This window comes from Pavona decussata, unplaced genomic scaffold, assembly GCF_977016875.1.
Source record: "Pavona decussata unplaced genomic scaffold, jaPavDecu1.1 SCAFFOLD_1, whole genome shotgun sequence".
In the NCBI taxonomy this organism is placed as follows: Eukaryota; Metazoa; Cnidaria; class Anthozoa; order Scleractinia; family Agariciidae; genus Pavona; species Pavona decussata.
In genome coordinates, this window is record NW_028145425.1 from 682,501 (window position 1) to 752,500 (window position 70,000).

At 38.5% G+C, this 70,000-nt stretch overlaps 5 protein-coding genes across 6 annotated transcripts; 3 read left to right on the top strand and 2 right to left on the bottom strand.

Annotated features, from left to right (window-relative positions):
* The first annotated feature begins 7,278 nt into the window (after window positions 1-7,278).
* On the top strand, window positions 7,279-9,731 carry LOC146490124 (uncharacterized). The gene is made up of 2 exons (XM_085106928.1): window positions 7,279-7,368; window positions 8,922-9,731. Exons 1-2 carry the CDS (start codon window positions 7,279-7,281, stop codon window positions 9,729-9,731), a joined length of 900 nt encoding a protein of 299 aa, XP_084963054.1.
* Window positions 9,732-11,456: 1,725 nt separating this feature from the next.
* Window positions 11,457-23,980, top strand: LOC146490125 (uncharacterized). Its single transcript, XM_085107008.1, has 5 exons — window positions 11,457-11,640; window positions 13,089-13,121; window positions 20,810-20,878; window positions 21,440-23,466; window positions 23,814-23,980. Exons 1-4 carry the CDS (start codon window positions 11,482-11,484, stop codon window positions 22,997-22,999), a joined length of 1,821 nt encoding a protein of 606 aa, XP_084963134.1. The 5' UTR covers window positions 11,457-11,481; the 3' UTR covers window positions 23,000-23,466; window positions 23,814-23,980.
* A 3,490-nt stretch (window positions 23,981-27,470) lies between these two features.
* On the bottom strand, window positions 27,471-32,486 carry LOC146490126 (uncharacterized). Its single transcript, XM_085117690.1, has 2 exons — window positions 31,599-32,486; window positions 27,471-29,305 (listed from the first exon to the last, which is right to left on the bottom strand). Exons 1-2 carry the CDS (start codon window positions 32,270-32,272, stop codon window positions 29,020-29,022), a joined length of 960 nt encoding a protein of 319 aa, XP_084973816.1. The 5' UTR covers window positions 32,273-32,486; the 3' UTR covers window positions 27,471-29,019.
* Window positions 32,487-36,482: 3,996 nt separating this feature from the next.
* Window positions 36,483-46,690, bottom strand: LOC146490127 (uncharacterized). Of its 2 annotated transcripts, none has more exons than XM_085116074.1 (9): window positions 46,672-46,690; window positions 45,646-45,846; window positions 44,253-44,410; window positions 43,601-43,718; window positions 43,275-43,346; window positions 42,804-42,887; window positions 41,495-41,598; window positions 40,085-40,200; window positions 36,483-39,374 (listed from the first exon to the last, which is right to left on the bottom strand). In XM_085116074.1, the coding sequence occupies exons 1-9, from the start codon at window positions 46,673-46,675 to the stop codon at window positions 39,257-39,259; spliced, it is 975 nt and encodes a 324-aa protein (XP_084972200.1). In that variant the 5' UTR covers window positions 46,676-46,690; the 3' UTR covers window positions 36,483-39,256. The 2 variants fall into 2 exon arrangements, with proteins under 2 accessions (XP_084972200.1, XP_084972870.1); XM_085116744.1 differs by lacking the exon at window positions 46,672-46,690 and adding an exon at window positions 45,923-46,664.
* An 11,742-nt stretch (window positions 46,691-58,432) lies between these two features.
* Window positions 58,433-67,941, top strand: LOC146490128 (uncharacterized). Its single transcript, XM_085105116.1, has 2 exons — window positions 58,433-58,741; window positions 64,961-67,941. The coding sequence occupies exons 1-2, from the start codon at window positions 58,478-58,480 to the stop codon at window positions 65,768-65,770; spliced, it is 1,074 nt and encodes a 357-aa protein (XP_084961242.1). The 5' UTR covers window positions 58,433-58,477; the 3' UTR covers window positions 65,771-67,941.
* The last annotated feature ends 2,059 nt before the right edge of the window (window positions 67,942-70,000 follow it).

Genomic DNA, 70,000 nt, shown 5'->3' on the forward strand with positions numbered 1-70,000 from the left:
AGTGCGTTAGTTAATATTCTGCAAGATGCTGGCATGAATCAATATACAATATACAATATACAAATATACAATCGAGTATACAATATACTCGAATAGATTATGCTGTTACATTTGTCACAAGTGCACGCTCGTAAAAATGGCGTGTTGTGCACAAAATTCTGTTCGAGCAAAAAAATAAGTCCTCACTACTATCCATATCAAACTGGTTAAACAAGTTGAATATCTCCTATCTCCCTTTTGAATGTCACTGATACTGCTCTGACATTATTTTCCTCATTTCTCTAGTTTCTCTTTAATTTTTAACTTAAATTGTCTGTTGACTCTAATTTGCACAACCCACCTCGATTAGCTTTTGTTATATGCGGATTGTGTATGTATTAAGTTTTTTAAACAAAGGTTTTGGAAAATAACAAAGTTAAAGATGAAGTTGAACTTGTAAAGCAGCTGTCATTAAGTTAGACTCGATATGCACAAACTAAACGATGTGTGAATTTTTCTATCTCTTTATCTCTTAAATGCCGTTGTTAGTTATCATATTCCTGGATACTTTGGCCACGAATTGTACGAATTAAAAAGAATTGGGATAATCACGACGTAGATAAGAAAAATTGTAACAATAATTAATTTCTCTGTGACATTTAAGGTGGGGTTGTTGTCATGGTTAAGTATGGAGAATCTCGGCCAATTGGAAGGAAAATCATAATTAAATTTCTCTAACTGCAAATAGAAAGTTCCTGTCATTTCGCTGTCGTATCTATTAAACTGGTGACAAACGGCATGACACCTGCAAAGGACATTGTTGGTCTTGGTATGAGAGAAACGAACCTGTACGTTCCTTTTCATTGAATTCATTCCCCACCAAGTAACCACCCAGTTGAGATTATTTCTCTCCGTTCAGTTAAGATATATTTCTTCCAGATGACGATCCTAATGACAAGCGGTCGCAATTCTTTTCTATGGTATAGTACTGTGCTGCTGCTTATCATTCATTCTGCCAACAGTCAGTGTACGAGTGGAACGTGCGAAAAAATGTTCATCTCTATTACAACCGACACCAAACAAAATTCTTTTCTTGATGGGTATGTTTTTGAGACCTTGAACGTTTCTATCTGGAAGGCATGTGCCGAGATGTGTTTGAGTAAATGCCAGTGCCTTTCGTTCAATTTCAACGGGGCCAAACAAACCAAAAACTGCGAGCTGAACGATGCGAACACAAAACTGACGCCAGGTGCACTAAAAGAAAAGGAAGGAGTCACTTACTACGAACCAGTCAGGACTTACAACGACAAGAATGTAAGTAAGTTTGTTTTCGGATAGATAACTGGAAATTTTAGTGGCTTAATTGGAACTGTCGGGATATAATGTATGAAAAGAGAAACGGCAGTACAGAAAAAGAAAAACCCTTGAAATTGGTGAACAAATTAAAATACATAAGACTTCCGCTGTCTCGAATAGGCGAGGGACACATTTCTGCAGAGTTTCAAGCAGCGGTTAGTGATAAAAGTAAGAAAATGACTGTGATCAGTGTAAAAGCGACTTTCTTTTTTGAGGGGTTAGTCTAGTCAGTTCTTGGGATGGTGAAATTTATTACGGGTTCATTGCTGTATTCTTGAAGTCCTCGTTTCCATATCAACCTGGTTTTATACAAGTTGTGAAGCAGCTGTCACGAAGTTAGACTTAATCCACACGAATAAAATGATCGGTGAGCTATGGTTTAATAAGTTCAAATTATCTACAGTATTATTTAAAGGGAGAGTTTCACGGTTCGGCGCATGTGCGAGCGAAACGTAAGCGCTGTCAAGCGAAATGTTTTTGGACCAATTGGAAGCGAGTACACGATACCGGCGGGATACGGCGGGCAAGTCTTATAACTTGCTGGCATAAAAATAAAACTGACCGGCCAATGTTTCGGTCACGTTTCAGAAAGAAACAAAAAGGCTGTCCATGTAAAACACATGGGGATTTTTGCAGCGCCGCTTCGTGAATGTCCCATGCATGACATTCAAGAAATGCCAGAACTTATGCGAACGTACACGGTTAATTTTAGTACAATGTCGGTATCTCGCGGCATCGACCTTTTTTTATTACGCGCGGTTCGAAAAGCCGAGAAGCTCCCTCAAACTAACGTACTTAAATCCAGTATTTCATCAGCATTCAGTGATAAACTTACTGTAGTGTGTACACTCGATAGCCTGATTTTTTTAGACCAGCGAGAAGGCGAAGAACGGGAAATCCGCAAGCTTCAAGAAGCGATGCGACCGTTTAGTAACAACAACACTAAGCGTCCTTCCGAGATGCTGGAATGCATTTGAGAAAACTCTGCCATGGTGGCAAATCAAAACTGCGTTTGCCATTCGCAATGACCATAATTTTATAGATAAATGAATACCTTACAATAGATTTTGTAGTTTGCCGCAAATCTTTTGGATTTTTTTCTACTGCCCGCTATTCGAGCCCGCTAAAAGACGACTACAACTAACTCGCACATTTGATCTCATATTTATTCGCTTCGCGTCTCAGTGTAGCACAATTTTTTCCATCCAAAGCAAAACACTGATGTTTGATGCTGTTTGTCCGTCGAATTCTCCGTTTTTGACAGTTGACTTCCATATGAACAAACAGTACGATTGAAATATTAGAAAATCCTCGCGAGTTCATCCAAAGCCAGTTGGTGACCTTTGCCAATTCCAGCGAAGGCAGATGTGCCGCGAAATCGTTGTCTTTTTTAAACAGACTTATCTCTTTACCAATTTTCCACGTTTGGTGGACTTATCTTGTTAACCACACAAGATTTCTACATCCACTCCACTCTGTCCGCTTTAACTTCTGTGCTTCCAGAGAGTCCACAGAACGTCCCGTCGCCGGTCGGCCGCGACGTCTCCTTGCCGATCCATCGACAAAAATGTCGTTTTCGGATGCTAAAACACTTTTAACCTTACCAAAATCGAACTTATATTTACAACAGGAAACAAAGATTATAAAAGGTGAAGAACGAAGAGCGGATGATCCAATTTCGGGCACGATTTCAACAGATTGTTCCACCACAAGCTCGCATCGAATTTAGTGTCGACCCGTACAATTTATTTTTGAGCCGGTCTGCTCGCGCATGCGCTTGACCGTGAAACTCGGCCTTTAAGCACAAAACATTGAGCTTATCTATTGATCAAATTCTATCGCAGTTCGGCAACCTCTTTCAACCTTTTGAAGGAGATGCTTAATTTATTCATGAACCAAGGATGATTAGTGTCCCTGCTGTCTAAGACTACAAAAGCCTTCACGTTTGCAAACTTAAATAACATGATTGAATTTCTCGATGTCAATTTGCAAACCTGCTAAGACAGATACTTCCTAATGTTCTAATTTGTAAATCCGGTAAGGAACATTTTTGATAAACAAATGACGACATCTCGTGATGGTGATGCGGTTTTTTTTCATAGCTTAATTAACGTAACATCAGGATCCGTTTTCAGGTGGCAAAAGAAATGTTCCAGGTGTCAACAAAAAAGAAAATTCATAACGAGATTAGAACCTTCTCGATAAAACTTTTCGCCTGATGAATTCTGAAAATTCGTCTGTTTATTTTCTGGAAATCCTTTGAACTAATTGGTGTAATTAACCTAAAACCAAGAGTACAGTCTTTCAGTACACGAGACTCCATTCAGTGTTATGTTTTCTGACAGTTCTTACCATTCGCAAATTCACTCCTTGAGGCTGTTCCTTACAATAAGCAACGAAAGAGAAAACAAAAAAAAAACCAAAAAACAAAAACAAATTGAAAAAAAAAAAGAAAAGAAAAGAAAAGAAAACCAATGTACGAAACCAAAACTTAGCACTTTTAGGGAAAGGAACTAAAAGCAACTGTAATGAGCCAGCTGGTGTTTGCACAAACAGTTGCCAGCGAGTTAAAGCTTTTCTGTGAAAACACAAAAAAAAAGTAGCGATTTAGTAATTATTTGAATTCCTGTTTGCGGCTCTTTAAGATATAACTTTAAAACAACTTTGAACGGCATTTACATAACAATAGGACTTAACAGACATAGCCATAGGGTACCCAACGACAACATCAAAACAAAATGTTTAAAATGTTTTCTCCTACGTTTTCAGATTGTTTTCTTCTCTTTTAGAGACATCATCTTTAAGCTGATACAGATTGATTTGTTCGGAAGCTTTAGCAGAAAGTTTTGGGTCCCCGAATTTACTACATGTAGCTGTTGTTGGTTTTACGAAAACGCTTGTTGACTAGTGTCGGCGTTGTTAACGACATATATCAGCGCCGTACATAGCGGGGACAGCTGAATTGTTCTGTCTCTTTATCTCTTGAATGCCGTTGTTGGTTATCATATTTCTGGATACTTTGGCCACGAATTGTACGAATTAAAAAGAATTGGGATAATCACGACGTACATAAGAAAATTGAAATCAATAATTTATTTCTCTGTGACATTTAAGGTGGGGTTGTTGTCATGGTTATGTAAGGAGAATCTCGGCCAATTGGAAGGAAAATCATAATTAAATTTCTCTAACTGCAAGTTGAAAGTTCCTGTCATTTCGCTGTCATATCTATTAAACTGGTGACAAACGGCATGACACCTGCAAAGGACATTGTTGGTCTTGGTATGAGAGAAAATTGGAACAATGATTAATTTCTCTGTGACATGTCAGGTGGGGTTGTTGTCGTGGTTAAGAAAGGAGAATCTCGGCCAATTATTATTATTATTATTATTATTATTATTATTATTATTATTATTATTATTATTACTATTATTATTATTATTATTATTGTTATTATTATTATTATTATTATTATTATTATTATTATTATTATTATTATTATTACTAAGATATAAAAATACTTCTGCCTTGTTTAATGCAATTGTTGCAGAACGTGAAAATTTGAATATAAATAAGTTAGTAAGCGATATTTTTAAATCGACATATTCTATAAGCGTTACATTCAAATCTTATACAGTCAGGCGTTTCTGACGAAACATTGAAATCCCCGATCGTCTGGGATTTTCCTGCCATACTGTATGAAAAACTAGGCTTAAGGAGAATCTCAGCCAATTGGAAGGAAAATCATACTCCCATTTCTTACCTGCAAGTAGAAAGTTCCTGTCATTTCGCTGACGTATTTATTAAAAGTGATGACAAATTACGTGGCACCTGCAGTAATTTTTTTGAGTCTTGATATAGATATATAGAAAACGCACCTGTTCCTCCACATTGAACTTATTCCCCACCAAGTCACTACCCAGTTGAGATTATTTCTCTCCGCTCAGTTAAGAGATATTTTTTCCAGATGAAAATCCTAACGACAAGAGGTCGCAATTCTTTTTTATGGTATAGTACTGTGCTGCTGCTTATCATTCATTCTGCTAACAGTCAGTGCACGAGTGGAACGTGCGAAAAAAAGTTCGTCTCTATTACAACCGACACCAAACAAAATCTTTTCTTGATGGGTATGTTTTTGAGACCTTGAACGTTTCGATCTGGAAGGAATGTGCCAAGATGTGTTTGAGTAAATGCGAGTGCCTTTCGTTCAATTTCAACGAGGCCGACCAAAGCAAAAACTGCGAGCTGAACGATGCGAACACAAAACTGACGCCAGACGCACTGAAAGAAAAGGAAGGAGTCACTCACTTCGAACCAGTTAGGACTTACCACGATAAGAATGTACGTGAGTTTGTTTTCGGATAGATAACTGAACATTTTAGTGGCTAAATTGATACTGTCGGGATATTAAAATGTGTGGAAAGAGAAATGGCAGGAGTACAGGTGAAATACTTAAGAAAAACCCCTGAAACTGCTGGACAAATTAAAATACATAAGACTTCCGCTGTCTCGAATGGGCGAGGGACACATTTTCACAGAGTTTAAAGCAGCGGTTAGAGATTAAAGTAAGAAAATGACTGTGAACAGTGACTTTCGTTTTCAAGAGGTTAGCATAGTAAAGTTACTACAGGTTCATTGCTACATTCTTGAAGTCCTCGTTTCCGTATCAAACTGGTTTTAATCACGAAATTAAACGTGGTCTGCGCGAACAAAACGATCGGTGAGCTATGGATTAATAAGTCAAAATTATCTACAGTATTATTTAAGCACAAACCCTGAGCTTATCAATCGATCAAATTCTATCGCAGTTAGGCAACCTCTTTAACCTTTTTACCAAATTTAGTAATCATTTGAATTCCTTTTTTCGGCTCCTAAAGATATAACTTCAAAACAACTCCAATTAGCATTTGCATAACAATACTATATTTGCATAACAATAAGACTTACAAGAAAATGTTTAAAATATCTTCCCCTTTGTTTTCAGATTGTTTTCCGCCCTTTTAGAGACATTCTCTTTTAAGCTGATACAGATAAATTTGTTCGGAAGCTTGAGCTGAAAAGTTATGTATTTAAGTGGCAGAAAGTTTTAGAAAACAGAATTTCTTCCCCGCATTTACTAGCTGTTGTTGGTTTTACGAAAACGCTAGTTGATTAGTTTCGGCGTATTTAACGACACATATACCCTTCGAAAATGAAAGGATTTAGTTTTCTAATGTTTCGAGATTTTGAGCAGAAACGTTTCTTTTGTTTATGGAAAAATAAGCATTTTGGGGATCTAAAACAATAGATGTGGTAGAAAGTCTTATATTTCCATGAACAAAAGACTGAAACCGTTCCATATCATTGTTTTCGTCGTGAATTTGCATACCATACAACAACCTCCAAACAAGACATGCTTTCAACTGGAAACTATCATTTTTGATTCCTGAATGTAGGTTAGAAAAGCAATTTGATCGCTTTTTGTTTCATTGTATAAGGATTTGTAGAAAGCACTAACCAAACATGATAAAAAATGTAAACATAATATACCGCGCCAAAATTATTGCGTTAGAACTAAGCCGCCAAAATTATTGCGCCAAAACACTTACCTGCAAACATTATACTCAAAGTTGCATCCAGGTGAGATTGAAAACCAGAAGGAGAAATAATCGCTTCCATTCCTCTTGGGTCAATCCAAGCCGCTTTACGAAGTTTAAAAACACCGGTGTAAAACAATAGCATTGTGGTAGTGGTGGTGGTGGTGATGGTGGAGACGGTGGAGGTTGTGCTGGAATTGGTGGTGGAGTTGGTAGTGATGGTAGTGGTGTTGGTGTTGGAGATAGTGGTTGAGTTGGTGGTAGAGTTGGTGGAGATGGTGACGGAATCGGTGGTGGAGATAAGAGAGTGGTGGAATTGGTGGTGGAGTTTGTGGAGGTGGAGCTTGAATTGGTGGTGGAGTTGGTAGTGATGGTAGTGGTGTTGGTGTTGGAGATAGTGGTTGAGTTGGTGGTAGAGTTGGTGGAGTTGGTGGTGATGGTGATGGAATCGGTGGTGGAGGCAAGAAAGTGGTGGAATTGGTAGTGGAGTTGGTCGTGGTGGAGATGCTGGTGGAATTGGTGGTGCAGGGGTGGAGATGGTGGTTCAATTGGTGGAGGTGGTGGAGGAGGAAAAATATGCGAAAAAAATGGCATTGTGGTTGTGGTGGAGAAGATAACGTCAGCAAAAATAGATAAACCTGTTCATAACCTGTTTGCTGAGCCTAAAATAGAACATGACATCATCCTACTATAACTAATGTATTCTACAGCACTTTAATGAGAATCCACCGCATTTTGGTAGTCGTCTTGCTCTTTCCCTCGCTGTTGGTCACAAAAAGTGACTTTGCATTTTGTCGTCTTCAAAATGATGTTGATTTTTTTCTAAAACGCAGTTGGCGATGCAACTTCCCGCTAGAAAAACGCGGGTTGCCACACAGGTTGAGTGTGGCATTTCACAACGGCTTACATAGAAGGGCCGACGTATGTACGCACGGACGGACAGTGACGTCATAGCCAAAGCCAAAATTTTTCGCATTTATGGGTTTACCAAAATCTCTAATCAATTAAATGGGGAAGGCGCGCGCGGAGCTCCGCTATAAATTATATTTTCTTCTGTTAAAAACAATATTTTACTCACGCAATGTTGTTTTTACCACTCGAAAACAAAACTCATATCTTCGTGCAAAGTAATCAATTATTAGATATTTGGGAGGCAGGACAAGAAAGATCAGAAAAAAAAAAACTCACGGGTGGTATGATGTTAATATCCTACTGTCTTTACTACTAAATAAAACATTTGATAACGGACTAACACTGTCTGTTGATTTCATTTACCGTATTATGGACTAAGAGTAAAGGGAATTGTTGGTCGCATGTGACGTAATGGCGGCTTTGTTGGTGTACAGGAACAATAAGATTTTTTTGCTCTGGGGCTTAACTTCCATTTTTATGCAAGCTACATGAAAAAAATTCCTTTTGTTTTGTACGACAACGTGGTGGCAATGCAAACCACCTATAGCTGTTAGATTTCTTTTTTTAGGCAAATTTTGGAAGATGCATCTACAAACTTTCTGTAATAAACGACAACTTAAGAGCCATTTTGTATTCCAGTAACTCCAAAAACCTCTCATGAGGGATTGCTGGTAATTATTGTACTTATTCCTATTCCGGAGTAGGGTTAATCGAATGCACCCTTAAGGCCGAATAAGACGGTACAACTTATGACTGCTTACGACTGTCCCATGCGATTTCTGGAGCGCGCGCTGCTCGCATCATGCAAAACATCGCACACAACTCTCGTGACTCACCATTGCCTATACCTGCGGTTGCCGTACGACATTTTTTGTGACGTACACCACAGTCCTAAGCGAGTTGTAGGTTTGATTTACACGAAACAATTTACGTCGTAGGCCTGCCGCATGCGACAAGATCTTACCGTGTAAATCACCCTTCAGATAGCCAAATGTATGAATTTTCATATATTCACTTCATAGTTGCAGACATCGCATATTCAATTAATGCCTTAAAGATACTTGTCAAGTATAACAATTTAATTCGAAACATTTTTTTCAGGGAGTTGCGCACCAATCCTTATCTGAACTGGCCTGCCGAAACAAGTGCTGTGAAACTGTCCCCTGTCGAAATGGCGGCACGTGTACTGAAGTATGTGATGTCAACAAAAGAAGATTCAAATGCGCATGTCCTCCAGGATACACTGGACACAGGTGCCAAATCGCGCTGCCTCCTCGATCCTGTAAAGACGTCATGATCTTTAACAAAGTGAAAACCAATGGCACCTACACTGTCATGGACCAACAGAACAAACCATTTCCAGTCTACTGCGACTTTGCGTCCGAGCCAGGTGCAGCATGGACTCTGATCCAGTCTCACTCTTTGCAGAACAATGCCGCTGTGTTCAAGGGCAAAGCCTTCTATCTGCACGACATGCCAATCAACCAAGATGCACCCGAATGGAACAACTACCGCCTGTCATTGTCCCGTATGAAGTCCATCCGGAATGTCTCCACTCACTGGCGAGCAACTTGTAATTTTCCGACGGATGGAGTGGACTACCGTGATTACTGGAGAGTGTCCCTGGAAAACTTGGATATTCTGGTGGCACCCAGTAAAGATGAATTCTGCCTATCGACAGAGTTTGTGGATGTTCATGGACATAACTGTTCCAACTGTACAGTGTTGTGTGGGTACAGTTCGCGGTACTCTCTTCATCTCGACAGCTATTACGGTCCATCCAAAGGTTGTGACCTTTGGGGGGGAATAGAAAATGAAGATAACTTCGGATTTTACAGCAAAATAAACAAAGATTTCCGCTGCACAGCTTCAATGAATTCCACGACTCAGGTCTGGTTTGGAAGATTTTAGGTCGTACGCCAGAAAAAGGTGGACGTGTTGGACCAAAGCATTTGTAGTATAATGGTAGCTCGACTGTAAGGTAGGTTGGTAGTTCCACAAGGTCCTACAGCGGGAACAGTACTAGTTTTAAAGAAGGATGTCTTCCACTGGTTTTAAAACTGTGGATTGCAATACGAAACGTTTAACACACTCACTGAAATATCTTCTAATTATCAAATCGACGACGATTTTTAAAATAACACGGAAAACGTGCCAGTTTTGAATTTACCTAAATATCAGTATTTATATGGCTGTAATTTTCGATTGTTTAAGTATTTAAATGTTGAAATCAAAGTTGAAGGCGTCAACTAGGGTTTCCATTCATCGCAATGCCTACGTTGTGCACGCTTAAGTTGAAGAATGATTACTCCAATAGGAATTAGATGGGAAAGCACGCGCCCGATGTTATAAACTCTTATAGACATTAGTTACGAGCCCATCAGCGTGCAGGAATTTTGAAAGTTATTGTAAAAAAAGTGAGGAATATGTCGGAGTAAACACGCATTGTTTTACAGATAATAAAGCAAAAACTGTTCTATATCAGATCAGCGCTCTGTATGTAAATTCACTGTGAAAATGTATAACTGGTCGTTCGTTGTACCTTACATTTATCCTTTATTGTTGATATTATAAGCGGGCAATTATCTCTGGAATATACTCTTTTCTATGACTATGAGTGGTTTTCAATTGAACGTCGAAGGTAACTCAATTTGTCTTCGCTTTGCTTTGCTGGCTTTATCAACCAAAGAGAGGCAAAACCGTTTTATGGAGGAGGTAAACACACACGACGAATTTTTATCTATTTCTAAACTTGGGCGCGGTCTCCAAGAACTCAACTCCAGAAAATTTCACCTACATTTGACATTTAAAGCAAGCTGGAATAATTTTGACGACGTTTGAAAAAACGCGAATTCATTTAAATAGCCGTGACGTTTACACTGCTATCGGCTTCGTCTTTGCTAAAGCTCCCCATTGTTCGTGGTTGTACCAATTGGCAAGAATAATTATTTTGATTTGACTTACGAAACTCAGTTGGAAACTAAGAGCTTTGGGGGCAGTTTGTTGAAATAGCCTTCCCAGAGTTGACAGGCAAACTCTCTTGGAACCTACAGGGCTTGCTGCAAACGATGCTTCCGCTTATTTACACGGCACTTAATTATGTATAAGACCAGGCCAGCAGTGTCTTACATTGTAAGTGCCATTTATACATTAGTTTTAGTAGTAGCCATTGTGGTAAAATTTTAATGCCGAATAAAAGTAGACAATGGACAAAAAAACGTATTTACTCAACTCGTAATTGGAGCAAATCCGTAGCAAACTTATAAATTTGACACAAATTCTTCAAGTAAGTCTTACGGAAATAGACAGTTTGCTTGTGTTCAGTTTGTGTGCAAATGTGGCGTAAATGTAATATATGCTTGGAATCTTCCTCAGTTTTGCAACAAAGACAAATCCATAAATGCCATACAAAATTACTTCAGATTTGCGCACCACGCCAAAGTGAAATGTTTTAGAGCAATTATAGCAAATGTCGGCAAGCACTGCACAAATTCCTTGTTTGCATTATGGATTGAAGACATTAAGCACGGTGCAAAACTGCAAATTCCGTATAGCTTATCCATATTTCCTGGTGCACAAACAAACTGGTAGGAAGTAATTAATAATGAGGATGTACCCAGAAAAGGATAACAGAATTATTAATTTTCTTTGCGCACCGTATATGGTGTCTGTAGTTGGTAGGATTGCTACAATGACGTCACTTTTGCTACACATTGAAGGCATGGTTACTAAGTTGAGCTCTCCACTGTGTCGCAGTCTTTCCAAAATGGAAGAAGAGCGTGGTAGTGATGCCGAGAGTTCTGCCTTAGATGATCAGAGGGTAAGTGGACGGGATCTTTTGAATGTCCTTTTTTTTCAGTGCTTCGCTTTCAGTTCTATTTTTACTTGCTTGTGGAACCCAGCGGATAAAATGTATCCATTTCGTCGTTTTCGAAATCCGTTGTCGAACGACAGCTAGCATAACTTACAGTGTTTATTTTACTCCGTTGTTTTACTTCAATTAGGATTCACACAATGCCTCTGTTGAAATTGCTAGCAACATTTGACATCCGTTTTTTAAAACCTTATGTTCGCTGACTTCAAGGAGTAGTGTAGTCATTTTAAAGCCGGAAAGTTGATGCAGCGCGTCGTAATAGGCCATTTTACAGTTGTGTGCTTAGTGACCTGGCCTTGCATTGGAAGTGAGGCTGAGGGTGAGCTTGTTTTGATACAGACCTCACTGCTTTTCATATGTAAATGCAAACTAGTTAGCATAAGAACAGCATGATCTACATATGAAAAGCAGTGAGGTCTGTATCAAAACAAGGTCACCCCCAGCCTCGCTTCCAATCCAAGGCCAGGTCACTTAGTACACAACTGTAAAATGGGCTATTGTCTGTCGCACGTTTGATCGCCCGAGAACTTTATAGAGGCTGGAGAATAGACTCTGACCAGCTGTATGAAAGCTTTCGTTAAGAATTTGCCTCAGAATATTTTTCTAGTATTAGATACCCTTGAACATTTCGGTTTTCTCATATTTTTTTCATCTTAGAGTTTATCTAGCAGTCTAGTGTTTCGTTGACGTTTAGGAATTACCCTGCTTTCCCTAAAAATATCACACCCCTCCATTATGACAATAAGGTGATGCAAAATCTTAAATTAACGTCTTTGCTGACAAAATAAACTTTAAATTACTTGCCTCATTTGAAAGAATGCAATAGAATTTTGACAGTTGAAAGTACACAGTAAATGATCAAAGCATGTGACTGCATGTGCCCCTTTCAGTCTTCTAGGCAGTATTTTATCAGCCCAAATTCTATAGCCACTGATTCTAGAATTCAGATATTTATTACTGTGTATTTTACTGCCTGATTTACATATTATTCCAGTGGTATAAAAAGCAAGTAGGTTCTGCTTCAAATAACATAGTTCAAAAGTTCCACTTCCAGTAATATTTCTCACTCCATGTTTTATCCTAAGTTTTAGCTTACATTTTGTTTTACTTACCTTCCCTGGAGTTTTCTAGAAAGTTTATAATACAAACCTTGTATATGTCAGTTTAACCTTTGTCGGCTAATACAGTACTTAATAAATAGCAACGTCACTTTGAGGGTATAAGAACGCGGGGTAAACACAATACATAAATTACACAGTAACAGATGTGAAGGATGGGAGGTCAGCAAAAAACGATTGCTCGTAGCTGTGTAGTGATTTTTTTTTTTTTTTTGTAGAATTATTATAATACTGCAAACAAATTGTTAGTAATTCAAGTCTTTGCAACTTCCATAGGTGCCATCTGAAGATTCAGTTTCTGAGGATGAGGTATATATTCTGTTGCAACCTATTACTTTATTCTTGGTTCTTATTGTAATCAATAGATGATGCTTTTATTGCAGTGTTTTGGCCAAATTGCCTGTGAATTGTCTTTCAAGTTTTATTTATCCACAACAGAACCTTAAGTTATAACTAGGCTGGCTTTCATGAACCTTTCTGTGAAGTACCGGTTGTTGCAACTCACTGGTTGCCAATATGACCAATAACTGCTAGTGTGTAACCTTGTGCCGACTCAAAATTTTTCATTTTTATTAAAGAAAATTGATGCATTTTATTTTTGTAGAATACTTAACCATTGTTCCGAACTGAAAATTTATATTCCGCGTTTCATTTTGTGTAAGGCGCATTGCGTGTGTATGAGTGGAGACTAAGTTCCAATGAGTGGACACTGGGTCCGAGTTTATGTTATGAAAACGTTGCTCGACGTTCTGGTCGAGAATCATGAAATGTATTGCCTAAGTTTTCGTTGCGTTTTAGTGAATAAATCGTTCATTTTCATGGTCCTTTGAGTCGGATGAACAGTATCGACGATCGGTCAAGCGAAAAGGAGTGTTGGACTTCTGTTTCTTGCCGCGAAAAAGTGGGTTTTCGCATCTTGGCGATTGGCGCCAAAACACGTGTGTTGCAGCACCTTGATCGAGTGGAACTTCAGTGGATTTGCAGTGGAATTTTAAACGGTGTTTGAAAATGTCGAAAGATTTAGAAGCTGTCAAGAAAAAGAGAAGGTTTCTGAGAAAATCTTTAACAGACACGGTGAAGTCAGTCGACGAAGCCCTGTCACAACAAGATAATCATGCACGAATTCAAGTGTTGAAAGATAACATCGCCAGCAAATGGAGCGATTTGCAAGAAGTGCAAGGCACAATGTGCACGATGTTGGAAGATGCTGACATTGATGCCGAGTGTGAGAGTCACAATGAGTATGAAGGGCGTGTGATTGAAAGCATGGCGAAAATGACGAGTTATCTTTCAAGTAAACATTTGCCAGAAGTGAAATTGGCGGGAAGCAACCCACATGTATCTCAGTCGTCTTCTCAAGTACAAGTTAAGCTACCCAAGATCAATCTACCAACCTTTGATGGCAATGTTTTGAGTTGGCAACCCTATTATCAGTCGATAAAAGTTTCGGTAGTCGACAATGCGTCGTTGGCAGATGTCCAAAAATTAGAGTATTTGATGAGATCGCTAAAGGGTTCGGCTGCTGAAGCGGTGAAAGGTTTTGCAGTGGTACAAGCGAATTACCAGCCAGTTTTGGAAATCCTGAAGGAAAGATTTGGGCATACAAGGTTAATCCTCGATGCACATGTAAGATCCTTGATCCATTTGCCACGTTTGAGCTGTGATGATGCAGCCTCCATGCGTAAATTTTACGATGAAGTGATAGGTCACGTTCGTTCTGTCGAGTCCATGGGTGAAAAGTTTAAATCTGAAACTTTGGCTCCTGTTCTGGTGCCCCTTATCGTGGACAAGCTACCTAAAGAAGTTGTGGAAAAATGGGAACTGGAGCTCAGTGAGGAAATAGCTAAGCAGGACTGTGTAGAAGTGAAAACACTGTTCACTTTCTTGGAACAACTGATTAGAGCTAAAGAGTCTTCCCAACCTCCTTCTCTTGATTCGAAAGCTCCAGCAAAGGAAAATCCTGGAAATCGTGAAAATCGTTTCAAGTTTAACCGCTCGCAAAGGTCATCCACCTCTGCATTATGTGCGACAACGCAAGAGGGCAAGTGTGTCATTTGCTCCAAAAACCATGGTTTGAAGTCATGTGTCAGTTTTCTGTCATTGCCTGTAAAAGAAAGGTTCAGAAAGGCAACGTCTAAGGGTCTGTGTTTCCGATGCCTTGAATCTGGTCATAGAGCTGAAGTGTGCCAGAAGCCTCCATGCAAGCACTGCCAAGGTAGACATCACAGTCTCCTGCATCAAGATTCAGCTCGACCTCACTTGGAAGAAGTTAAGGTGGAATCGGTCCCTGAATTACCATCCCCTTCATCAGGTCCTCCTGTGTCATCTTCAGTTGTGGCAAATTCTGTTGCAGTGGGCTCGGGTGGAAAGGTGATTCTGCAGACTGTACCAGCTATTTTGTGTGGAGTGAATGGGTGTTCAAAAGTTGTGAGATGTTTCTTTGATCCTGGTTCTCAAACATCGTTTGTTCGGCAGAGTGTAATCGATGAGCTTGGTCTTAACGGGAAGAGTGTCAAAATTGTTGTCTCTGGATTTGGAGGAGAGGCTACCAAGAACACTTTGCGGAAGAGAATTACATTTACTGTGGCACCTGTTGATAAATCTGGACAGCCTCAGTGTATTGAAGCGCTTACTACACCAGTAATATGCCGGCCAGCTGAAGCTGTGGATATTCATCCAGCAAGATGGTCTCATCTTCGGAACATAGTATTTCCTGAAGAGTTCCCTAGAGATGAACAGGAGATTGATGTGCTTATTGGTTTGGATTTCTATTATTCCTTCGTGACAAGAGACATTGTAAGAGGACGTTCCAGTGAACCAGTTGCAGTTCGCACAACTTTGGGTTGGGTCTTCTGTGGACCAACAGGTGGTCATGACCGAGAATGCACTGTGTCTATGAATGTTCAAATTGGTGTTGAGGAACAATTGAATGAAACACTTCAAAAGTTCTGGGATTTGGAGTCCATTGGTGTTAGACCTGCTGAAAGTTCAGTTTCTACTACTCATGTTGAAGATATGGTCTTGAAGAAGTTTAAAGAGACTCTAACGTACAATGATGGTCGCTATGAAGTATCCTTACCGTGGAAGAAAGATCGTGTTGCATTGAAAGATAATTACCGGCAAGCGGAAAGTAGGTTGTACAATCTAGAAAAGAAGCTGCTCCAAGAGCCAATGAAAGCTACGTCATACCGAGAAGCGATTAACAAGTATGTTGAGAATGGTGTTGCTGAAGAAGTACCTTGTGATGAAGTTACACCGACAGATGGGCGTCCTGTGTTTTATCTCCCCCATCATGCGGTCATTAGAGAAGACAAGCAGACAACCAAGACAAGAGTGGTGTTTGATGCATCAGCTAAAGATAGCAATGGTGTCTCTCTGAACAGCTGCTTAGAGCCAGGCCCAGCATTGCAGCCAGATTTAGTTGGAATTATTCTGCGTTTTCGAAAGAATCATGTAGCTATCATGGGTGACATAGAGAAGATGTTCTTACAGATCCGGTTAAAAGAGGAAGACATGGATTCACACCGGTATCTATGGAGAGATTTGGACCCTAAGGCCACGCCTAAGATTTACAGAATGACAAGGGTCACATTTGGAGTTGTTTCCAGTCCTTTTCTTGCCATTGGTACTATTCAAGAGCATGTGAAAAGGTGTAAAGGAACATTCCCTGTTGCATCAAGTGAAATTTTAAGGAACACTTATGTTGATGACTTTGCTTCAGGGAGAGACAATGTGCAGGAAACACTGAAATTGCAGCAAAGTGCAACTGAGCTTATGCAGAAAGCTGCCTTTAATTTGACAAAATGGTCAAGCAATTCGTCTGAGCTTATGGATTCTTTACCTGAGAGGGACAGAGCAGCAGTTAGTCTCGTCAACCTGGAGAGTGATTTAGCAGAAGCACATCCAATGACAAAAGCATTAGGTTTAAAGTGGAATACGATAACTGACAGCCTTGTCTTTGCAATTGATGCGGACATTGTTAAGTCCAGATCAGAGACAGTGTACACAAAAAGAAAAGTGGCGTCTTTAGCAGCAAAGATTTTTGATCCGATTGGTCTAATCGCACCGTTTTCAGTGAGGTCAAAATTGATTCTTCAAAGTTTGTGGACCCAAGGTGTTGGATGGGATGAGGAAATTCCCATGGAAGTCTCATTGAAATGGAATCAGTGGGTTCAAGAACTTTCAGAACTTGAACACGTTCACATTCCAAGATGTTACACTGATTTGTCATTAAGTCAGAATCCTAAAGTTGAGTTACACGCATTTGGTGATGCGTCGGAAGTTGCTTATGCCTCTGCAGTTTATCTGAGAGTTGTTAGTGAAGATGGAAAGGCATCTACCAGTCTTGTAATGTCCAAGACCCGAGTGGCTCCTGTAAGGAAGATTACACTTCCGCGCTTAGAGTTGATGGCTGCTGTAATTACTGCTAGACTTTGTACCTATGTCAAAGGTGCAATCGATTGTCCCATAAACCGCATTGTTTGTTGGACAGACAATTCTTCAACTTTACACTGGATCAGAGGAGCCGCCTCACAGTGGAAACCATTTGTTGCCAATCGTGTTATTGAAATTCAGTCATTGTTAGATCCCAGTGTTTGGAGGTACTGTCCAGGACCGCAGAATCCAGCGGATCTACCTACCCGAGGTTTGTCTGCAAGTCAGTTAAGAGAGAGTCATTTGTGGTGGAAAGGACCCTCTTGGTTGCAAGAGTCCGAAAAAGATTGGCCCGAGGATTTGAGGTCAAAGCCTTCCAGGGAAAATGTTGACCCAGAGAGGAAGAGTAAAGCTAGTGTCAGTTGTGTTGTGCAACCCAAAGAGCCATTCATTGACTTCACAAGATTCAGTAAGTACGGTCGCTTGCTAAGAACTGTTGCTTGGATCAGAAGATTCGTTAGAAACTCAAGGGTGAAAGAGGAGGAAAGGATTGACAGCCCTTTAACTGGTTTAGAGATGCAAAATGCAGAAAAATGGTTGATTTTTCATGTACAAGAAGCAAGTTTTGCTGAAGAAATTACGTCAAGTAAACGGCATGGTACAGTGAAGGACAGCAACCTGGCCAATTTGAACCCGTTTATGTGTCCTACTAGTGGTTTTCTTCGTGTTGGAGGAAGAATTCACAAGTCACTGTTACCAGAAGAGGAGAAGCATCCTATTATCTTGCCTTCCAACAATCCTGTTGTTAAGTTGTTGATTGATGATGTTCACCGCCGTGAGCTTCATGCTGGAGTTGAACACACTTTGTCAGTTTTGCGACAGAAATTTTGGTTGATCAAAGGACGATTGACTGTCCGTCAGACACTGAGGAACTGTCTAATATGTCGCCATTACCTAACAAAGCCCTTTGGTCAGCGGATGGCACCACTTCCTGAAGACAGAATTAAGCCTGCGCCCCCGTTCACTAATGTGGGACTAGACTTTGCTGGTCCTTTGTATTTGAAAGACAGTGGTGATAAAGTCTATATCTGTTTATTTACATGTGCAGTTACCCGTGCGGTACACTTAGAGTTGGTGTGTAATATGACGACTGAGCGATTTCTCCTTGCTTTGAGACGCATGATTGCAAGAAGAGGAATGTGCAGCATTATTTGGTCAGATAATGCAAAAACTTTCAAGGCTGCTAACAAGGAGCTACAGCAATGTTGGAGAGTATTGGAATCAGACCAAACCCAGAGTGCTTTGTCCGAAAAGAAGATTCAGTGGAAGTTCATAGCGGAGAAGGCCCCATGGTGGGGTGGGTTTTATGAGCGACTTGTAAAGAGTGTTAAGACGCCATTGAAGAAACTATTTGCCAAAGCAATGTTAGATGCCGAGCAGTTAACTACTATTTTGGCTGAAATTGAAGCACAACTGAACAGTCGTCCTCTTACTTACCTGGGTGCAGACCCTGATGACTACAGTGTGATTACCCCTGCACAGATTCTGATTGGCAGAAACCTTCAAGTGTGTCCGACTAAAGACACTCATGTTTCAGAACAGACATCAAGAGCCCTCACCAAACGATTTCAGTATCACCAGAGGCTCGTAAATGGATTTTGGAAGCGTTGGCATGCAGAGTATCTGAAATCCCTGACACCCCTCAAGAAATGGTATAAGATTGGTCGTGAAATCCGTAAAGGTGACTTGGTCCTTGTGAGTGAGGATCGTGTAGCTCGGGGTCAATGGTCACGTGCACGAGTGGAAGACACCCACACAGGCCGCGATGGACTTGTCCGGTCCGTCACCCTGCGGACCTCATCCGGAAGTGTTACTCGCCGTCCAGTGCAGCGGCTACACCTGTTTGAAGCCTGTGATGCTGATATAGCTGCTGAACTTAATTGAACTTGATGAGACATTGTTGAACATTTTAGTTGAACTTTATTGAACTTTGTTGACAAGTTACATGTGATGCACTCCCTGCATCGGGCGGGAGGATGTTCCGAACTGAAAATTTATATTCCGCGTTTCATTTTGTGTAAGGCGCATTGCGTGTGTATGAGTGGAGACTAAGTTCCAATGAGTGGACACTGGGTCCGAGTTTATGTTATGAAAACGTTGCTCGACGTTCTGGTCGAGAATCATGAAATGTATTGCCTAAGTTTTCGTTGCGTTTTAGTGAATAAATCGTTCATTTTCAACCATTACCATGCTCAAGAAATAACAGAAGCAAAAAAATGAACTGTTTCCCATTGACACATTTAACCTAACTGGGCAAAGTTCATATCAAATTTTGATACGAGTTTTTTCCTGCTCTTGTTCTCAATTGAGAAGCAATTCTTTGGTTATGACTCCACTTGTATACAAAACTTAAATGTTGTTGTTGTTTTTCCATCACTTGTCCGTCATCTTGATTCATTCCCAAAGTACATTGCACAGTAACACAAGTGTACTGTTTGATTTCTCCCACCATCTTGGTTGACATTAAACACTCTCTGATCATGATACATGCTGGCATCAAGCTTTCATCTCAAAATGTTCTGAATCAAGCAAATCACAAAGGGCAACACATGAAGAAGTGATAAATTACAAAGTTTAAAATCATGTTTAACTATATATTAGATATCTAGAATTGTTTTGCTCAATAATATTACACAAGGGAAATTTATGGTAATGAATCGAGAGAGACACTTCTACTTGAACTGTGCTGAAGTTCTGTTTGTAGACACAGGGTAGTATACATCGTGAAGAGAATTCTGATGGTTAACTTCTTAAGATAATTTTTTAGGAAAAGAACTTGAACATTGTTTATCAATTCCTAATGCATATAAATTCAAACGAATAGCTGCAAGCTGCAATACTGTCATGCACAGAAATATTTTTCTGGAACAAAAAAATTTTGTTATCCATGCAATCCAACTCATGGCTTGCTAAATGCTCTAGTCAACAAGTTGACATAAAATACAATCTTATGTTTTCCAGTGGTTTCTTAGTGGTTTGGTTCAATGAACATCACATCTCAGTCTCCTACCACTAGCACATTTTATGTGATTTTCGAAGTACAAGAAGTTGTACAAATTGTAATAATTGTTCTAATTATTAGAGTATGGAAAGAGAGCGGTAGCATAATTATGTCCGTTTTACAAAACTTTTGTTTTGCAAGATTTTCTACATACATGTAAAAGCTTTTTAAGCACTCTTTCTTTGAAAATGCTTGAAATGTAATGTAATAAAATGAAAATCCAAAGACAGGTGGAAAACTGCATTTTTATTGTGGACTGGAAATTTTGGAGAAAATTAAAAAGTTGTAATTTTGGCAACCAAAATTTTTTTGGCCATAAGTTTGCGAGTTGGTTTCTTCAGGGAAAAGTTAATTTTGGATGGTCTCGTAAAAAAAAATGAATCCTCAGCATGATGTTACATTTCCACTTAAAAATTTAGAACCTAAATGTACTTTCTACTCCATTCTGTTAATGCGATTTTTTTTTTGCTTCCACTATATATAATTATCTATGTGCATGTAAAGGATGCAAGTATGTAGTGAAGATGAATTTAAGACCAACAAAGTTTATTTGTTTTTGAAGGCTTCATCACAGTCAGATGGGTCATTGGAGGATGTTCCTGACAGTGACCAAGAGGGGGAATCAGAAGAGGTAATACATATCTGTTTTTGATCTCACATACACAAAATAAGGGTTTTCAGAAGGATCTGTTTTTACTTTACTCACCTGTACTCAGTATATCTAAGATTAGCATTATATCCTCCAGACAGGAATATCATGTAATACATGTAAATCAAAGGAATTGCACTTAAATTAGCTTTGTTTGCAGCAATCTCCCTTAAGGTTATCTCTGTATCTCTCTTTTTTACCTTGCATGCTGTTTTTTCAAATGTTTATTGACCGTTCTTTTCTTGTCTATTCATTTCAACTATAATGTATTTTTTTTTATGTAACAACTCTGAGTGTAATGAGGAAGCCTTATTCCAAAAGCCCTATGGTTCCTGCTAAGGCTTCCTCACCACTTTCTCTCAATTATTAGTATACATTTTTTGGACTTTTTTTTTTGTAACATGTGTGGTGGTGAACTAAACAAACAAACAAATATTTAAGAAATTTCACATCAAGTGTCTAAATGTGATAGAGCGGCATTTATGAATTGAAATATGAAATTCAATTGAACTTAAGTTCTACATGTATTATTACTCCTTACAGGAATCCGAGGTTTCTTCAACTCTTTTAAGTCTGAGGGAGATCCCCAGAATAAAAGAGATCCTTTCCAAAGATGCCGTACCACCAGGACCTGGAATTGTCTGTGATGCTGAAGAAATAGCGAGTCAGCTTCACTCCCTGTCTTTTCAGTCATCACAGACACATGTTGACTCTATGCCAAATCTCCCCATTGTAAACGCTGTGAGAGAGATTTCCACTCGTCTGGCTTCCTTTAATGCTTCAGTTGAATCCCAACCCAGCTCGGCTTTACACGCCGCTCGGCAGATTGCCTACTGGTCATCTGTTTTTGTGTCTATGATGGCCCCACCAGTACCAGTAACCAGCGCTGCTGACCCAGTTTCAGCTACATTAAGTACTACCAGCACAACTGTACCAAGCTGCACATCAGCTGCTACAGGTATCTCTGCACTTACAAGCCAGGTCTGTTCAACATTGCCTTCAAGTAATCTGTCTGCCAGTCATCACCCTTCTGTCCAGCCTACTCCTGTTCCAACCTCTATGCAGCCTTCGTCTAGTCCATCTTCTGTCCAGCCTGCTCCTGGTCCGCCTTCCGTCCAGCCTGCTCCTGGTTCATCTTTTGTCCATCATTATTCTCTTCCTTCCAGCCTGCTCCAGCCTGTTCCTGGTGTATCTTCCGTCCAACCTCCTCCTCTTCCGCCTTCTGTCCAGCCAGCTTCTGGTTCACCTTCCGTCCAGCCTGCTTCTCGTCCGCCTTCCGTCCAGCCTGCTTCTCATCCGCCTTCCATCCGGCCTGTTTCTCGTCCTCCTGCTCCTGGTGTATCTACTGTCCAGCCTCCTCCTCTTCCATCTTCTGTCCAGCCTGCTCCTGGTGTATCTACTGTCCAACCTCCTCCTCTTCCGTCTTCTGTCCAGCCTCTTCCTGGTCCACCTTCTGTCCACCCTGCTCCTGGGCCAACCTCTTCTCAGCTTGCGCGTGTTCCACCTTTTCTCCAGCCTGGTCCAACTTCTGTCCAGCCTGCCCATCGACACTCCTCACTCCAGCCTGGTTCTTACCCTGTGTCCATTCAACCTTTTCCTCGTGCATCGTTCGTGCAGCCTTTCATTCAACATTATGTTAACACTCCTTCATCATTTGTTCTGCCTTCACATTCAACTTTCGTTCAGCCTGCTCCTGAGTCATCTCGTCCACAGCCTGGTCCATCGTCGCTTCAGCCTCAAGCAAGCAGCACGACCCGCTCAATAACCGATCCTCCAACTTTGGTGATGTTTGAGAGATATGGGTCGGCTTATCCTTCACCTCAAGAGTGGCTTAACTCATTACAAATCCCACGCAATGTGGAAAGTTTGATGCAAGTCAAAAATATCTGGGAGGTTGGTGGTTCACACTGTCCTCCTTTGAAAGACTGGACAATGGTTATGCGTAACTTTAAATCTATAAAGGGAGCCAACACTTCCCTTTATAGTCAGAGGAAGTTTGTATATAACTTATTTCAGCGTCACAATTTTAATGTTGATAGTGTCCTTGCTCAGTATAATGAAGTTAAACCTGGCAAATTATACAAGACTCGTAAGAAAAGCTAGGTAGGCTAGCACCGAATGGTATAACCGTGTACAATGCAGTTGGCAGAGAAATGTTGATAAAGAAATAGATCTATTAAAATTACTTAAGTTTTCCATTCTTGACAAAATCATTTCTCAAAAATGCTTTCCTGTTAATGGCAATTAGTCACTTGACGAAATGTCGTAAACGGCCAACGCTTCTCATTCTCAATCCACTGTACGGAAAAAAGTGATTGCGGCTGAACATCTTGTCACAATACTCTGCGAACCTTGTACAGCCAATAGGCCCATAGAAAGCCACGTTTCAGCGAATTTGTCTCTACTAACATCATCGTGGTTGCCAAGTTTGAAGTTAGCGTTTTATGGTTTTTAGTCGCCATATTTTTCGGTGCAGTAAATTCAATTGCAAGTAGTTAAGCTGTGTGGTTGTTAACAAAATAGCTGCACCTTGTCGTTTTTAAGCATATATAGGTCTTAATTACATCCATGTTGAAATCACTGGTGATCCTTGGAATCTGATTGGTCCAAAATGATGCAATTTATTCCCAAATTGCACCATTTCTTGCTCTAAATTGCATCCTTTCTTTAGCCCATCAAAATGGAAAGGAAGTAGCACAAATAGAATATAAATATTGACAATGATACTCTGTGATTTCAAAATGGATGTAATTAAGTGGTAATTGAACTTCGTGTCGTGCAATTTTGGTCTGAAATCATACTTGTGATTTCAAATCAAACTCGCGCTGCGCGCTCGTTTGATTTTGAAATCACGCGTATGATTTCAGACCAAATTGCACTCCACTCAGTTCGATTGCCAATATTAATCTACAATAAGATTTAAACTAATTTATGGCAATTAGATTTTTCCCTGTATTTTTATGCGTAATACGGTTGCGATCTACGCATCTAGTTCGTACTCTCATTATTAATTTTCAGTCTATTGTAAAAGGAAAAAATCAACAGTTTGAAATGAAGTGATTAAATGTGAGATTGTCAGTACAACTATTGCTTGTTGTTGTCCACAGATACACGTTACGTTTGCTTTAATCAAGTTTCCATTTATTTTTTCATTGTTTTTCACTTAGCGGTAATTACCTGTCTATTTTTTGAATAACAGTTCTACGACCTAAAATATGAATAAGTGCTTTCCACTATAAGATTGAAATCTTTACCAACAGTGTAATGATTAAAAGACTACATGTAAACGAAAACAGCAGCAACAACAATCACAACTATTTTGCACCGCTAACTGCACGCTCTTGGAGCACAAGCATTACCCAACCGATTACAGAAAGTGCACAGTAATTCCATTCTTACTACTTTTTGCGTCACGATACTAATTTGGCACCACTACAATATTTCCCGTTCGTCGTGGGTATAAAACTTTCTCTTAAGGACGGTGCCTACTAATACCGAAGTATTTTTGTGCGGCTTGTAACTATGCGGGAAAAGCAGATCTTGGCAAGGCCTATTGGAATCCAAAAAGAAAATTGGGCGTAACCTCGCATTTTTCAGAGATAATTAAGCAGCAATATCTCTAAAAAGTGCCAAATTATAAAGCAATGTATGGGATTTTTTCCTAAATTGAAGCTTGATTTTCTCTGAAAAATGCATGGTTACCCCCAATTTTCTTTTGAGATGCCAACGACATTTGGTAAGTTCTCCATTCTCCGTATAGTTTTAAACCGCGCAAAAATATTCCTGTATTAGTAGGCATCACCCATAGGAAACCCGAGTATCTCGCGATGGGCAGAACGTATGCGCAGTAACAATAGAAGGCACCGTCCTTAAGACCACGTTATACGTTGAAGCAAACCACGGTACTTTAAAAAGAAGGTCGTGGGTTGAGTTAACGCAAAATACGGCCCTTTTCAGAAAAGCCACGGTTTGCGATAACTCAAAACTTGGTTTTAAAAGGATAGGCTATAGTCCATGCTTTTTAGTCCACGTTTTGCGTTGACGCAAACCATGGTACTTTACAAAGAAGGCCGTGGATTGAGTTGACGCGAAATGCGGCCTTTTTCAGAAAAGCCACGGTTTGCAATAACTCAAAACTTGGTTTTAAAAGGATAGGCTGTAATCCCTGCTTTTTAGTCCACGTTTTGCGTTGACGCAATCCACGGTACTTTACAAAGAAGACCGTGGATTGAGTTGACGCGAAATGCGGCCTTTTTCAGAAAAGTCACGGTTTGCGATAACTCAAAACTTGGTTTTAAAAGGATAGGCTATAGTCCATGCTTTTTAGTCCACGTTTTGCGTTGACGCAATCCACGGTACTTTACAAAGAAGGCCGTGGATTGAGTTGACGCGAAATGCGGCCTTTTTCAGAAAAGCCACGGTTCGCAATAACTCAAAACTTGGTTTCAAAATGATAGGCTATACTTAGACCACGTTTTGCGTTTACGCAAGACTTGGTTCAAAGATTGAGTTGACGCAAAATATGTCCTTACTGTCAGACCATATTTCGCGCTAGCGCTAACCATGGTGTGAAAAAACGCACTTTTTATTGGCAGTGAAATTGACGATCGACCAGCGAAAGTGAATGTATGAAACATATTTGCTAGATAAAAAAGACCACATTTCTTACACCGCATTTTGCGATAATTCGAAATGTGGTGACGAGACTCCACCATATGTTGAAATGTCGCAAAATACGACTATCATCAAAAGACCATAGTTTGAAATAGAAATATCATCTCAAAATATGGCACAAATCGCTAAACTAAGTTTTTATTTGTTTTTTTTTTTCCTTCTGGTTCATACAGAGAACAGTCCTTATATATATCCCGGCTAAAAAGCAAAATGCAATGTTTCTTCAGTCATCACGTCTCTAGAACGTTTGAAAGACACAAAGCCGTTACTGCATGGGAAGCAACCTGTTTAGTAGTAGGAACACGCGAGTGCAAAAAAGTATGTAGGAGTGAATAGTGGTATCAAAAGGAAAAAAAGGAACGACCAGAAGTAGGCTAGGGAACCTTGTAATTAAACATTATTTTATGGCAAATGTGTGGTATCTTTACAAATTTCTTGTTTAACTTCCCAGTTAGCCCATGGAAAATAAACAATTTACGAATATGTCTTGAATTCGTCGTCCAGAATAAGGATTAGCGCATGCTGAAAAATTCAAATTTTTAATTCATATTTCCTCCATTGTCGTTTATTTTGTCCACGTTACAAGTCGCGTAGCTTGTGTCCTTTTATTTGCAATATTAAAACGATTGTATTTAGCCAGTCCAGGTGCATGTTTGTAGGGTAATGGGTGTTAGATCTGGAGTTGTGGTCTGGAATATATTAGGGCCATTTATAAGGGAGAAAATAAGACGCGTCTTATTTTCTCCCGTATAAATGGCCCTATTGATCCCTACCCGATTATACTAAGCCCCAACCCTGGAACGCTAACGCCTTTCACTACACACTTACACCTCAGACCTTCGCACAGTAATAATAATCCACGGGAGAGAAAAACGCTTTAACAGTGTCTAAGGGGGGCAGGAGGAAGGGATCTAGAGTGATAACAATCTTCGAAAACTTCAGAAAACACAGAGTACTTGGTTCAGACCACCAGGATGGTCTTGTGAAGATCCACTTATTGAAGGGATTAAAAATCATTTTCCCGCCACTATGTTTCATGGTCGACCACTCCCTTAAATTTTAAAATTTACTCCCCACGCGCTTGTGGGTCTTTGACGTCCTCTCTTGCACATTATAAGGAGGAATTTAAATTTTTACATATCTCAATGCAAAGCCATACGTTTTATGGTTTATAATTTTATCAGGTGAGAAATCCAATCATACATGGTCATTGAGTTTATAGTCCTAACTCTAAAAAAATAAAAATTGATGTCGATTATGCCTCCAGGAAAAATAATCTCCGTTAAAGTTATCTTATATTTTTCCGAAAAATTGAGTGGCTTTAACGGAATTCTTTGTTAAAACACTTCGTACCATGAAAATAGCCAATGAAACAATGTCTCTCGTATCAAATAAACGTAGAAATAAAATCCCAAAATCTGTTTTAAATTAAACTTGTGTATCCAAACCTGTCACGGTTACGACCTTTCCTCTGTTTTAACTTGATTAAGTATTTTTTTAATAAATCGGAGAATGAAATTCAAATTTCAGTTCAGATGTGATCAGACCATACCATTCGAACGAACCCCAGTGTTTCACAGTTGAAATAAAAAGTGGACTTATTGTAGCGACGCGCCTACCCAACAAACCTTTTTTGTACAAGTTAGCCAATCAGGATACGTGAATTTGATTAACGGTCTCCTTGCAAAGTCCAACAGGCAACTGACGCAATGACGAATTATTGAAAACATGTCGTTTTGGTATAATTTTCAGGGCTAACTTGTGAAAAAAAGAATTGTTGGGTAGCCAAGGTAAGGCGCGTCGCACTGTAAAGTCATATAGACTTCATTCACCTCTATCTTAAAAAAGAATGACAAGTAATTATTGAAAATCTGCCTTCATAAACAAACAGCTTTAATGAGTTTTCCTTGCTTCCTGAAAGTGTTCAGTTTTACAAACAATTTAATTATTTGAGGGCAAGGGTTGTTCTTCTCCTACACGTAGTTCTAATAACAAGTAACAATTCTACCAATTATTGCAAACGACCAAGCCTGAAATTTTAGATACTATATTAGCTAATTACGTTATGCTCTTTCTGTTCATTACAAAACAATATTATTCCACATATTCCCTAATAATCATGATGCCAGAATAATAACATTTAAACCAATGAAGACAAGAAATGAAGAAGTGAATAAAAAAGAAAAACTGTAAGCAATTTTTGACCAACAAATTGCATACCTCCTCCTAAATTCCCTTTGACTGCATTTCCTCTAAATTATTTGGCCTAATTCGAGTCTGAATGGGTAGTGCATTGATCTTGTACAACCAGCTTGAATATTGTATGGGTTGAAAATTCGCATCTTCATGCGGGCACCATGATCGGTGGAACAATAAATGTACAATTTGTGAAATAATAAAACTGCATTAAGATTTACGCTGCATCCTCTCATCATGATAGAATGAAAAATTCTGACACTATGCACAAGTACAAACACTTTCCACGAGATCCAGTTGAAATCCACAGTAAATATCAAAGAATCTTCTACATTTAACTTGTCTACCCCTGGGAAGTATTAATATTATTTTGTTCTAGATATTAGAAGAGGGTATAAATGCAATAATTTTGCCACCTGCATACTTGGATTTTTTTTAAACCCGCAAAATTGTCCTGGCTTGTGGTGCAAAGATCATAGTAAATATTACAAAAAAAAGTTTTCAAACTCATTTCATATTCAAGGTGACTTAACCAGATCGATCAATCTGCAAACCAACTGGACTTATTTTTAGGCCAAATTGCAGTTTCTAGGACTTAGCTAGGGTATTTGCAGATCAAGTCAGAAGCCTATATAATCTAGGAAAATGAATGGAAGAAGAGCTTTCCCTATTCAGCACTAAATTTGAGAGAAGATACATGTAGGAAAATGTTGGTCCACAATTGCTGTAAGTTTCATGTCTTGTACATTACAATAATTTTATTAGTATTCAAGATGCATGTGGAAAAGTTTTGACATTCTAAAATTGCTGTCCCAAGCTTCAAATTACTGTACGAACTGCATAAATCAATGTTGAACAATTCTTCTAAGTGTTTTGGCTAATTACTAAATAAATGGAACAATTAATGCTAACTGTCTGTAAACAAAACCGCAAAATATAATAACAAGTGAGAATACAAACTAGCAGATGTGTTTGAAAACTCAAGGGACTGACAATTTTACTTCTTGGCCGGGGGTAGGTTGGTCATTTAAAAGAATTATATCCTGGAACTGCAAAAGCCTTGCTCATCATGCGGGTAAGAATACTATCTGCCTGTCTGCCAACTACCTGTCTGTCTGTCTGTCTGTCTATCTATTTAGGCTTTGTTTTTCAGTCAAAAAATCATATGGCACAAACAAAATCATCTTAAAGGAGAAAAAGATCACTCAGCCCCACCCCCATGAGTAAAATAGTTGATCCCTGAAATGTTTAATTTAGTCTTCATCACTTTCGCTAAATAAAGCATCACTGTTCTCAACTTCTTCCTCTGTTTCTTCATCTTCTTCACTTTTGCCTTGGGCCATTCCCTCTTCATCATCATCAACTCCTGTTAACTCTTCCCCTGAGCACAACTTTTGATAGTTCAGTGAGTTGCTATCTGATGAGTCACTCTCCTCCCCATTCTCGTTCTGCTCATCGCTGTTAGCCTCAGGATCATCATCTTCCACCTCCTCATCTTTCAGTATGTCCTCTAGGACGTCCAGGAAAGGTGAAGCAATACTGCAAAAGAAATTAATATTGGAACATAATTTTGATAAGTGTTAGAAAGTAACAGAAAGTATTTCATTATTTTAAGATATATATTTAATATGATGCTATATTTCTTAGCTGCAAATCTGGCCAGGGGAATTCATTAACATTTGCAGTGTTTATCACAGACCTTAACTTCTTGTCCTAACATAGGTTAAAATGAATCAACATTGAAATTATTTTTTTTAAGTGCCATGTAAATTAAACATTAAAGACTCATGTTCTCCTAAAAGGCGTTTGGGTTCCGGCTGAGTTTTGCTTAGACAGAAAATCAGAAAATCAGAAAATCACAATTGAGCTCATCATGTCAGCTTGATCAATTCCAAAGTGTTCTTTGCCTGATTGATGTAAATAGAGATTGCCCATGGGAACAAACAAGGGAAACATTTCTGGAAAACCACTGATTTCCTTTGTTTGTTTCTATTGGCAAAAGCAATGGACAGGGCCCAAAAATATTATTGTTTTGGACAGTTGCCAGTCATGTTGACTGGCCAAACAAATTTTACCTCGGCCATGTCTCGTTTCTAACCGGTCAAAATATTGAAAATATTTATTTTAATGTTACATGAATATAGCCAATGAAGGCAAAAATATCGCCTTGCAATTGTATGCTCAGAAACATGTTACTAAAGAGTACATTTATAAACGTTTTGATCACTAAGAGTATCACTTATATATGTCCACCATAATTATTTTGCATTTCTATGTTGGCAATGGCCTCTGCATTCTATTCAACATAAAACTTTCTGGTTATTTATTTGAAAAAATTAAGTATGCCGAACCAAAATTTTGTCTGGACAAATTGTCATCTTGACCGGACATTGTCCAATGACTGGGTGATATTTTGAGCCCTGGCAATGGCAGTAATTAAATAAACCCATATGCCTAGTAAGCTGCTGGTTCATAAACCGTTCAATTACATAATATAAATTCATTGATAAACCCTAAAAGGCAGAGCTAAATGCCATGATAGCATGATATGATTGACTGGATCAGCATTTCTAAGAAATTATTAAATGAGCTACCACATTTGTGTCAAACACTGTTAACATTGTTTTATGCCAACTTCTTTAATGGCTAATAAGTACCCTTAGATTCCTGTTAATATAAAAAGGCAACAGAGCTAATTACGGAGGCATTTGGGCTTTTTTTTTTGCAACCATGCATGTTGCGCTGTTTACCTTGTAACACACCCATCAACACTTAGCAGTTAGATTGATCCAACAGTAGAAATTTGGACATTCTATTGCCGCTTTTCATTGTCACGCCATTGCCGTGTACGTGAAAAAAAAATTGAAACAATGCATTCCATGAATGAAGTCGGGAAATTGACATGTTATAGATGATAAATATATAATAATTAAACCTGTCCAAGTGTCAGGTCTGTGCGGTATTCCGTACTCAAGTTATTTGACAAAGTGTTTCACACAAATTTAATATAAAGCTTAGTATGGAGATGCCATGTTGGTGTCCCTCTGAGGGACACAAACATGGCACCCGAAAAAAGGAAAAAACATCTGTTCAGGAGTTCACTTTTGCCAGAAATGAGGTTTGTTTTCCCTTGTGAACTTTCGAAAACCAAAATAAATATTTCTCCTCAAACTTAAATTGTTTAGAATAATGAAAATCACCCAAAGAGGCATTTTTAAGATACGAAACAGCTCTGTCACGGCCGTCCTCTTGATGTCACACACAATGAAAACTCGGAAATTGAAACTGTTCTATTTTCAAAAGGAAAAACGACATCGAGCTAGGTAATCTTTCCTTTTAAGAAGGTAAAAATCGTGTAGGCCTCCCGGTTTTGAATTCTAGAATTTGGTGACATCACGTGAAAACCAAGAATTGTTACAACATATTATTTATGCTCAAATAATAATCACAAGATGATGAGGTACACCAAAGAAAACTACATCAAGGGACCGTATCAGTGCATTTAAAACGCATGGATACTGAGTATGTGACAGAAGAGTTGTAAGAACAATCATCCCACTGCTACAAAAAGGTAGCATTAACCACACCTTGGCTCATGACCTTGATCCAACGCCTGGCATAAAGATGCTTATGCTCCGCTTGTTTTGCCATCGACAATATACGACTGGTTTTGAAAATTGTAGCTCTCCCAAAGCTCTCCCTTCTCTGAACACCAGCCCCCCACCCATCCCCCCCCCCCCACACACTCACACGCCATCCCAGCCCCCCCCCCCCCCCACCCCCCCCCCTGCCCCAACAACTTATTCATGTAGCTACTTTTCGCGGTACTCACTCGACTCTGAAGTCTCCAAATTTTCTATACTTTTTCTTCTGGTGGCAAAACTCACATCTAAGGCCACACCGCCAACATTTCGATTTGAAGCGTGTGACCACGCGCTCCTTTCCTTCGTCGAATCTTTCCAATTTCGCCACAAGACGGTCAGGAACCTCGGGATTGCCGTCCTCCTGAATAATCTGTTTACTTTTCTTTGTCTTGATCCGGGAAGAGATGAAAGTCAGGAGCTCTTTTGTTGGCATCTCCCCCGGTGCCCACCCTCCAAGTCGAGCTTCCGAGATGCTGCGGAATTCGGCTAGGGTTTCTCCCTTGGCAGTCAGGAGAAGCTGGCCGAAAAAAGAAGCGACGCCTTCCAGCACAGGATCACCGCGCACCTTGTGCTTCGAACGCAAGCCCGATTGGCATGCGAACGAGTAAATCGCCACATCGACTAACTCAACAAGAGTTTCAGGTAGACGTTTTTTCGTGGACTTTTCAGAGGCTGCAGAAGAACTCGCCATACCTAAAGACCAGATAAACATCCACTGAGACGCTGCTGCAGTTTCGGTGCTTTTTGTCAAGGCTTTGAAATGGTGTGATATATGTATTCCAAATATGGGAATTCTAACAAAACCCCGCAAAGTTGTCGACATTTGACAGGTTTTCCCTTGGGTTTTTCCCAGCATTCGCATGACATTTCACACCAAAAAATTGTCAATTTTCCATCGTACTAGTAAATTTCCAGCTTTATATACCGGGATATACCTCAAGATGCCCGCTACTAATCCTCTATCATTCCTTCGTCCTCTCTACGATATTGCTGTGTGGCAATTCATTTTGATGTGCGGCTACACTCAAAAAGAAGACAGACGATTAAAGTTTACGTGGAAAATGCATGAGGTGGTGGCCAATTTTTTATGCAAGCTGTTAGAGGTACGTGCCTTCGATCATTTGCAGTCAAAGCTAATAGGCGAAGAGGTGAAAACAGCGACTGGTAATTGGGAAGTCGGGCAAAGGGCATCAAGGAAACTGGTAGAATGGTGCCAGGATCAATGGAGGAGAAAGGACCCATGTCCCCCTCGAAGCGAGCAAGCTTACGCGGAAAATGAGCCGTCTACCCTACCCTGGTTTAACAACATTCCTGTTTGTCATAACTGCGGAGTGCCGTGTCCAAGCTGCAGAAGCGAATTAGCTTCTGAATTACCCTTGGAGATGTCCACAGCCCGTGCTATTTTACGCTTCGATGACATCCACAAGAACGTAAACAAAAATTCTGGCGATGATGATCGCGCATCTAAGGAAGCAGAAGAGTGCCCTCCAAGTCCACAGGTGCGAATGCAGCTGAGATCAAGGAAAAGGATTCATGATGATTCCAGCCCAGGCTGTTCAAACACCAATTGACATGATTGAAAAATAAGGCACGCCCACGGGACAGAATTCAGAAGGCGTGGAGGAGGTGAACATATGGAGGGGAATATTGGACAAAAATGTGATTGGATCGTACCGTATTGCTTTGTATTCGGTGATGCTATGAATCTACCAGTACGGTACTATGTCGTACCCGGTAGGATATTATATCAAAACAGCGATGGTATTATATCGTACCCAGTAACACAATTAATCCTTCGACATGCTATTATATCGTACCCGATGATGATATGTCGTACCCAGTGATGCTATATCGTACCCTTATGTCGTACCCGGTGATGCAATGTCGTACCCGGTGATTCAATGTCGTACCCGGTGATTCAATGTCGTATCCAGTAGTGATGCTCCAACGTAGATGCCGGCAAACGTTATGGTCAGCGGGTTTATTTTGCTCAGAAAGATCACGTAATATTTTCGTAGGCGGCCATTTTTTTTTTTTTTCTAATTTTGGCGAGAAGTCGGTAGAACAAGCAAATTTTGATTTATCACCAAAATATGGAAGGTCAACATCAGTCACCCTTTCAGCTGGTTAGCGTAAACATCAGAGCAGTGTTGAGTGATGTTATAAATAAGTTAGAAAGTGCAGAGTATAGCAACAACATCGACTTTGCAAGATACAAGATTGACTGGGTTTGTGCTCTGCTGTTGAGGGTAGGGGGAACTTTAGAAGACCCACTTCTTAGGAGTTTGCTTGAAGCAGCACGAATGCTATCGACAATTGACAAAGATAGCGATGATGGTTTAACAGACTCACCTCCAGTGGTAAAAACAGGGTGCAAGGGAAGACCAAGATTCGATATTCCCAGTGAACGGCTGGAGTATTTACTTCAGAATGGGTTTAAGGTAACTGATATACGTAGCTGAAATGCTCTGTGTAAGTGTGAAAACAGTTTATAGAAGGCTTGAAGAAAATGGGATGGCTGTTCGTAATACATATGCTAGTATTACAGATGAAGAGTTGGACGATATTATCAAAAGTGTCTTGCATGATTTTCCTAATTCTGGCTACAAAAGCATGCGAGGTCAATCTTTAAGTCGGATATTAAACGTATTCGCAAACAAGCAGAACAAGGCATCGTAAGAGCTCTGACTAGCTTTCTCGAACGTCAAATTCAACTGAAGCATAGAATCGCTTTAAAGCGTCAGAAACGGCGTATAGCTCCAAGAGACACGAAAGTGGTCCGCCGTAATACCGATGGAAATAAGAACAGATCAGAAATAGCACACTCGGCGAACAGTGACACCAATGTAACAACAAACAATGTAACTAAGATAACCGAGAACATCCAGAATAAGTTCAAAGAATTCAACAATCTGCTGTCAAAATTTCAGGAGTCTTTTAATAAAGACATGAAACAGTATACCTGTCTGCCGTTATCTGAATCCCCTAATACTAACGAGGGAAAAAGGGTCACAAACAATCCAAGTGTAGCAAACAAAAACCACAAAGAACGGAAAAAGTTCAAACGCAAAGCACAAAAACACGAGACTTTTGAGGCCAACAAAAAACATTAAAAAGCTCTCCAATACAGAACTCACAAGCGACCAAGTAAACCTCGTGGCGAAAGGACTTAAATTCATTCCAACATCCGTGACAAATGATAATCTAATTAGACGCCAACAGTCTTGCAAGACTTTAATGACTTTGCGAGAAGAATGCGCCTCCAATACATATTCCACGGGAAAAACGAAGAACCTCATCCTTTCCACGTTAAGTCTAACTGGGAACCACCAGTACAACCATCGGTTGCTTTGGAGAGTTATCTTGAAAGGGTTACATTTCAACTAGCGAAAGCAGTCGCTTTCGCCAATATTTTTATGGGCAAAGTCGAAACAGAACTCCTTAACCGAAGCGCATTCAAACCGCTCGTTTGGAAACGATATATTGGCGATATCTTCTCCCTCTGGGTTATCAGCAGAGAGGAGTTACGGCAGTTCATTGAACAAGCCAACAATCACCACCCTACCATCAAATTCACGGCTGAAATTTCTGAAATTACATTCCTGGACACTGTGGTTTATAAAGGCAACAGATTCATTACCGAATCAGTGCTCGATGTACGCACTCACTACAAAGCTACTGAGACATTCCAGTACACACATTTCTCCTCGTGTCACCCACCAGGAGTAAAAAGAGGTTTCATCGAAGGAGAGGCCCTCAGACTTCTCCGGACAAACTCAACAAAAGCAACATTTGAAAAAAAAAATCAAACATTTCGAATCACGACTTATCGAGAGGGGCTATCCGAAAAATCTAGTGCAGAGAACTCTCTCAGAAGTGATTTTCAGTTGAGAATAGAAAACAGGCCCTTCAACAAAAACCTCGCACAAACAAGAGAATCTTGCCCAGTTTGTCACGCAATACCACCCTTCAGTTACTAACTTGAAACAAATACTAATGGAAAACTGGCATTTAATAGAACGACAACCATTGCTCAGAGAAATTTACAAGGACCTCCTCTAATTTCATACAAAAGAGGTAGGTCTCTCTCAAGGATATACTCGTGAGAGCAAAACTCTAAAAACAGCTAAAACACGCACGTGAGAGTAGCGCAGGCCTGTCACTATTCATGAAATATTGTTCATGTTCGCCGCTGGTGGATCCAGTCACCGAGTTTTCTAGTTCTTGTAATGCATTCCTGGCATTTCGCAAAATTTCCCTCGTTCTGGAGAGAACATTTTTCTCAGAAGTTTGCTCCGACATTTATTGATTTTTCAAAAGCTCTGACAAAGCTATGGAGGAGCAGACGACGCGAAGAGCAAGTCGTATCACGTGATGTCAACTTCCCGCCTTTTCTCGTAAAAAAACCCGCTGACAATGCTGTTCGCCGGCATCCAGACGTTTTACGATATGGCATCACCGGATACGATATTGAATCACCGGGTACGACATTGCATCACTGGGTACGACATAAGGGTACGATATAGCATCACTGGGTACGACATATCATCATCGGGTACGATATAATAGCATGTCGAAGGATTAATTGTGTTACTGGGTACGATATAATACCATCGCTGTTTTGATATAACATCCTACCGGGTACGACATAGTACTGTATTGGTAGATTCATAGCATCACCGAATACAAAGCAATACGGTACGATCCAATCACATTTTTGTCCAATATTCCCCTCCATATGAACATATTAGAAAATCATGTATTGATTGATTCAAGTATGGTAAAAAATTCAGCAGTAAATTTTAAAATACTTTGCCTAATACGTAAGTTCTTTTCAGGATATATACTGATTGCCGTAATCACTGGCTTCATGCATATCTTAGCGCAACCATTTTGTATCCTGGTCATAGGGTCTTTATGCACCCATCAATGTGGAGGCAGAGCAAGGGTGTGGATTTTACCACTAATATTAAAGCAGCAAAGATTTTTTCCCAGCTCCTCTTAATGGCCCCCACCTGTCACCCCGCAGCAAAACAATGATAGGTGAATTATTTGCTCAGTACACAGAGACCTTTTTCATAAATAGTGCCAAATTTATTATTCTTTTCAATGTAATTGTTAATTACACTGTAGCTCTACCAACCTCATTTTTGAGTAAAAATTCTATTGAATTTTGCACCTGCTAATGAGGATAATTTTCATGAAAACAAAATAATTATTTATCGGCCGTCATTTATCTACAGTACATACCTGCCTTAATTAAAAAAAAACTCATCATGGGAAGTGAACACAAAAGGAATGGGCATTGGGATAATAATAGCACTGTACCCACCCCACCCCCCAAAAAGGAGAATTTTGGAATTGCAGTTGTGTTATCATTTAAGCATTGCCTGCCATGAATCAAGAATGCTGCAATAGTTGCACGGAGTGATGGATCCTTCACCTTAAAGTAACCTAAATAATTTACAGTTAAATATCACCTTTGGATATACCAGTCAAAGGACTTCTATAATATATTTGTATCTCTTCAATTCAGTGACTGATTTATAATATAATTGCATCTTAAATCAATATAATTATTGTAACATTGTGTCCGAAAAAACTTTTAGAATTAAATTATAATAACAAGGTTATGTTCAAAATTGTAAATGTTTATGTGACGTTCCAGAAAATCTTCCCATAAAAGGTCATCAGAAATTCCTTGGTGGAAGGGGGTAGTCAAAATCAAAAGTTTAGAAGCAAAGTATGACTCTAAACTTGAATTTGCCTTGGGGGAGAGGGGAGTGGGGTGGTGGTTTATAGGGTCAGTGGTGAAACCAAAAAAAAAAACCTTTCTGGGGGAAGAATGGATATTTTAGGAAACTGCACAAATTACATTGAAAAGGATTATTTCAGGTTTTATGGAAATTAAATCAAACAGTAACATATTATCTATTTGCATAGAAAATAAAAGTGTCCACATATTTAAAGTTACATAGTTGCATTATCTTTAATTCTTTCCCCAAATATTTTATGACGTGTTCTGAATTGGTTCTGCTTTTGATTTCTTTTTTTTTTTTTTTGACAAAACATTTCAGATAAACAACTCATGCAGAAAAAAAGAAATCTTTTAAAGCACGCACAAATGAAAATGATCCTAAAAAACTAGTAAAATTTACTAGTAACATTTAATGTTACTGGCAATATAATTAATTTTGATGCATTTAATATTTGGAAAATTATTGCTACAAAAATCAACCCAAGTTAAAGATTGAAAAGTTATATTGAAATTTTTCTTTGTGCCCATGCCAAAAATACATGCAATTGACACATGCCTCATAATGGAAAGGAAAAAACAACCCTAAAGCCTGGTTCACATGTGTAAGGTCGTTGTAAATGCAAGTGCAAACTCTAGACTTGGATGGGGGTGTGAACATGAAGTTTGAAACTGTGCACATTCAAGTTTCAAATTCAAGCACAAGGAGAAAGGAAATTTTCATTTTTCTTGCACTTGCATTTGAATATAAATATATGTAGTGTGAACACTGCAAAAGCAGTTACATCAAAAATTCATAATCAAGCTAGATCAATTTTAATTGGCATAAAGTAACACTACTAATACAATACTAAACTAAAACAAATCAAGCTAGATCAAACCATGACTGTTTCACCATCTTGGAAATGTGACACCAATACACAGGCGTTTTATTTTCCATCTGGTATGGGGAACATGGATCCTATATGGGGAACACGGCCTCAAAATACAGAGCCTAAATGGAACTAAATAGGACCTCACTGAAACCTAAATATTTGAGCCTCAAACGAAGACAAATTAATTAGTGGGAACCCGAATTTGTGCTGAAGTAACGCCGTAATTATTGCCTTAGCTTCCCAACTCCCAAGCGTCTGTTTCGATCAGATAAGCTATATGGAAAAGGGCCTAAATTTGGGCCCAAATTATGCTGTAATTATTTTCAACAGAAACATAAGGAATATATTACAAAACAAGGACCAATGCACGTGAAAACAACAAGTATTATGTCTTGAAAGTTCCATCTTCTTAAAAGTTCTAAGGTCATCACATGGCAAACATATTTTATATTCTCATTCTAATATCCAGGCTCGCAGCAGTTTTTCTGGACTTAGGTGGCAGTTATGAAATTACAATCTCCCATACAAGATAAACTTACATACTACATCATCAAAGTTAATTTTCTCATCAGTTTAATTTTCAAGCAACAACTATTACCATAGCAAGGGTGGTGCATAGCCTCTCATTTTAAGCTTCGTTGATTATCTCGAAATCTAGTCAGACACTTTTTGACAAAACTTTAGGGATTTAACTACTATTCAATCTAGACAATTTGTAGGTGAAATTAGCAAAAAATCTGTAAGAGCATTTTCAAGTAAATAATGAATCAATTTTTATGGGGTGATTTTGTTAATTCCTACATTTTCCAGCAAAATCTCTAGCAAAATAAAACTTGACACTTTGTCTTTTCTGTTTACATGTCTTTACTCATAGCAGAACATTATGAATGTATATTGAGCTTCATGGGTGTCTCCGATTTTAAGATATTTATGTTTGACAACAGTTAAAATAAAGCGCAGATGAATGAAAACGTTCCTACTTAACATAAATTGAGATATATTCATTTGTTAAAATGCCTCCACATATTTTTTTGGTTAAACTACAATCTGTTAGAGTAAGAATTGTTTTTGATATTCACTTTGATCATATGTTGAAATGATGAGGTAGAGATCAAAGTTTATCTTCCATGGGAGATTGTAATCTCATAACTTCCACCCTAAGTCCAGAAAAATGACTATGAGCCTCCTTAAAAGCAAACAGATAAATTATGAAAAATCATCTTAGAGGCTTAAACATCCACATTTTATGGTCAGACACAGGGTTTCCATCATGCTGTTCCTTGATCATCTGTGCTCTAGCGTCCTGAGTGTACAGCTCAAAACTACTTGATTTCCTAGTAACAAATAACAACATATCAATTTAAAATCAGAACATTTCCTACATTTTAATTTCCATCGTCCCATTGTTGAAAACGCGATTCAAATAACCTCAAGCAGTGGAAATAAAATTCTTAGAAGAGTGCTGAAAAAACTACAAGTAATTGTATACTCTTTAGTCCAAATCTGATCTTGTCAATCAAAATTGGATTGCCAAACTAGGACCCTTTAATTTGTTTACTCTTGTTTTATTGAAATGAAAACACGCACACTTACTGACCCTACCGTAAATGATATCAGAAAACAAACATTTCAAATATTTAAACAAGGACCCACACTATAAAAAGAACCTAGGCCTGGCCAAGACACTGAGCTATGAACATCGCAGAGTCCGTGCAGCAAGATACAATTATAGAATATTTTAAAAGAAAAAATTGTATGCATTTTTACCTCAAAAATAAAACGTGAGATTTGTTTATTTGTTTTTGTAACTTAATTACAATAATTATACATAAATATGTCCAAAAAATGCTTTTAACAGCATTTTGTCAAGACACAATTGGCTTAATTTCTTAAAATACTGATTCAACAACCTTTACTTCCTACATGTACTTGCTCATTATTTCCACCACCCCTAATGTGATGTCAAGGAGGTGACTGTGTGACTTAAGTGGGAGGAGCTATCCGTAGCTCTTGTGCAGGTCCCTGTTTAAATCTTTAAACATACCATCTTCCTGCTCTTTTAATTGTGCTGTCATCAGCTCCACAACGGGCAGCCCATCGAGCTGCTGACCTTCTTATACTATGTGTTGTGAAGTCTTTCTCAAATAGGGTCTTGGACATCTATGAAACAATAACAACTTGTTACTTTTATGTTCTTGTCCCAGTAAATTTTAACTCATATAATTTCACAGTGGAAACATTGTCCTTAATCACCCAGCCCCACCCTGTGACGCTTTTTTTATTTCCATAGGGCACTTGGTGCTCGGCCAAGGCCCACTTAGCTCAGTCGTTTAAGGTGCCATCCTGTATAGTAGGTTCAAACCCAAATGAACAAACACTGGGGGTATTTTCCTTTTTACTTTAAGGAAAAAGTTGTTGTCTTTGCTATGGCTCAAATGACTATGAGAAATGGTGGTTCTATCTGCAAACATTGAGGACAGCCTTGTGAGTTTAAGGGACAACTTGCCACAAAATGGAATTCTTTTGATTATCAGGAGAATTTATTGCTATTTTACAGACATGAGAAAATGGGAATAAAGAGAAGGGAAGTGGAAACATTTGAGCAGGAAGGACCAGTTGCTATAAGGCGCATAAGGGTGTCAAAATAATAATAATAATAATAATAATAATAATAATAATAATAGTTATAATAATAATAATATAATAATAATAATAATAATAATAATAATAATAATAATAATAATAATAATAATAATAATAATAATAATAATGAGAGCAAGAAAGTCATGACCATAGAGATGAGTTGTCCATGGATTAGTAATCGAGAGAAGAAGAGCGAGGAGAAAACCATGAAGTATGGTCCCTTGAGGTGGGAACTGAAGGAGCAATACAAATGATATGAGGTGCACCAGTATAACATTATCATGGATGTGCTAGGCGGCTGGTCGGAAGAGACAGAGATTAGTGTGCGATCACTGGTTGGGCGGAAGACTACTCAAGTCCTAGAGAAAATGCAGATGGCGGTTTTATCAGCGACGCTCAACATTGCAAGAACTTTCAAAGTAGTAACATGATGTTTTATTATACCAAGATTGATAGACCAGCCATGAATAGACCAGCTATGACTTTTATACATTTTTATATAAACTATGACTTTTAGATATTTATATATAATTTATATTTTTAGACTATGGCTTTTATATATTTTTATATATTTTATATTTTTCATATATGTCTACATATTTTATTGATTTATTTACGTGATCTTTTAAGTTTTGCTTGGCTCACAGGTTACGCTACACGCCCTGTGGTGCTTCTTATACTGTGCATACAGATAGTTTTACTGCGCATAATAATAATAATAATAATAATGATAATAATAATAATAACAATAATAATAATAATTTAATAATCATAAAATGGTAAAAAGAGGTTTAAACAAATAAAACTTTACCTCAAGAAAGGTTTTCCTATAAGAGGAAACACCATGAGCACACCGTGGATGAATAGAGCGGTTGTTCTTGGCCACCCTTGGAAATATCAATCCTTTCTTGATACCTTGACAGTAAAAAGAAAAGAAAAAAAGAAACAGGAAAAAAAATCACAACGTAAAATTCCCAGGGGCGCAAAACAGCAAAATTTTAATGTAGCTATTGCAACAACTATAGGTCTGGAACGGTTGAGCTGTTGTCGTCTTTCCAGCTACCTAGCCTTTTTTGGTTTCCCTGGGAAATGCAAAAGGCAATTAATTTTCCAATATTAACCATTTCCTGTCAGGGACCCACTTTCAGTGGGTCCCCAAATCACAACTTGGTAAATAATAATTAGTCAATTGGAGTGAAATCTTGTCAGAAAGCTCGTCTTGGAAAGATCTTTCCATGTAAAGGAAAAAAAGGGGGGGTAACCCCCAGGTATCTACATTATTTTGTTCATTGATTTTTTTTCTTAATATGATGCATTTAATGACTGACAATATTCAAGTGGTTCTATGCTTTAAAAGCTACAGCTTGGGGGTAGACCTATCACATGTCTGGATAAGTAAAATTTTGTAGTTAGCCTGTTTTAAATGTTCGATGTTATAAAACCATTTCTCCTAATGACAGACTTCCTTCCGTTATTGCCATATGAGAAATGAATTTCACTCATCAACATCTGTAAAATAATGGTCCACCATGATAACACATCATGAGCATTTTGCTTTCTTTCATTGTTGTTTTCCAAAATTGGGCCAAGAGCAGTTAGGTTAGAAAGGGTCAACTAAGGAAATTCAAGATGACATTTCCCATAAAGGAAAACTCCAGATTTTAATCACACTCCCATCTGAACATCTGAGGCAATCATAGGCCTTCCTAGCCAACAGATATTCTAACAAAACCATCAGCTGGATGCCAAAATCTATTGATTGAAATGAAAGGATTCTTAAATTGTGTGAACACCAAGATTGTGTAAGGTAATGGTCATGTACATTGTAACTTATTGTACAACCCATTAAGCACCCAAAATTTTAACCACAGATACACTACATTCAGCAGTTCTGCTAAAGGTGTAGATAGGCATCTTTACAAAAACATTCATTTGATACTCCCCTCAAGAAAGGTTGTTTGTTTTGTACCCTCCTTCCCCATAGGTAATTTCAGTTTAGCTTCACACATTGCTTCTAAAAGTTTGACTTTTAACACCTTATTCACCCTAGGAATTTCTGTAACCTTTGATGGGGTGGGTATGGAACTTTTGTGAAACTGCAAACAAAAAATTTAACCAACCTGTAACCATCAACCACACGAAAAGGGCAGTCACAGGGCACAACTCTTTATTTAAAGGGTTTGACCACAAACTTAGTGTAACACCTGAAATAAAAGAGCCAACAGTTTAAGACATAATAAAAATGATTGTTTGAGTTTATAATATCGACTGCTTCGGTTATTATGTGATGACCATATGCAGTTTACCTTTGTCAGCATATTTGCCACAAAAGGTAGAACATGAATTAATGACCCTGTTATAATCTTTATACTTGGGAAAACAAAGTCCATAATAATTCTAGAATCTTAAGTCACGTAAGGTGAAAATGAGCCTCACTGTTATCAGAAATAACTAAATTTGAAAGAAGAACTCTAGATAAGGCAGGCCTATTTAGTAATAATTCATTATGGTTGACTTAAGTCAGACTTCAGATAAAATTAGCCCAATAGAAGGATTCTAAGAATGAATTTTTATTTCAGAATTACATTCACCTTTTGCTTTCTTGTCAGCTTTTGACCATGGGATTTTGACATCTATTCTTTGAGGCAATTTTTGGGAATCAGCTAAAGAAAAGGAACACAAAAGGAAAAACAAAGCATCAAGACTTGGTTTTCTAGGAGCACTGCACCCATGTTCTTTGTAAATTATTGACCTTTTCAACTTTCTTTACAAGCAACATTATATCTCATAGCAATATGACAATGCACTCACTATTGACTGAAGCACAAGGGGAATGCTAAGATACAAAATGTAAGGAATGTGAAAGTGAGGAAAATAAAGTTTGATGTCCACCCAGTTCTGAAAGTGTTAAGAGTACCTTGGTAGTTGGATGGCAACTTTAAATGCCGCAGTTTCAAGCGAAGAGGTTCTTCCCCCCTTAAAAACAGGCCAAACGAAAACAAAGTAATTGTCCATAGCCATAAACCACGTAGACCCTGAGGAAACAATGAAAGCAAAATCACTCGCAAATAAACTGAGAAAACTGACTTGACGATTATCTCCCAGCTAACTGTTTCAGTTCACTGTCAGCTGACCTAGCCTATTGACCTGTTAACCCACTTTAACTTATCAGACAGCCAACAGTCAACAGAAGGAAAAAATACTGTACTAATAATGTCAAACAAACCAAATAGAAACAACATGGCAAACTACTAGCCACGAATGGGGCTTTACAGAAAAAGAACCAATCCCGGCAGAGGCAAGATACATTTTGTGCCAATAGTGCAACATATTGGTACAATTTCCTAGCTATGAAAGACTTTTTTCTTAAACATACTGAATAGAAAGCATTCCTTTATAATTTCTCCACGTATTATAACATTTAACATTGTTGTCTGAAGAAACAATATTGGCCAATCTACTGCCCTAAGGCATCAAGTTGCCTCAATACTTTGCAAAACATTTTATGGAAATTTGCAATATTAACTAAATATAACTTGTAATCATACAACTAAACCATATATTCTTACCTCAATTGTTTTTAAACAGTACGTGCGCATACGTAACATCTGCTGTAAAGTAAAGGGAGGTGCCTTTTTTGGTTCATACGGCACGCGACCGCGACGTGTGTCATTGGCCGTTGGCCTGGCTGATCTTTTGACCAACTGTTTCATGGTCTGTTTGACATCTGTACAAACATATGACAAAAAATATAATTTATGTAAAATATCAAACACAAGACACAGTGTTTCATCAAATATCAATAGAATAGAGTTGAAAATACAATGCGTATGTGAGTATTTTTGACCAACTTCCGAGGTTTTTGATATTGTAATGAAACACTGTGACAAGTGTTTGATATAACTTCTCAAACAAACCGATTTTGAAGGAGAAATTAAGGATGCAAAATCCAGGAGTACTTCATCAGATATCCAAACATGTCACTGTGCATGATTGCTATTGTCTTTGGCTTTTGAATTATTAACAAATTTGAGAAAGATAGATAGAAAAGGAAGGGAACATTGAAGGATAGATAGCAAAAGGTTGAGATGACATACTTCACATGAATGGAATCAAACTTAATGAATTAAGTTTATGTGAAGTATGGCATTAATTAGGACCACTTATCTAAAACGGATCAGGTCAGCCATTTTTTCTACCTGGCTCAGCAAGGAATACCAGCTCTTGACCTTTGATACAGATGGAACTTCAGTAAATTGATTTCTACAGAATCAAGTTTGGTGTCTGAATCAATTGGGATTAAGGACGGTGCCTACTAATACTGAAGTATTTTTGCACGGCTTATGACTATGCGGGAAAAACAGATCTTCGCAAGGGCTATTGGAATCCAAAAGGAAAATTGAGGGTAACCGAGCATTTTTCAGAGATAATTAAGCAATAATATCTCTAAAAAACGCCAAAATATGAAGCAATGTATGGGATTTTTTCCTAAATTGAAGCTTAATTATCTCTGAAAAATGCATGGTTACCCCCAATTTTCTTTTGAGATACCAAACGCATTTGGTAAGTTCTACTTTCTCCGTATAGATTTAAACCGTGCAAAAATATTTGTGTATTAGTAGGCACCACCCATAGGAAACCCGAGTATCTCGCGATGCGCAGAACGTATGCGCAGTAACAATAGTAGGCACCGTCCTTAAATAATCTGAGTCTAAATTCGATTTTGATTTGGCTCATTTGAAGTATGGCGTCTGAACCAATCAAAGGCTTAAATTATGCTTCACGGAAATATAAAAACTGTAGTCTCAATCACACTTCACAAAAAAGTACAAGGTGTGCTGTTTTTATTTGGTAGAATTGGCATTTCAAACTAAGGGAAATAATAAGCACGAATTAAGCTTAATGCAATGAACGAAACCAAAAAACAAAACAACGTAACAACAACAAAACGGGCAAACAAACCAGGTGAATCCATTGGATTTCCTTTGGGAATAACTTTCCTTATTCCATTTACTTCCTCTACTGATTGACTGTATGGACCAGAATGCCCAAATGCATTTAACCAATATCTGAAGGCAGCAGCATGCCCTCTGATTACAGGAGGCTTCAAGCCACGGCAACGTAAGGTGCCTAGACGTTTCCCTTTAGTTTCACTCATCATTTCTAAAGAAAAGTGGAGAGCAAAAATAATATGGTGGCTCAAATAATAGTACGATATCCATTTTGGAATAACACTTACTTTGCGTGTTGTACAGAGATTGTTCTGCCGTTGTTTATCTTGTACCTAATCTGAAATAAATCCACTTTTCGCCTGGCATCGATCCAGCATCACGTTCACATGCCCCAGCAAATTTTATGATCAGCGGAAGTACTGCGTGTACTGATCACCAACAGTCACCTCATCCATCCGCTGCTGTGTTCGCTCACAGCATTTTCACACGTGACGTCACCTAATTCTGGAAATCAAAACTGGGAGGCCTACAAAATTTTTATCTTCATTCAAGGAAAGATTACCTTAAAATATATATTTTCTCAATTTCTTAGCTCGATGTCGTACTTCCTTTCAAAAATAGAAAAGTTTCATCGTGCGTGACATCAAGGACGGCCGTGACAAAGCTGTTCCATATCCTGAAAATGCCTCTTCGGGTGATTTTCAGCATTCTAGTTTGAAGAGAAATATTAAATTCACAAGGGAAACAAACCTCTTTTCTGGCAAAGTGAACTCAACATGTATTCTCCTATTTCCGGCCGCCATGTTGGTGTCAACATACTAAGCTCTATAAATTTGTGTGAAACATTTTGTCAAATAACTCGAGTACAAAAGACCGCACATACCTGGCACTTGGACAGGTTTCTTATTTACTAATCATCTATAACATGTCAATTTCTTGACTTCATTCATGGAATGGTTTCAGTTTTTTTTTTTCACACACACGGCAATGGCGTGACAGTGAAAACGGGCAATAAATAACATAAAGATACACTTACGCATAAAGGTTTGTATTGTTGCCGCTAAAAATGGTCTCTTGTTAGGGCCGAAGAGAATGGCATCGTCTCCATTGGCCTTGGCAAAGTTTTCTAAGGCGATCAGCCTCAATTCGTACGTTCGCGCCGTTTTTTCGTCTAACGCTTGACACTGAGTCTTGCACCCGCGGCAAGATTTGGGGCAATAAGGTCGGTCAGTGTAAAATGCAGACTGCAGACTGCAGACTGCAGACTGCAGACTGGGGGTAAAATGCAGACTAGGGGTAAAATGCAGACTGAACACTGCAGACCAGGGGTAAAATGCAGACTAAATTAAATTAAATTTTGTTCGGTTGGGCAGGTTGTATCCCAGAAAGTATTCATTCATTTTAAACCGTGAGAACTGTTTTCATTTTCTACGATTTTTTCGCAATCGCTAAATTCCTTTCTCGTTATCTGCGCAACAGAAATCTTTTCATATTTGAATTCTACATTTACTCAGCTTTCTATAGAGACAAAAATGAGCTCGATAGGACATATATTTACCGAGATACGAATTTTTGAGTTTTCTGTACTCGGTTTGTTTACAACGTAATTAATACACGGCGGACGTAAAATGCATCCATCCGCGCACTTTAAAATTCACCGATATATTTCGAAAGCACATCGTCAAATGCATTTTTTTTTCAAAACTAAAACATTTAAGTATCTTGTATCTTTTTCTCTTTATTTCGAAGCGAATTCATGGAGAAATAATTTTTGAAAGTATTGGAAGAAGTAGGGCGCCGTCCCCAAAAGTCACGCAATGAAATCCTAAGTTTTTTTTCGCAAGCCTCAAATTCCTTTTTGCTACATGTATCTTTTTGGAATTCTACACTTACTTATTAAGTAATATGTCAAAAACGAGGGCGAGTGCTTTATCACAGGTTCCAAATACCGAGAAACAGATGAAAGCACGAGGCCGCAGGCCGAGTGCTTTCATCTGTTTCGAGGTATTTGGAACCCGTGATAAAGCACGAAGCCCGAGTTTTTGACATGTCTTCTCAAATGAAACAATAAGAAATTAATCTCATTAAAATGCAAATGTTTGATCTCAGATGAAAAACATGTTTCATCTCAGATGAAAACCTGGTGGTGTTTCATCTGGTGTTTCATTGGGGTATCAAGATTCATCCACCTGACCGAAATGGAGGTCATTTATTGGCTTTTGACTGCATGAATAATTAATGAGTTTGAGAACTTTCTATACAGACCAAAATCACTTCGAGTGTTTTACAGTCAACCCAGGTCACGCGTGAACGATATTTTTGAAATTTGAACGGAGTTTTGAAATTTACATGTCAGTTTTCAGAATCGCCAACGATATTTCAGAGTTCCCGTATAAATTTCCCTAGTTTATTGACAGTAAAAAACTATGAATTTTTCTTTACATTGCAAAATTGAATATTTCAAGAATAACAATTGTTTCCCAAGTATTTTGAATCTTTTTTTCAGTTAATGCGTCTTTTTCGGAACGACTTCCAGAGAGATGTCCAACATTTCATTCACACGTCGGACATTACAAAGAGAAATTCGAATGTTCATTTCATTCTTGGAATTACTGTTCGCGCGTGACTGACTGTAACTTTAAAAAGATAGTCTTTATAATTTAGTCTGCATTTTACCCCGAGTCTGCATTTTACCCCCAGTCTGCAGTCTGCAGTCTGCAGTCTGCAGTCTGCATTTTACACTGACCGCAATAAGGTCACCAATGTTGACCTCGCTATCACAACTCTCGATGAAACGCATAACATTGGGGCTCCGACCCTTGTAGTTTTTCTTTTTTGAAGAACCAGCGGATGACGAAGCCATGGCTTTTTCCTCGTGGGTACGTGACCGGAATACGCTTGAAATTTGGTGAGAATAGACATGCGATCGAAATTCGAGGAAAGCAAAACTGTCATCGTGTGAAACTGTAGTGCAACGGGATTGGTTCAACTTGTAGGATTCCTACTAGCCCCCCGTGGTATCCTGCTACGCGATACTACGAAATAATAATCTCTCAAATAATTATTATCATGTTGTTATTATGATTATAGCAATCATAAATATAATAGTGTGTTTTAGAATCTCAAAGGAGTTACAAACATTTAATGGTTGATTGACCTTGAGGTAGACATTGGAAAAATTGAATGTTTATATATCATTCTTTAACCTGTGCTTGTAGTTTTGTTTTTGTTTTGTTTTTCCTATTGGCCATTTGGTCAATGGCATGAATAAAATTATCTATAGCATTATTGAATGGTCAGTATTTGAATTGTCAACGAAATGTAATAATCTATTACTATCTGCTAATTATATTGATCCCTACCCTGTTATATCCGATCTAACGAGAAAAGTTAACACGATTACGCGAGCATAATGATCGATCATATACTGTGTATACTTGGTATACAGAAAAAACTTGTTCAATGACAACGTTTACCAACCTTTGCAAACTTGTTCAATCGAAGAGTTTGATCAACTTTACTGCCCCATGCAAAATTGTTCAACGTTTTTCATTTTTGTCATATTTGCTTGAATAAGCAAGTTTGATTACATTTCCTAGAATGAGCAAACTTGTTAAATACTACGAGTTTGATCACAATTGTAATATGAAATATGATCAAACTTGTTCAGTACTATGAGTTTGATCACATTTGCTAATAAGAGCAAACTATACAAGTCATTACAATTACATTTCACACTGACTACATCATATTTAAGGAAATGCCTCGCAGCATTCCACTCCCCACCGACGCATCATCACAGTTTGCTTAGAAACTAACCCCCTTAAACACCCCCCTGAAATTGTTGGATTCACCTTTTAAAAGTCCCAACAAGAGTACAGTTTTATTTTGTCTCAACTCATCAATCTCGTTCCTGCGTTTGCTTACGTCTATTAATGACCCCTTTAAGCCTAAATACTGATCGCAACGTATATTCTCCTCTTTATCCCCATATATTATTTACGATATTAGTTGGGAGAAGTCGTTTAAGTATTAAGGAATTTTACTTTACCTGATCATTTTCTCTATTCTCATGGCCAGTATGTTTGATCACGTAGCGGCCTTGTAAGGCGAAATTACAAGCTGATCACCAAGGGTTAACCAATCCGTTCTTAAAAGAAAACATACAAGAACACAGGCAACTGGCCTTAGTTGCAGTCAAATGACATATCACTAATGTTCTCACAAGTCCTATCTTGCGCCACTGAGTATATAAGCCATTCTCTTGCCACAAACGCTAAATACAGACATGATTCATCCTCGGAGATGCGGCGAACACTTCACGGTCGAATACGGCATAATCAAAGATTTCCCCCGAGGATAATGCAAACAATCGTGTCTTTTTACGAGGTTTGCCACACGGTAAAATTCGTTTGGATCTACAGCGCCTAGAGATTGAAGTTTTTGGTGTCAGCCATTGATTATGGCTCCAGGGATTATGGCTCCTGGTAAAATATTTTGGTAGTATTTAAAATTTGCTTAGTTTTTGTGTTGATTACCAGGAAAAGATCCCAGAACGCGGCACTTCACGGCTGCTTGAACCTGCTTCACCCGGATCGCCATTTTGAGTAGCACGAGGACCCTGAGGACGAGGCATCCTTCAAACCCAGGAGGAGATAGTGGGGACGAGGGAAAAAGTCGAAAAAACTCCATCAAATTCTCCCTCTCCCCTTCCCCCCCCCCCCCCCCCCCACCATTGCCCTCTGGATCACCGAGGAGGAGGACCAGGTTGTCAGGACGGTGCCTCGGTTTGATAGTTCGCACTAATTCAACCATCGGGATTGTAAAAACTGCCCAAAACCATTTCTGTTTATTAGACACCGTCCTTAACAACAGAAGAAGAAGAAGAAGAAGAAGAAGAAGAAGAAGAAGAAGAATGTCTTTACCGATCGCTCTAGACATTTTTCTAGACCCATGTTTTCTTCCTCGCTATGCAAGCACTGTGTGTGAGAATGTTTTCAACCCATAGCCTTCGCATCTACGCTAGATATGCGCAAAAAGAGGAGAAAGGTGCGGTATTGCGGAATATCTAAATGTAAGAGCTGATTGCTCACGACGCTGTTATGCGCGCGTGAGCAATCTCGTGTCCAGGGCCCTCGTTATCTGGGAACAAGATTGGCGCGTGAGTGAAAAACATTTAATATGACATCATAAAGGGACTGGACGCGCTTTTATGATTTTTGTACTTTAAAAATTCCAAATACAAAACCATGGAGCGAAAAATATTAACAGTTCAATATCATTAGCGCCCTTCGCTGGGAAGATGGACTGCTCTTCCAGTCTGATTAGTTGAGGGTTTCGTCTGCTGTACTGAGATGGATGGAAATTAGGTATTTTCTCGGGCTATATTTTTGCATTGTCTTTGCAAAACTTCTTGGCGAGTTGTCATATCACCACTCTGAGACCTAACTTAACGAAAATGTTTGCAATTTAAACGTAAATGACTAGACGATTTAGCTTTTTCAAGTTAAATCACGAAAAGGATATCCGCGTAAAATTTGATGAGGGCGGCTACGAAAATTCCGCCATTTAGCCGAGGGTTTTTGCTTGGTCTCGATTAAATCAAATTAAACAGTTGCTAGAGCGTAAAAGACCAGTGTCATCAAAATGCGAGCATTCACCGGGTAAATTCCTTTCGACTCCTGTTTCACTACGGTCAAGGATTTCCAGTCACGAAAGTATGCATCGCCAGGGTGACTTATCCATTTCACGGAGCGCAGGGGGGATAAGGATGTCTTGGGGGGGAGGGGGATGGCGAGTGATAAAACGATGGCTGAATCCAGCGGAGAGAAAGGAGACCGCCTTTATTTCACACTACACAACAGGCTATTATTGTCGGACAGAGCTGTTAATGTGCTCCAACTCTCACGGCTTTGGAAAATAAAGTTGCTCATTTTATTTAATGTATAAACAAATTACATTTTAAATTGATCTTTTTTTTAGGTTTGTGTTTTCATTTCACTTTTACTTTACTTTTGATTTCATTTTAAAGTTCACTTTTTGTTAGGTTTGTGTTTTCATTTCACTTTTATTTTACTTTTGTTTTCATTTTAATTTCAATTTTTTTTACGTTCGTGTTTTCATTTCACTTTCGTTTTAATTCAATTTCCCTTTGTATACATTTTTTTATTTATTTTCATTTTTCTTTGTTTTGACTTTAATTTTCATTTTATTTTCATTTTCAACGCTTTTACTTTTAATTTCAATAGCATTTTATTTAATTTTTGTTTTGAATTATCTTTTTCAGTTGTTTTCCCGTATATCTGAGGCAATTTTTCCAGTGATAGCCATAGGCCACCATACATCATTGTGTAAAATCACGAAATCCGTGTTACTTCAGCATATGAAAGACGATATACTCTTGGATTTGGCTACTAATATAATTATCAAAAGTGAATAAAGTTTGCAGAACTGTTGAGTTGCAAATCATATCAAATTAACCAGTATCATCAGCTCAGTAAAAGAGTGTTTCGAGAACGCATTGGCATTATCGTTTGAATTTATAAGGCTTTTACCAAACGCAAATTGCATATAATTTTGACTTACGATAAGGGCATAGTTCGCCAATCAAATTTCATTTGCTCAAATGAATCTTACCCAAGGGACAGCTGCTTCACAGCATGTGTTAGCCAATTTAATGTGGACACGAGGACCACAAGATTTTTTCCTTAGATTTCTATACTTCAACGTCCCATTTAATCTTACCATAAAATTTGCAGTTTTAAAACTAAAAACCTTGCTACAGACGTACTTACATTCTTGTCATAGTAAGTCCTGACTGGTTATTAGTAAGTGACTCCTTCCTTTGCTTTCAGTGTGTCAGCGCCAGTTTTGTGCTGGCATCATTCAGCTCGTTTAAGTTGAACGAAAGACACTGGCACTTTCTCATGCAGACGTTGAAACATTCCTCCCAGATCGAGAAGTTCAAAGTCTCAAAAACATAGCCTTCCAGAAAAAAAATTCGTCTGGTGTCGGTTTTAAGAGAGAGGGACTTTTTCTCGCACATTCCATTGGCACACTGACTACTGGAAGAAGGAATGGCGAGGGTAAACACAATATAAAAGCACAGTAAGTCTTTGAGATGACCAGCCACGAGTAACTTCCAATTCATCCTTTTTCTTTTTTGAAGAAATGTCCCTCAACTATGGAAATTGTTGTCGAGAGAAATGATTTCAACTGTGGGATGATATGGTGGCTAAGTGGATAATTAATTCCTTGACTCGGACACGTGATTATCAAGACTCACAGGGAGAAAAATGACAGCATGCTGAGGTGGTGTTAAGTCAGTTGTTTTGTTCGCCATCCCTTACATGAACTTAAAATGGAGAAACATTTATTTCCAGTAATCTGGGTCAACGTAAATTTGATAATCTTCAAAAATGTCTTAAAACCGTGACAGTTATTTCATTTGTTTTTTTTTAGTCGTCAAGGAACGATGTTTCCAAACGTACGTTGTGAAGCATGTTACCCATCACGCCAGTGTTCTTGTGAGTTGTTGAAAACGCAACTTTTTCTTTTCGGATTGGTCGGCTTCCATCCACACGTATCTGGTAAAAAATATCACCGAAAACGCAGCATCTGAAAAACGTTCTCTAAAGAAAAAAATTTAAAAACGCTGTTTTCGTGTTTTCGTGTGGACATCTGAAAAAAGAACCTTTTCAAAAACGATGACGTCGCGAGGTCGAATTTGATTGCCATTGTTTTCCAAAAGTTCCATTTGCAGTAGGCAAAAAGAGAACGATCGATATATATTGAGGTTTGCTTGCAGTCAAAGTATACAAATGTGAATTTTGCGGGAGAAAAACTTATTGCTCAAAACTTTGAGCCACTTAAATTCAGGTGCCATTCTTTTGTTAGTGTGGGCGAGTGCGTCAGTTGGTACTCTGCAAGATGCTGGCATGAATCGTCCACAATATACTCGAATAGATTATGCTGTTACATTTGGTGTATTCTCCCGAACGCAAGTGCACGCTTGTAAAAATGGCGTGTTATGCAATAAATTCTGTTCGAGCAAAAAAATGAGTCCTCACTACTATCCATATCAAACTGGTTAAACAAGTTGAATATCTCCTATCTCCCTTTTGAATGTCACTGATACTGCTCTGACATTTTTTTCCTCATTTCTCTAGTTTCTCTTTAATTTTTAACTTAAATTATCTGTTGACTCTAATTTGCACAACCCGCCTCGATTAGCCTTTGTTACATGCGGATTGTGTATGTCTTTAGTTTTTGGAACAAAGGTTTCGGAAATTAACAAAGTTGAAGATGAAGTTGAACTTGTGAAGCAGCTGTCATTAAATTAGACTCGATCTGCACGAACTAAACGATCGGTGAATTTTTTTTATCTCTATATCTCTTGAATGCCGTTGTTAATTATCATATTCCTGGATACTTTGGCCACGGATTGTACGACTGAATTAAAGGGGCAGTATCATGTGAGATCGATGGGAGATATCATGATTTTTGGCCAAAGTTCACTAAATTTAAACTTTGAACACTGTGTTAATTAGTTTCACAATAGCTAATTTAAAGAAATATTGATAGTGATTCTTAGACGAAAGGTTGAACCAAAATATAGTACAACCGGCGATTTTTAGTGTGTTACAACAGCGAAATTTGAACCCCTCTCTATCTTGGTCATCTGGCAGCGAAAATTTCCGTGGATAGTTTCTTTGCATTCTGATAGTCTTTTAGTGGAATTTTGTCATTATATCTTGGCGGCTATCAACCGAATAGCGTCTTTCCGATTTTCAATGTCTTACTAAAAATAGCGTGATACTGTCCCTTTAAAAAAGAATAAGGATAATCACGACGTAGATAAGAAAAATTGAAACAATAATTTACTTCTCTGTGACACTTAAGGTATGGTTGTTGTCATGGTTATGTAAGGAGAATCTCGGCCAATTGGAAGGAAAATCATAATTAAATTTCTTTAACCGCAAGTTAAAAGTTCCTCTCATTTCGCTGTCGTATCTATTAAACTGGTGACAAACGGCATGACACCTACAAAGGACATTGTTGGTCTTGGTATGAGAGAAACGACCCTGTAAGTTCCTTCAGTTTCATTGAATTTATTCCCCACCAAGTCACTACCCAGTTGGGATTATTTCTCTCTGCTCGGTTAAGAGATATTTCTTCGAGATAAAGATCCTAATGGCAAGCGGTTGCAATTCTTTTTTATGGTATGGTATTGCGCTGCTGCTTATCATTTCTTCTGCCAACAGTCAGTGCGCGAGTGGAACGTGCGAAAAAACGTTCATCTCTATTACAACCAACACCAAACAAAATTCTTTTCTTGATGGGTACGTTTTTGAGACCTTGAACGTTTCGATCTGGAAGGCATGTGCCGAGATGTGTTTGAGTAAATGCCAGTGCCTTTCCTTAAATTTCAACGGGGCCAAACAAACCAAAAACTGCGAGCTGAACGATGCGAACACAAAACTGACGCCGGGTGAACTGAAAGAAAAGGAAGGAGTCACTTACTACGAGCCAGCCAGGACTTACAACGATAAGAATGTAAGTAGGTTTGTTTTCGGATAGATAACTGGACATTTTAGTGGCTTAATTGGAACTGTCGGGATATAATGTATGAAAAGAGAAATGGCAGGAGTATAGGGGAAATACTTGAGAAAAACCCTTGAAATTGGTGAACAAATTAAAATACTTAAGACTTCCGCTGTCTCGAATAGGCGAGGGACACATTTCTGCAGAGTTTCAAGCAGCAGTTAGGGATAAAAGTACGAAAATGACTGTGAACAGTGTAAAGCGACTTTACGGGGTTAGTTTAGTCAGTTCTTGGGATGCTGAAATTTATTACAGGTTCATTGCTGCATTCTTGAAGTCCTCGTTTCCATATCAACCTGGTTTTAAACAAGTTGTGAGGCAGCTGTCACGAAGTTAGACTTAATCCACACGAATAAAACGATCGGTGAGCTATGGTTTAATAAGCTCAAATTATATACAGTATTATTTAAGCACAAACATTGAGCTTATCTATTGATCAAATTCTATCGCAGTTCGGCAACCTCTTTCAATCTTTTGAAAGAGATGCTTAATTTATTCATGAACCTCGGATGATTAGTGTCCCTGCTGTCTAAGACTACAAAAGCCTTGACGTTTGCAAACTTAAATAACATGATTGAATTTATCGATGACAATTTGCAAACCTGCTAATACAGATACTTACTAACGTTCTAATTTGTAAAGCCGGTAAGGAACATTTTTGATAAACCAATGACGACATCTCGTGATGGTGATGTGGTTTTTTCATAGCTTAATTAACGTAACATCAGGATTTGTTTTCAGGTTGCAAAATAAATGTTCCAAGTGTCAACAAAAAAAGAAAATTCATAATGATATGAGAACTTTCTCGATGAAACTTTTCGCTCCATGAATTCTGAAAATTCGTCTGTTTATTTTCTGGAAATCCTTTGAACTAATTGGTGTAATTTGCCTAAAACCAAGAGTACAGTCTTTCAATACACGAGACTCCATTCAGTGTTATGTTTTCTACCAGTTCTTCCCATTTGCAAATTCATTCCTGTAGGGTGTTCCTTACAGTAAGCAACGAAAGAGAAAACAAAAAAACAAATTGAAAAAAAAAAAAAAAGAAAACCAATGTACCAAGCCAAAACTTAGCACTTTTAGGGAAAGGAACTAAAATCAACTGTAATGAGTCAGCAGGTGTTTGCACAAACAGTCGCCAGGGAGTTAAAGCTTTTCTGTGAAAACATGAAAACAAAAAGACGATGTAGTGTAATTATTTGAATTTCTGTTTGCGGCTCGTAAAGATATAACTTCAAAACAACTTCGATCAGCATTTACATAACAATAGTACTTAACAGACATAGCCATAGGGTACCCAACGACAACATCAAAACAATTTAAATGTTTAAAATGTTTTCTCCAATGTTGTCAGATCGTTTTCTTCTCTTTTAGAGACATCATCTTTAAGCTGATACAGATTGATTTGTTCGGAAACTTTAGCAGAAAGGTTTAAGTCCCCGAATTTACTAGCTGTTGTTGGTTTTACGAAAACGCTTGTTGACTAGTGTCGGCGTTTTTAACTACATATATCAGCGCCGTACTAACAGGGGGTCAGCGGGAACAGCTGAATTTTTTTTATCTCTTTATCTCTTGAATGCTCTTGTTAGTTATCATATTCCTGGATACTTTGGCCACGGATTGTACGAATTAAAAAGAATTAGGATAATCACGACGCAGATAAGAAAAATTGGAACATTAATTTATTTCTCTGTGACACTTAAGGTGGGGTTGCTGTCGTGGTTAAGAAAGGAGAATCTCGGCCAATTATTATTATTATTATTATTATTATTATTATTATTATTATTATTATTATTATTATTATTATTGCTATTATTACTAAGATATAAAAAGACTTCTGCCTTCTTTAATGCAAATGTTGCAGAACGTGCAAATTTGAATATAAATAAGTAATGAAGCTATATTTTCAAATCTATATATTCTATAAGCCTTACATTCAAATCTTATACAGTCACGCGTTTCTGACGAAACATTGAAATCCCCGATCCCCGCCATATTGTATAAAAACTACGCTTAAGGAGAATCTCAGCCAATTGGAAGGAAAATCATACTCACATTTTTTTCCTCCAAGTAGAAAGTTCCTGTCATTTCGCTGACGTATTTATTAAAAGTGATGACAAATTACGTGGCACCTGCAGTAATTTTTTTTAGTCTTGATATAGATATATATTTATTTAAAAAAAACCGCACCTGTTCTTTTTTATTTAATTCATTCCCTACCAAGCAGCTACCCAGTTGAGATTATTTCTCTCCACTGAGTTAAAAGGATATTTCTCCAAGATGAAAATCCTAATGACAAGCGGTCGCAAATCTTTTTTATGGTATAGTATTGTGCTACGGCTTAAGGCTGGTTTTCACCAGCGACGGAGTCGTAATCAGAAGCGTAGAGCTTATGATCTAGTGAAAACAGCGTTCCGATTCCGGAACGTAAGCGACGGAGTCGTAAGCAGAGTCGGAAGAAAATGGAAACGTTCTGATTTTTCTGACTCCGATTCAGTCGCGCTTATGACTCCGCTTACGACTCCGATTTTTGATTTTCACTAGGTCATAAGCGCTCTTACGACTCTGCTTACGACTCCGACTCCGACTCCGTCGCTAGTGAAAACCAGCCTTTATCATTCATTCTGCCAACAGTCAGTGCGCGAGTGGAGCGGCATCTGGTTCAGGCCTAAGTTAGACTCAATATGCACGAATAAAACGATCGCTAAATTCTTCTATCTCTTTATCTCTTATCACATTACTGGATACTTCGACCACGAACTGTAGGAGTTGAAACGATTGGGATAATCACCAACCTCGTTCCCAGCGCCTTTTCCCTGGCTAACATTAATTAGTTTCTCTGTGAAATTGAAGGTGGGGTTGTTGCCATGGTTATGTAAATAGAATCTCGGCCAATTGGAAGGAAAATCATAATTAAATTCTCTAACCGCAAGTTGAAAGTTCCTGTCATTTTGCTGTCGTACCTATTAAACTGGTGACAAACGGCATGACACCTGCAAACGACATTGTTGGTCTTGGTATGAGAGAAACGAACCTGTACGTTCCTTTTCATTGAATTCATTCCCCCACCAAGTAATCACCCAGTTGAGATTATTTCTCTCCGCTCAGTTAAGAGATATTTCTTCCAGATGACGATCCTAATGACAAGCGGTCACAATTCTTTTTTATGGTATAGTACTGTGCTGCTGCTTATCATTCCTTCTGCCAAGAGTCAGTGTACGAGTGGAACGTGCGAAAAAATGTTCATCTCTATCACAACCGACACCAAACAAAATTCTTTTCTTGATGGGTATGTTTTTGAGACCTTGAACGTTTCTATCTGGAAGGAATGTGCCGAGATGTGTTTGAGTAAATGCCAGTGCCTTTCGTTCAATTTCAACGGGGCCAAACAAACCAAAAACTGCGAGCTGAACGATGCGAACACAAAACTGACGCCAGCTGCGCTAAAAGAAAAGGAAGGAGTCACTTACTACGAACCAGTCAGGACTTACATCGACAAGAATGTAAGTAGGTTTGTTTTCGGATAGATAACTGGACATTTTAGTGGCTTAATTGGAACTGTCGGGATATAATGTATGAAAAGAGAAACGGCAGGAGTACAGGGGAAATACTTAAGAAAAACCCTTGAAATTGGTGAACAAATTAAAATACACAAGACTTCCGCTGTCTCGAATGGGCGAGAGATACATTTCTGCAGAGTTTCAAGCAGCGGTTAGTGATTAAAGTAAGAAAATGACTGTGAACAGTGTAAAAGCGACTTTCTTTTTTGAGGGGTTAGTCTAGTCAGTTCTTGGAATGCTGAAATTTATTACAGGTTCATTGCTGTATTCTTGAAGTCCTCGTTTCCATATCAACCTGGTTTTATACAAGTTGTGAAGCAGCTGTCACGAAGTTAGACTTAATCCACACGAATAACGATCGGTGAGCTATGGTTTAATAAGTTCAAATTATATACAGTATTATTTAAGCACAAACATTGAGCTTATCTATTGATCAAATTTTACCGCAGTTCGGCAACCTCTTTCAACCTTTTGAAAGAGATGCTTAATTTATTCATGAACCAAGGATGATTACTGTCCTTGCTGTCTAAGACTACAAAAGCCTTCACGTTTGCAAACTTAAATAACATGATTGAATTTCTCGATGTCAATTTGCAAACCTGCTAAGACAGCTACTTACTAATGTTCTAATTTGTTAATCCGGTAAGGAACATTGTTGATAAACCAATGACGACATCTCGTGATGGTGATGCGGTTTTTTTTTTCATAGCTTAATTAACGTAACATCAGGATCCGTTTTCAGGTGGCAAAAGAAATGTTCCAGGTGTCAACAAAAAAGAAAATTTATAATGAGATTAGAACCTTCTCCATAAAACTTTTCGCCTGATGAATTCTGAAAATTCCTCTGTTTATTTTCTGGAAATCCTTTGAACTAATTGGTGTAATTAACCTAAAACCAAGACTACAGTCTTTCAGTACACGAGACTCCATTCAGTGTTATGTTTTCTGACAGTTCTTACCATTCGCAAATTCACTCCTTGAGGCTGTTCCTTACAATAAGCAACGAAAGAGAAAACAAAAAAAAAAACAAAAAACAAAAATAAATTGAAAAAAAAAAAAAAGAAAAGAAAAGAAAACCAATGTACCAAACGAAAACTTAGCACTTTTAGGGAAAGGAACTAAATGCAACTGTAATGAGCCAGCTGGTGTTTGCACAAACAGTCGCCAGTGAGTAAAGCTTTTCTGTAAAAACACACAAAAAAGTAGCGATTTAGTAATTATTTGAATTCCTGTTTGCGGCTCTTTAAGATATAACTTTAAAACAACTTTGAACGGCATTTACATAACAATAGGACTTAACAGACATAGCCATAGGGTACCCGACGAGAACATCAAAACAAAATGTTTCAAATGTTTTTTCCTACGTTTTCAGATTGTTTTCTTCTCTTTTAGAGACATCATCTTTAAGCTGATACAGATTGATTTGTTCGGAAGCTTTAGCAGAAAGTTTTAGGTCCCCGAATTTACTACATGTAGCTGTTGTTGATTTTACGAAAACGCTTGTTGACTAGTGTCGGCGTTTTTAACGACGTATATCAGCGCCGTACATAGCGGAGGGTCAGCGGGGACAGCTGAATTTTTTTGTCTCTTTATCTCTTGAATGCTTTTGTTAGTTATCATATTCCTGGATACTTTGGCCACGGATTGTACGAATTAAAAAGAATTGGGATAATCACGACGTAGATAAGAAAAATTGGAACAATAATTAATTTCTCTGTGATATTTAAGGTGGGGTTGTTGTCATGGTTATGTAAGGAGAATCTCGGCCAATTGGAAGGAAAATCATAATTAAATTTCTCTAACCGCAAGTTGAAAGTTCCTGTCATTTCGCTGTCGTATCTATTAAACTGGTGACAAACGGCATGACACCTGCAAACGACATTGTTGGTATGAGAGAAAATTGGAACAATGATTAATTTCTCTGTGACATGTCAGGTGGGGTTGTTGTTGTGGTTAAGAAAGGAGAATCTCGGCCAATTATTATAATAATTATTATTATTATTATTATTATTATTATTGTTATTATTATTATTATTATTATTATTATTATTATTATTATTATTATTATTATTACTAAGATATAAAAATACTTCTGCCTTCTTTAATGCAAATGTTGCAAAACGTGAAAATTTGAATATAAATAAGTTATTAAGCGATATTTTTAAATCTACATATTCTATAAGCCTTACATTCAAATCTTATACAGTCAGGCGTTTCTGACGAAACATTGAAATCCCCGATCGTCTGGGATTTTCCCGCCATACTGTATGAAAAATAGGCTTAAGGAGAATCTAAGCCAATTGGAAGGAAAATCATACTCACATTTCTTACCTGCAAGTAGAAAGTTCCTGTTATTTCGCTGACGTATCTATTAAAAGTGGTGACAAATTACGCGGCAACTCCAGTTATTTTTGAGTCTTGATATAGCTATATAGAAAACGCACCTGTTCCTTTTCGTTGAATTCATTCCCCATCAAGTAACCACCCAGTTGAGATTATTTCTCTCCGCTCAGTTAAGAGATATTTTTCCAGATGAAGATCCTAACGACAAGCGGTCGCAATTCTTTTTTATGGTATAGTACTGTGCTGCTGATTATCATTCATTCTGCCAACAGTCAGTGCACGAGTGGAACGTGCGAAAAAAAGTTCGTCTCTATTACAACCGACACCAAACAAAATTCTTTTCTTGATGGGTATGTTTTTGAGACCTTGAACGTTTCGATCTGGAAGGAATGTGCTAAGAGGTGTTTCAGTAAATGCCAGTGCCTTTCGTTCAATTTCAACGAGGCCGACCAAACCAAAAACTGCGAGCTGAACGATGCGAACACAAAACTGACGCCAGACGCACTGAAAGAAAAGGAAGGAGTCACTTACTATCAACCAGTCAGGACTTACCACGATAAGAATGTAAGTAAGTTTGTTTTCGGATAGATAACTGAAAATTTTAGTGGCTAAATTGGAACTGTCGGGATATTAAAATGTGTGGAAAGAGAAATGGCAGGAGTACAAGTGAAATACTTAAGAAAAACCCCTGGAACTGCTGAACAAATTAAAATACATAAGACTTCCGCTGTCTCGAATGGGAGAGGGACACATTTTAACAGAGTTTCAAGCAGCAGTTAGTGATAAAAGTAGGAATATGACTGTGAACAGTGACTTTCGTTTAGCTTAGTCAGTTCGTGGGATGCTTATATTTACTACAGGTTCATTGCTACATTCTTGAAGTCCTCGTTTCCGTATCAAACTAGTTTTAATCACGAAATTAAACTTGGTCTGCACAAACAAAACGATCGGTAAGCTATGGATTAATAAGTCAAAATTATCTACAGTATTATTTAAGCACAAACCCTGAGCTTATCAATCGATTAAATTCTATCGCAGTTCGGCAACCTCTTTCAACCTTTTTACCAAATTTAGTAATTATTTGAATTCTTGTTCTCGGCTCCTAAAGATATAACTTCAAAACAACTCCGATAAGCATTTGCATAACAATACTATTATTCCATAACAATAAGACTTACAAAAAATATTTAAAATGTCTTCCCCTTTGTTGTCAGATTGTTTTCCGCCCTTTTAGAGACATTCTCTTTTAAGCTGATACAGATAAATTTGTTCGGAAGCTTGAGCTGAAAAGTTATGTATTTAAGTGGCAGAAAGTTTTAGAAAACAGAATTTTCTTCCCCGCATTTACTAGCTGTTGTTGGTTCTAGGAAAACGCTAGTTGATTAGTTTCGGCGTATTTAACGACATATATACCCTTCGAAAATGAAGGGATTTAGTTTTCCAGTGTTTCGAGATTTTAAGCAGAAACGTTTCTTTTGTTTATGGAAAAATAAGCATTTTGGGGATCTAAAACAATAGATGTGGTAGAAAGTCTTATATTTCCATGAACAAAAGAGAAACCGTTCCATATCATTGTTTTCGTCGTGAATTTGCATACCATACAACAACCTCCAAACAAAACATGTTTTCAACTGGAAACTATCATTTTTGATTCCTGAATGTAGGTTAGAAAAGCAATTTGATCGCTTTTCGTTTCATTGTACAAGGATTTGTAGAAAGCACTAACCAAACATGATAAAAAATGTAAACATAATATACCGCGCCAAAATTATTGCGCCAAAACACTTACCTGCAAACATTATACTCAAAGTTGCATCCAGGTGAGATTGGAAACCAGAAGGAGAAATAATCGCTTCCATTCCTCTTGGGTCAATCCAAGCCGCTTCACGAAGTTTAAAAACACCGGTGTAAAACAATAGCATTGTGGTAGTGGTGGTGGTGGTAATGGTGGAGATGGTGGAGGTTGCGCTGGAATTGGTGGTGGAGTTGGTAGTGATGGTAGTGGTGTTGGTGTTAGAGATTGTGGTTGAGTTGGTGGAGGTGGTGGTGGAGTTGGTGGTGATGGTGATGGAATCGGTGGTGGCGGTAAGACAGTGGTGGGATTGGTGGTGGAGTTTGTGGAGGTGGTGCTTGAATTGGTGGTGGAGTTGCTGGTGATGGTAGTGGTGTTGGTGTTGGAGATAGTGGTTGAGTTGGTGGTAGAGTTGGTGGAGTTGGTGGTGATGGTGATGGAGTCGGTGGTGGAGGCATGAAAGTGATGGAATTGCTAGTGGAGTTGGTCGTGGTGGAGATGCTGGTGGAATTGGTGGTGCAGTTGGTGGAGATGGTGGTTCAATTGGTGGAAGTGGTGGAGGAGGAAAATATGTGAAAAAAAATGGCATTGTGGTTGTGGTGGAGAAGGTAACATCAGCAAAAATTAATAAACCTGTCAAACCGGTTTATAACTTGTTTGCTGAGCCTAAAATAGAACATGACATCATCCTACTATAACTAATGTATTCTACAGCACCTTAATGAGAATCCACCGCATTTTGGTAGTCCCCTTGCTCTTTCCCTCGCTGTTGGTCACAAAATGTGACTTTGCATTTTGTCGTCTTCAAAATGATGTTGATTTTTTTCTAAAACGCAGTTGGCGATGCAACTTCCCGCTAGAAAAACGCGGGTTGCCACACAGATTGAGTGTGGCATTTCACAACGGCTTACATAGAAGGGCCGACGTACGCACGGACGGACGGACAGTGATGTCATAGCCAAAGCCAAAATTTTTCGCATTTATGGGTTTACCAAAATCTCTAATCAATTAAATGGGGAAGGAGCGCGCGGAGTTCCGCTATGAATTATATTTTCTTCTGTTAAAAACAATATTTTACTCACGCAATGTTGTTTTTACCACTTGAAAACAAAGCTCATATCTTCGTGCAAAGTATTCAATTATTACATATTTGGGAGGCAGGGCAAGAAAGACGGTTGGCAGATCAGAAAAAAAAACTCACGGGTGGTATGATGTTAATATCCTACTGTCTTTACTACTAAATAAAAACGTTTGATAACGGACTCACAGTGTCTGTTGATTTCATTTACCGTATTATGGACTAAGAGTAAGGGGAATTTTTGGTTGCATGTGACGTCATGGCGGCTTTGTTGGTGTACAGGAACAATAAGATTTTTTTCCTCTGGGGCTTAACTTCCATTTTTATGCAAGCTACATGAAAAAAATTTCTTTTGTTTTGTACACCAACGTGGCGGCAATGCAAACCACCTATAGCTGTTAGATGTCTCTTTTTAGGCAAATTTTGGAAGATGTATCTACAAACTTTCTGTAATAAACGACAACTTAAGAGCCATTTTGTATTCCAGTAACTCCAAAAACCTCTCATGAGGGATTGCTGGTAATTATTGTACTTATTCCTATTCCGGAGAAGGGTTAATCGAATGCACCCTTAAGGCCGAATAAGACGGTACAACTTATGACTGCTTACGACTGTCGCATGCGATTTCTGGAGCGCGCGCTGCTCGCATCATGCAAAACATCGCACACAACTCTCGTCACTCACCATTGCCTAAACCTGCGATTGCCGTACGACATTTTTTGTGACGTACACCACAGTCCTAAGCGAGTTGTAGGTTTGATTTACACGAAACAATTCATGTCGTAGGCCTGCCGCATGCAACAAGGTCGTACCGTGTAAATCGCCCTTCAGATAACCAAATGTATGAATTTTCATGTATTCACTTCATAGTTGCAGACATCGCATATTCAATTAATGCCTTAAAGATACTTGTCAAGTATAACAATTTAATTCGAAACATTTTTTTCAGGGAGTTGCGCGCCAATCCTGTTCTGAACTGGCCTGCCGAAACAAGTGCTGTAAAACTGTCCCCTGTCAAAATGGCGGCACGTGTACTGAAGTGTGTGATGTCAACAAAAGAAGATTCAAATGCGCATGTCCTCCAGGATACACTGGACACAGGTGCCAAATCGCGCTGCCTCCTCGATCCTGTAAAGACGTCATGATCTTTAACAAAGTGAAAACCAATGGCACCTACACTGTCATGGACCAACAGAACAAACCATTTCCAGTCTACTGCGACTTTGCGTCCGAGCCAGATGCAGCATGGACTCTGATCCAGTCTCACTCTTTGCAGAACAATGCCGCTGTGTTCAAGGGCAAAGCCTTCTATCTGCACGACATGCCAATCAACCAAGATGCACCCGAATGGAACAACTACCGCCTGTCATTGTCCCGTATGAAGTCCATCCGGAATGTCTCTACTCACTGGCGAGCCACTTGTAATTTTTTGACAGATGGAGTGGACTACCGTGATTACTGGAGAGTGTCCCTGGAAAACTTGGATATTCTGGTGGCACCCAGTAAATATGAATTCTGCCTATCGACAGAGTTTGTGAATGTTCATGGACATAACTGTTCCAACTGTACAGTGTTGTGTGGGTACAGCTCGCTGCACTCTCTTCATCTCGACAGCTATTACGGTCCATCCAAAGGTTGTGACCTTGGGGGAGGAATACAAGACGAAGATAACTTCGGGTTTTACTACACAATAAACAAAGATTTCCGCTGCACAGCTTCAATGAATTCCACGACTCAGGTCTGGTTTGGAAGATTTTAGGTCGTACGCCAGAAAAATGTGGACGTGTTGGACCAAAGCATTTGTAGAATAATGGTAGGTCGATTGTAAGGTACGTTGGAAGTTCCACAAGGTCCTACAACGGGAGCAGCTTTCAAGAAGGATGTCTTCCACTGGTTTTAAAACTGTGGATTGCAATGCGAAACGTTTAACACACTCACTGAAATATCTTCTAATTAACAAATCGACGACGATTTTTAAAATAACACGGAAAACGTGCCAGTTTTGAATTTACCTAAATATCAGTATTTATATGGCTGTAATTTTCGATTGTTTAAGTATTTAAATGTTAAAATCAAAGTTGAAGGCTTCAACTAGGGTTTCGATTCATCGCGATGTTTACGTTGTGCACGCTAAAGTTGAAGAATGATGACTCCAATAGGAATTAGATGGGAAAGCACGCGCCCAATGTTATAAACTCTTATAGACATTAGTTACAAGCCAATCAGCGTGCAGAAATTTTGAAAGTTATTGTAAAAAAAGTGAGGATTATGTCGGAGTAAACACGCATTGTTTTACAGATAATAAAGCGAAAACTGTTCTAAATCAGATCAGCGCTCTGGATGTAAATTCACTGTGAAAATGTATAACTGGTCGTTCGTTGTACCTTACATTTATCCTTTATTGTTGATATTATAAGCGGGCAGTTATCTCTAGAATATACTCTTTTCTATGACTATGAGTGGTTTTCAATTGAACGTCGAAGGTAATTCAGTTTGTCTTCGTTTTATTTTACTGGCTTTATCAACCAAAGAGAGGCAAAACCGTTTTATGGAGGAGGTAAACACACACGACGAATTTTTATCTATTTCTAAACTTGGGCGCGGTCTCCAAGAACTCATCTCCAGAAAATTTCACCTACATTTGACGTTTAAAGCAAGCTGGAATAATTTTAACGACGTTTGAAAAAACGCGAATTCATTTAAATAGCCGTGACGTTCTCGCTGCCGTCGGCTTCGTCTTTGCTAAAGCTCCCCACTGTTCGTGGCTGTGCCAATTGGCAAGAATAATTATTTTGATTTGACTTACGAAACTCAGTTGGAAACTAAGAGCTTTGGGTGCAGTTTGTTGAAATAGCCTTCCCAGAGTTGACAGGCAAACTCTCTTGGAACCTACAGGGATTGCTGCAAACGATGCTTCCGCTTATTTACACGGCACTTAATTATGTATAAGACCAGGCCAGCAGTATCTTAAATTGTAAGTGCCATTTATATATTAGTTTTAGTAGTAGCCATTGTGGTAAAATTTTAATGCCGAATAAAAGTAGACAATGGACAAAAAAACGTATTTACTCAACTCGTAATTGGAGCAAATCCGTAGCAAACTTATAAATTTGACACAAATTCTTCAAGTAAGTCTTACGGAAATAGACAATTTGCTGGTGTTCAGTTTGTGTGCAAATGTGGCGTAAATGTAATATATGCTTGGAATTTTCCTCAGTTTTGTAACAAAGACAAATCCATAAATGCCATACAAAATTACTTCAGATTTGCGCACCACGCCAAAGTGAAATATTTTAGAGCAATTATAGCAAATGTCGGCAAGCACTGCACAAATTCCTTGTTTGCATTATGGATTGAAGACATTAAGCACGGTGCAAAACTGCAAATTTCCGTATAGCTTATCCATATTTCCTGGTGCACAAACAAACTGGTAGGAAGTAATTAATAACGGGCCTTTTGCACTAACTGGGCACATGGTACAAAATCCTTTGTACTGGATGCCAAAAGAATGTAGTAGATTCGAACACAAAGAAATTTCAACCTGTCAAGCGTGACTCTCCATTATTCTCGATGTCCCAGTGGAGGAAGCCACGCTTTTTTGCCATCCAGTATGGCGGAATTTTTACCAAGTGACCAGATAGTGTAAAAGGCCCATTTAGAAAATATGAGAGGATGCCAACAATTCATATTTATACTAATAACAGAAATAATAATTATTATCATGTTGTTATTATGATTATAGCAATCATAAATATAATAGTGTGTTTTAGAATCTCAAAGGAGTTACAAACATTTAATGGTTGATTGACCTTGAGGTAGACATTGGAAAAATTGAATGTTTATATATCATTCTTTAACCTTTGCTTGTAGTTTTGTTTTTGTTTTGTTTTTCCTATTGGCCATTTGGTCAATGGCATGAATAAAATTATCTATAGCATTATTGAATGGTCAGTATTTGAATTGTCAACATAATGTAATAATCTATTACTATCTGCTAATTATATTGATCCCTACCCTGTTATATCCGATCTAACGAGAAAAGTTAACACGATTACGCGAGCATAATGATCGATCATATACTGTGTATACTTGGTATACAGAAAAAACTTGTTCAATGACAACGTTTACCAATCTTTGCAAACTTGTTCAATCGAAGAGTTTGATCAACTTTACTGCCCCATGCAAAATTGTTCAACGTTTTTCATTTTTATCATATTTGCTTGAATAAGCAAGTTTGATTACATTTCCTAGTATGAGCAAACTTGTTAAATACTACGAGTTTGATCACAATTGTAATATGAAATATGATCAAACTTGTTCAGTACTATGAGTTTGATTACATTTGCTAATATGAGCAAACTATACAAGTCATTACAATTACATTTCACACTGACTACATCATATATAAGGAAATGCCTCGCAGCATTCCACTCCCCACCGGTGCATCATCACATTTTGCTTAGAAACTAACCCCCTTAAACACCCCCCTGAAATTGTTGGATTCACCTTTTAAAAGTCCCAACAAGAGTAGAGTTTTATTTTGTCTCAACTCATCAATCTCGTTCCTGCGTTTGCTTACGTCTATTAATGACCCCTTTAAGCCTAAACACTGATCGCAACGTATATTCTCCTCTTTATCCCCATATATTATTTACGATATTAGTTGGGAGAAGTCGTTTAAGTATAAAGGAATTTTACTTTACCTGATCATTTTCTCTATTCTCATGGCCAGTATGTTTGATCACGTAGCGGCCTTGTTACGCGAAATTACAAGCTGATCACCAAGGGTTAACCAATCCGTTCTTAAAAGAAAACATACAAGAACACAGGCAACGTGGCCTTAGTTGCAGTCAAATGACATATCACTAATGTTCTCACAAGTCCTATCTTGCGGCACTGAGTATATAAGCCATTCTCTTGCCACAAACGCTAAATACAGACATGATTCATCCTCGGAGATGCGGCGAACACTTCACGGTCGAATACGGCATAATCGAAGATTTCGCCCGAGGATAATACAAACAATCGTGTCTTTTTACGAGGTTTGCCACACGGTAAAATTCGTTTGGATCTACAGCGCCTAGAGATTGAAGTTTTTGGTGTCAGCCATTGATTATGGCTCCAGGGATTATGGCTCCTGGTAAAATATTTTGGTAGTATTTAAAATTTGCTTAGTTTTTGTGTTGATTACCAGGAAAAGATCCCAAAACGCGGCACTTCATGGCTGCTTGAACCTGCTTCACCCGGATCGCCATTTTGAGTAGCACGAGGACCCTGAGGACGAGGCATCCTTCAAACCCAGGAGGAGATAGTGGGGACGAGGGAAAAAGTCGAAAAAACTCCATCAAATTCTCCCTCTCCCCCCCCCCCCCCCCCCCCACCATTGCCCTCTGGATCACCGAGGAGGAGGACCAGGTTGTCAGGACGCTGCCCCGGTTTGATAGTTCGCACTAATTCAACCATCGGGATTGTAAAAACTGCCCAAAACCATTTCTGTTATAGGAGACACCGTCCTTAACAACAGAAGAAGAAGAAGAAGAAGAAGAAGAAGAAGAAGAATGTCTTTACCGATCGTTCTAGACATTTTTCTAGACCCATGTTTTCTTCCTCGCTATGCAAGCACTGTGTGTGAGAATGTTTTCAACCCATAGCCTTCGCATCTACGCTAGATATGCGCAAAAAGAGGAGAAAGGTGCGGTATTGCGGAATATCTAAATGTAAGAGCTGATTGCTCTCGACGCTGTTATGCGCGCGTGAGCAATCTCGTGTCCAGGGCCTTCGTTATCTGGGAACAAGATTGGCGCGTGAGTGAAAAGCATTTAATATGACATCATGAAGGGACTGGACGCGCTTTTATGATTTTTGTACTTTAAAAATTCCAAATACAAAACCACGGAGCGAAAAATATTGACAGTTCAATATCATTAGCGCCCTTCGCTGGGAAGATGGAATAATCTTCCAGTCTGATTAGTTGAGGGCTTCGTCTGCT

Excerpts from the sequence above, each read along its gene's own strand:
- LOC146490124 (XM_085106928.1), top strand. The coding sequence starts at position 7,279 with ATGGTAGTGGTGTTGGTGTTGGAGATAGTGGTTGAGTTGGTGGTAGAG. Across the intron at positions 7,369-8,921 it reads TGATGGAATCGGTGGTGGAG|GGAGTTGCGCACCAATCCTT; the intron begins GCAAGAAAGTGG and ends CATTTTTTTCAG.
- LOC146490125 (XM_085107008.1), top strand. The coding sequence starts at position 11,482 with ATGGTGTCTGTAGTTGGTAGGATTGCTACAATGACGTCACTTTTGCTA. Across the intron at positions 11,641-13,088 it reads CTGCCTTAGATGATCAGAGG|GTGCCATCTGAAGATTCAGT; the intron begins GTAAGTGGACGG and ends CAACTTCCATAG. Across the intron at positions 13,122-20,809 it reads ATTCAGTTTCTGAGGATGAG|GCTTCATCACAGTCAGATGG; the intron begins GTATATATTCTG and ends TTGTTTTTGAAG.
- LOC146490126 (XM_085117690.1), bottom strand. The coding sequence starts at position 32,272 with ATGCGAATGCTGGGAAAAACCCAAGGGAAAACCTGTCAAATGTCGACA. Across the intron at positions 29,306-31,598 it reads TTTGGAGACTTCAGAGTCGA|TATTGCTTCACCTTTCCTGG; the intron begins GTGAGTACCGCG and ends TTTCTTTTGCAG.
- LOC146490127 (XM_085116074.1), bottom strand. Across the intron at positions 41,599-42,803 it reads CGTGTGGTTGATGGTTACAG|GTATCAAGAAAGGATTGATA; the intron begins GTTGGTTAAATT and ends TTTACTGTCAAG. Across the intron at positions 39,375-40,084 it reads ATTAAAAGAGCAGGAAGATG|GAAATCAAGTAGTTTTGAGC; the intron begins GTATGTTTAAAG and ends ATTTGTTACTAG.
- LOC146490128 (XM_085105116.1), top strand. The coding sequence starts at position 58,478 with ATGTTCATCTCTATCACAACCGACACCAAACAAAATTCTTTTCTTGAT. Across the intron at positions 58,742-64,960 it reads GGACTTACATCGACAAGAAT|GGAGTTGCGCGCCAATCCTG; the intron begins GTAAGTAGGTTT and ends CATTTTTTTCAG.